General features: G+C 35.3%; 4 protein-coding genes and 1 pseudogene across 5 annotated transcripts; 3 read left to right on the plus strand and 2 right to left on the minus strand.

Moving 5' to 3' along the window:
* Positions 1 to 387: 387 nt before the first annotated feature.
* LOC146896695 (uncharacterized) lies at positions 388 to 2,035 on the plus strand. Its single transcript, XM_085736334.1, has 3 exons — positions 388 to 444; positions 1,228 to 1,551; positions 1,625 to 2,035. Exons 1-3 carry the CDS (start codon positions 388 to 390, stop codon positions 2,033 to 2,035), a joined length of 792 nt encoding a protein of 263 aa, XP_085592460.1.
* A 13,699-nt stretch (positions 2,036 to 15,734) lies between these two features.
* On the minus strand, positions 15,735 to 16,514 carry LOC146896696 (uncharacterized). Its single transcript, XM_085736336.1, has one exon. The coding sequence runs from the start codon at positions 16,512 to 16,514 to the stop codon at positions 15,735 to 15,737; it is 780 nt and encodes a 259-aa protein (XP_085592462.1).
* A 14,459-nt stretch (positions 16,515 to 30,973) lies between these two features.
* On the plus strand, positions 30,974 to 32,733 carry LOC146896697 (uncharacterized). The gene is made up of 3 exons (XM_085736337.1): positions 30,974 to 31,363; positions 31,961 to 32,146; positions 32,200 to 32,733. Exons 1-3 carry the CDS (start codon positions 30,974 to 30,976, stop codon positions 32,731 to 32,733), a joined length of 1,110 nt encoding a protein of 369 aa, XP_085592463.1.
* Positions 32,734 to 40,704: 7,971 nt separating this feature from the next.
* Positions 40,705 to 55,191, minus strand: LOC146896698 (NAD-dependent malic enzyme 1, mitochondrial-like; annotated as a pseudogene). The gene is made up of 19 exons (XR_015023585.1): positions 54,913 to 55,191; positions 52,765 to 52,861; positions 52,326 to 52,444; positions 51,225 to 51,392; positions 50,364 to 50,492; positions 49,733 to 49,793; positions 48,946 to 49,049; positions 48,754 to 48,837; positions 48,280 to 48,386; positions 47,781 to 47,892; positions 47,317 to 47,430; positions 46,205 to 46,270; positions 45,825 to 45,897; positions 45,640 to 45,726; positions 43,370 to 43,424; positions 43,208 to 43,269; positions 42,559 to 42,621; positions 42,354 to 42,468; positions 40,705 to 41,143 (listed from the first exon to the last, which is right to left on the minus strand). The product of XR_015023585.1 is annotated as an NAD-dependent malic enzyme 1, mitochondrial-like (transcript).
* Positions 55,192 to 60,259: 5,068 nt separating this feature from the next.
* LOC146896699 (uncharacterized) lies at positions 60,260 to 67,385 on the plus strand. Its single transcript, XM_085736338.1, has 2 exons — positions 60,260 to 60,356; positions 67,048 to 67,385. The coding sequence occupies exons 1-2, from the start codon at positions 60,260 to 60,262 to the stop codon at positions 67,383 to 67,385; spliced, it is 435 nt and encodes a 144-aa protein (XP_085592464.1).
* The last annotated feature ends 4,704 nt before the right edge of the window (positions 67,386 to 72,089 follow it).

The raw sequence follows: 72,089 nt of genomic DNA on the forward strand, positions 1-72,089 counted from the left end.
GAGTCAAAAGAAACTCAGGCTATTCCCATTCACATTGACCAAGTAGAGCCAAAGATTGGTTACTAACCATCCCTAATGGAACCATCAACAATTGGGGAGAGTTAGAACTTAGGTTCTTAGCAAAATATTTCCCTATGTCCAAATATTGGGATAAAAAGATGGAGATATCACATTTCAAACAAGGAGAAAGTGAATCACTCTATGATGCTTGGGAGCAATTCAATTTGCTTCTTAAAAGATGTCCCAACCATGAGTTAACCGAAAAACAATATCTCCAAATCTTCACGAAGGGTTAACCTACAACAATAGGATGTTCCTAGATGCATCACCAAGGGGGTTAGTTTGAAAAGCAAAATTGATCATGAGGTTTTAGAGTTGATAGAAACCATGGCTAGCAATGAGTATCGTGCCGATGCTAAGAAGAAAGAAAGAGGAGTATTTGGGGTGAGTGACCAAACTGCTATTTTAGCCAACCAAGCCGCAATGAACAAATAACTAGAGACTCTCACAAAAGAGCTTCATAGTTATACTCTAGCCAACAAACAACACGTCGCTCGCTGTAAGGTGTGATTTATGTGGAGAAGGGCATCCTAATGGAGACCGCATACCCGATGAATCATGTGAAGAAGTCAATTACATGGGGAGCTACCAAGGACCTAATCAATACTACAATTCGGTATCAACGGGCACCCTAATCCGAGCTATTCAAATAACAACACTTTGAATCCATTGCTACCTAGTCCTCAACAACAAGAAGGCAACGAAAGCCATCGGCTTTAGAAGAGACAATGATTAACTTCATGAAGATGACTCAAGGCAATTTTGAAGAAATGAAGAAGAGTCAAGAAGCTGAAAGAAAGAACAACGAAGCTTCAAGAAAGATGCTTGAAACTCAGTGGGACAATTAGCAAAGCAACCGTCCGAACAAAACAAAGTAGGATTCTCGTGGTAACACAACCGAGAACCCTAAGAATGAATCTTGCAATGCTATTGAATTGAGAAGCAGAAAGATGTTAACACCTATTGTCCAAAGAAAGGTTGAGGAAGTAGCAGTGGAAAATGAAAAAAATGGTGAAGTTGAAAAGAATTATGAGGAGGTAGTTGAAAATAAAAGTGAAAAAGGAGAAGTTGAAAATGAAAGGAAGAGAAAAATGGAGGAAGAAAAACAAGAGAAGTTGATAGATGAAGACTCCATTTTGAGGAGAACAAAGAGCCAGTATATTGAAGGATGGGGATAAGCCTCAAATTATCCCATCATATGTTAAGCTTCCTTATCCTCATTTGGCTAAAAAGAAGAAGAAGGAAGATGGACAGTTCAAAAAGTTCATGGATCTCTTTTCACGGCTCCAGGTTAATATTCCTTTCATTGAAGCACTTGATCAAATGCCTATATATGCTAAATTCATGAAAGATTTGTTAACTGGTAGAAGAAAGCCCAAAGATGATGAAAACATTTCTCTCTGCGAGAATTGTAGTGCTATTCTTCAAAAGAAACTTCCACCAAAGTTGAAAGATCCCGGTGCCTTTACTATTCCTTGCTCCATTGGGCCGGTAAACATCGGAAGAGCTTTATGTGATCTAGGGGCAAGTATCAACTTGATGCCTCTTTCAATGATGAAAAAAGCTGGGATGCGGCGAACCAAAGCGAACAAAAATGACTCTCACTCTAGCTGATAGATCAATCTCTCATCCTTTCGGTGTGCTTGAAGATGTACTAGTCAAGGTTGATGAATTAGTATTCCCCGCTGATTTCGTGATCTTAGATATGGCTGAAGATGAAGAGATGCCCCTCATTCTCGGAAGACCTTTTCTTGCAACGGGTCGTGCTTTGATTGACGTTGAAATGGGACAGCTTGTTTTGTGTTTCCATAGCAAACAAGTTGTGTTTAATATCTTTGAAGCAATGAAGCGTCGACTTGAAAACCCAAATTGTTACCGGATGAATGATGTCGAAGAATTTATTGAAGATAATCCAGTCAAGGAAGGTATAGGGCAACTAAAGAAGAAAGATCGAAGGTGCATCTTCCCAACATAGAAGACATGTTTAAGGGTGGCCATCCAAGAGACAAAGAAGGAGTGGTGTTCGATTATCCCTAGAAGTCGTCATACGTCAAGCTATTGACGTTAAAGAAGCGCCGAGGCAACCCATCGGATTTACATCCATTCGGGTAACTTTTATTTGTTTCTTTTACTTTTTTTTTGAAAACAAAACAAAAACAACAAAGATTTGATTTTGAAGAGAGGAAAAATGTTCAAATTTATGCCCATCGTGGCATGATGAAGCTTAAACGTGCCACGATGGGAGGACAAGTACATAGAGTTTGAATGCTGGATTATTCGTGGCACGAAGCTCTTCCCATCGTGGCACGATTATCTTCCCAGATCATATGATCGTGGCACGTTTTGTATCATCGTGGCACGTTGGTAGCAGATTTCAAAATTTTTGACCGTTACAAAACCACCATCGTGGCACGATTACCTCATATCGTGGCACGATGGACGCTCCTCTATAAATAAACCCAACCCATTTCTCTCAATTTATCAGTTCACCTTAACCAAACTCTGCCCAAATTTCGTCCATTCACCTTCCATCTCTCAAATTCATCCCTAAAGCACCAAAACTTCACCCCAATCACTCATACAAACATCCTTCACCATCACCTTCATTCAACCATCAAATTTTTCCACAAAAATTCAATTTTACCCTTATTTCCCAAAACCTAACCCTTTTTCAAACCCAATCTCACAATAACCCACAAATGGCCTCATCATCTCACAAACGTGCTAGGGGAACCAAAAGGACTCAACAAACCCAATCATCCCAACAACCCGATTATGAGAAATTTAAGGATGAAGCACATTCGAAAAGATTTGAATACATCAAATGTTTCAAATTTTCGGGTGAAAGGAAGTTTGATTTTCTCAATCTTCAACGTTACCCGCAAATTGAAACAACAATGAAGGCTCTTGGGTGGAAGAAGATGAATGATTTGGTCACAAAGGAGAGTAATCAAACCATTGCTCTAGAATTTTTTGCAAATGCTTTTGAGAGAACGGACAATAGATCTTTTGTTCGAGGGAAGAAAATTGATTACGCCCTAGAGCCATCAATGCATTGCTAGGGCTGAAGGCTCCAAGAGATTGTCATGTGGAGTTTAGAAGGCAAAAGAGCACCAACAACTTTCCATCGATGATGATCTTCATCAAATTTTGCATGAAATTGGTGAAATAGGTGCTGACTATGTGAGGTCTAAAGCCACCGGAATTCCAACCCGAATGGATGTGGTGGACCTCAAGCCACTCTATAAGGCTTGGGCTTCATTCATTCATTCGAATGTGGAGAGTGTCTCCTCCACTTCGAATTACCTATGGATAGGTTATACATTACTGGAGGCTATCATTTTTGGCTATGAGATCAATGTGGGAAGATTGATCAACTTGAGCATTCAAGAGATGGCGATTGTGAAACATCGGTCACTTTGGGGCATTCTTTGTTTGATTAATGCATTGTGCAAAAAGGAAGGCATCTCGGAAGAACTTGGCGACATCATTTTGAAGTCAAAAGGAAAGATTGATGACACCGCCATGGTGAATTTCGAGAAGAAGAAGGGCCGTGAAGGACAACAAGGGCACCAAGCTAATGCGGGACTATCTCGGGCACAACCAATGCGGGAGGACATGCCTCAACATCCACCTCTACACCCGATGATGCTCGATTACATATGTGGTATGGCCAAGCTGGGCCCAAGGGACTTCATCACGGCTGTATGTAGACAGTCCATTCTTTGGTGCGAGACCTTTCCCCGGCTGGCCGATCGGCAACGTCGAGGCCTCTTCGAGCAATGCCTACCAACGCTTTGGAACGGAGGAAAACATGGAGAACTACTTCGTGGAGCAGAGGAGACGTCTTTGGTGAGAGGGAAGGTCGTGTTCGTTCAAACTTTGCACGAGGGAAGATGGCTAGTGAGCAGATGGATGATGTTGGCCGATGATGATGAGGAGACCGAGGAGGACGAGCGGTGATGGTGTCCTACGGTTGGAGTTCTTGTTTTATGTTTTATGTTTCAGGACTTTTTCTTTTGTTTCTATTTTCGTTCCTTTACTTTGATGCTCTTTGAAATTATGTCGTACATTTAGTTTGCTTTGTGTGTGGTTTAATTTTAATTTCCCTTTTGAATTATTTTCCTTTGTTTGTTATTAATGGATCTATTTGTTTATGGAAATCTATCGGTCTCATAACGAGTGAAGTGCCAATGATATATCAAGAAGTTCAAAGGAGGATGATGCCAAATCGTTACAATGGGAAGTGTACGTCTATAAAGCATATGAACACAACTCCCAGATAACTCATCTTGTAAGGTCATAGCCTAAATTTTTTCCAATTTTACATATATGAGTGTTCCATGCAACTGTTGTTTCTAGAACTTGCGATATTTCTTTATTTGTTGATTGGTCTTGTTATGTACACACTAAGGCAAATTGCTTTGTACCTTGAGCCTTTTTGAGCCTACCTTGTTTAATTGATATTAATCCTTTGAAAAGCCAAATTGAGCCATTAGGTATAGACCCCTTGTTTGGTAACGAAACATATTACAACCTTAGCAAGCTTTAGACATAAATGTCCCATTTTAAATTGAAGTTAAGCTATCTAGGTTGTATGAAATGTTCAAGTTTGGGGTTGCTTTTGGAATTAGCAACTTTCTAAGTTTGGGGTGGGGTACTAGAGAACTAAGAAGTTATTGTTAAAAGAATACATCTCATATCATGAAAAGCACTTGTAATTGTGCAGAAAATTTAAAAAGATCAAGTTGAGATGAAAAGAAAATTGTGTATGAGACCAACAATGCTTATATGTCTCGTAAATAAGAAAAAAGTTCTCTCGGTACTTCTCTTTTTGTTCAAAGGTAGAATGGTGTTAAACTGAAATTATCCAAAGTAGTTTGTGCTTAACTTCATTGTTCTTTTACACTACTTTCCAAATGTATCCACCTTGAACCTAAGCCCCGTTTTAACCTTGAAAGTCCTTAGAAGTGTGTACTTAACTCGACTTTGATTGACGGTTTATAAATTTTTCAAGCCTATGGTAATACGGCAGACCCGCATGATGATTGAGTGACCTATTCAAACATATGCGTGGAGTTGTGAATGGAAGTAAGAGCTAGGCATCCGGTACATCATTACACGGAAGGAAGTGAACTCGTTTGAATATATCATTGGCCGGTAAATCGTTATCTTACCGCGATTTTTCCATTTGCAAAGTTTGATTCCTTGAGGACAAGGAATGATTTAAGTTTGGGGTTGTGATGACTGTCCGTCATTGCATGTTTTTAGTTGTGATTTGTATTGTTTTTGTAACATAAAGAGAGACAACTACCTATAATTCATGGCAAAATCAGATGAAATTGGGAACAAGTGCTCAAAGAGAATAAAAGAAGAAAAGTTCCTAAAAATGCAAGCCATCGTGCCACGAAGCCCATCAACGTGCCACGATAGTAGGTCAAAACAAAGGCTGCCCTCCCTGGATCTTTTGTGGCACGATGACTCACCAACGTGCCACAATGGTGCGATCCGACCGCCCGTGAGTTCGATTGATCTGCGACAAGCGTGCATTCTGATGTCTAAACGTGCCACAATGACTCCTCATCGTGGCACGATGGTACAGTCTGTTGGCCACTTTATTTTGCTTATAAAAGGAAAGCTTGGGCAAATGTTTTAGACACATAAGTTTTATGGGATTTTAAGCATAGAGGAACAAGGAAACGAAGGTGCAAGCTCTTAGAGTCATACCAACTTTCAAGTTGGTAAGAATTTATGTATGCTTCTATCATTTATGCTTATGATAGTTTAGTTATGAGTAGCTAAACTATAGTTTGATTGAGCCATGATGATGCTATTGTAATATATGAATCAGTAGTTGTACTCTCTCTATTATCAATATTAATCGGTCTTTATTCAGTTTTACTTGTGTTCATTGCCTTTCTAAAGTAATTATTGTAGGACCACTAACCATAACTACTTCAATTATGAATAAGAATTGATCTTAGGACTTGAATGACCACTAACCCCGGCTTTTGATCTTGATCTAGTAACTCTGTTTAACTCAACATTAGGAGCCCAGAGATGGGAAATTGAGGGTTATGACACATAAGATAATGTTCCATATTTGCTTCCTAATGTTATTGCCGCCACGTAGACTCGGGATAGAGTAGGCGATTCTAGCTTAGGAATGGGTGTTGATGCGCGAGAGTGATCAACACTATTTTGTTAACTTGTCGTAAAGAAAGATTAATAATTGAGAAGTAGAGAGAGGACAATTATCTCATATAGAGCAATAACGGATTCAACGGCTTAATCATTCATCTCAATATAATTTCGTTGCAATTTACTTACCAATTGTTCAAACCAATTATCAACTGCCTAGGGCAAACAATATAAACTTTTTACATCCTAACGAATAACGAACTTGTTACGTTGAAGTTAAATACGATCCTCGTGGATCGATATTTTTACTACTTCGATAGACTTTGGTACACTTGCCAAATATCTATCAATGTATAAGGGACCGTAACGTTACGGGAGATAGATAATATAAGTGGAATATTAATATGATATTTGATCTTAAATTATAAGGTTAAATTAGCAAGGACCAGAATGTTACGGAGAGATATAAAGATAAAATGATAAAACAATATAATAGACTGAATTTAAACTTTAGTTAAATATTAAGCGATTGTTTTATCTTGGACCGAATGTTACGGAAGCAAAGTGTAATTAATCAATAAGTATAGTTTAAGTTAGGACCAGAGAACTCTAGATTACTATGGTTGAGATTAATTAGGACCGTAATGTTACGGAGATAAATATTAACGTTTTGTGATCGTGTGTGTATAATGTGTAAAAGTAAACGAGAGTAGAGAGAAAGAAGAATAACACGGGAGAGTTATCTGGTTCACCAAACCTGGCTACTTCCGGTCCCCACACTTCGTGTGAGATTATCCACTATAGTATACGGTTGGTAGAAACTTCTAACCAACACTATAAGGTCTTGATCACACCGGATCAGATCCGTAACCCCCGTATTATCAACCTCAACAGGCTTCTACAATTCTTTGCTTTCGCACAAGAAAGGTTGGAACTCTTCCTATCTCAAACTATTAAGCCTAATAGACTTGAGATCTAGTTATCTCTTTGTAAGGTAATTGTTTGGATCGAAAGTCTCAAACAAAAATTATATAGGATGTTGTTTGGAACTTTATATGTCAAACAAACTATCCTTATACAAATTTAGAACTATATTCTCAATGAGAAATAAAGATGAATGTCGAAAGTGATGATGAAGAGATTGATAGCTTTTTGCTTTGAGAGAGATAATTGCTTTGTATTTCAAACTCTTGCATTTCTCCTTCAAAGACCTCTTCTATTTATAGAGCTGGAGTAAGCTAACAAATAGCCGTTGTGCTTCTATTTTGAATTCGAATTTTGGGTCCAAAGAAACTTGGGGAGAAAGCATGTAGAGAATGTTTCTTCACTTTTGCCCGAACGTTCTCTTAGTCCCAGCCCAATCTTGAACGAAATTGTAGAGCACGTGCTTGCTAGTTGGTGATGAGCCGTGATCAAGCCTTTTGAAACTTGCTGCCCACTTGATGACTTTTGTTGATGGCACTTGATGATGTCATGTATCTTGTTGATAAAGATTGATACTTTGGATATTTCTTTTCCTTAAAATTCCTTAATGGATCGAAATACACACATGAGGGCCCAAAGATGATTTTATTCCTTTTGCTTCCGGCACATGTGCAAGAAAGACATATTTAATTTCCTTTGTTCTTTTGTCCCTTAATGCATTATCAAAGAGCCTTGATTTCTTTCTTCTTTAAGTGAGACAACAAGAATATTTGCTTTGGTCTTGATCTTAATTATGCATATCTTGACAATTGCCCAAAAAAGCTCATATTTGTTCATATCCATATTTGATAAAGATTTTGTTATCCCTTTGTGAGGCCGAACGTTCTCTTGCTTTTACCAAACATTCTCATGAAACATTTCTCACAAAATTCATTAGTAGATAACAATATAAATAAAAAGTAAATATGTTTGTTATCTTTAAAACATCAATAAAGGATTTTGCTTTCAACAATCTCCCCCTTTTTGATGATAACAAACATGTAAAGAATTTCATTTGATTCCCTTTGGTCAAATACAATTTTTGGCAATTTTTGAGAAATAAGTTTATCATAAAAACTCCCCCTCAATTTAAGCATCCAGTATCATTATTTAAAAATTGAGAATGATAAACTCTTATGAATTGAAAAAGTGAATATGGCAGATTTTGATTTTATTTTCTCATAAAAATGATTTTGTCATAAGTCATGAGATGCACATAGCAGATTTTGTTTTTAGGAATTATTTGTTTCCTAAAAAAATCATGTTTAAGATAAAAATATATTGCTAATTTGATTTCAACAATCATTTGTTTCTAAACAAGAAATAAACCATGATTTTTTCATAAAGGCATAATATGCATATATCATAGAAAGCAAGCAGTAGTAGCATAGTAGTAGAGTAGCAATGTAGCGGCATTAGCATATTACGGACCCAAAATATAACGAGTTTTAATTGCATAAAAGTCATATAAAATATAAAGTTGCGAAGCAACAAACGGCGATCCAAAATATAAGCCAGTTTTGCTTTTTAATTCTTCAATCTTCCCCTTTTCTTTCTCCCCCTTTGTTTCATCAAAAAGGAGAATGAGCCACCAAGCTTGCTAAGGCGTAGGTGAGGAGTCATCGAGGAGGAAGAAGCAGCAGGCACATGCATAGTAAAGAGTGGTGGTGGAAAAGGATGCGCAAGCTGGTGGAGGAACATTGTACCTCATGCTTAAGACATTAGTTTTCCAATCCCTTTGAATCTGATTCTCAATATTGTTGTAGACTTGATAGGCCGAGAATGGCTTGCCGACCTTCAAACAACCTAGGCAAATCTTTCCTAATTTTACTAATATCCTTCTCAAGCTTAGACCTTTTAGGACGCCTTTGATCTTTTGGATCATTGGTTGTGTCGAGTTGAGAAGTGTTTCCACACGTATGAGTGGGCATAGAGGGCAGAGTTGGAGTGGTGGATTCCAAAGTGCTGAAGGAGTGTAAAGGAACGAAGTGTTTGGAGCGAGTTAAAGAACTTGCTCACAGAATTGTCATTGAACAAAGCGGGATAACTATCACGTGGAGAAGACACATGAAGATAGGTTGGCGAGACACATTTGTGAATGGCCGAGGAGTTGTGTTTTGAAAACCATGAAGAACCTCGGTTGCTTGAGCGGCGGAGAATGATGAGGATTGATTCTTAAAATTTACTAAGAGGTCTAAATGCTCATCGGCAACATGAGAAGGCTGCGAGAGAACGTTCGGGAATTAGAGGAGAACGTTCGGTGTGACTTCTTTTGTGGGAATGAAAGGAGGAGTTTCCTCACGGTCATCTGCTTCCATTTCATCTTTGGATGGAAGGTCGGTGGGATCAAATTTCATGTGACTAATGTTCTTAGGGGTGAATTTCGAGTTATCAAAGACAAAGTCTTCATTTTCTAGATCAACTCCTTTGTCCTTAAAAATTTTGGTAAGCATCATTCCATAGGGCAAACAATATTTTTTATTGTCTTTTGCGACGGCGGCCATCATGTAATGGATGATCACATAAGGGAGACACAAGGGTTTTTCAAAAAACATATGATAAATGATCATAAGATCATTTTTTTGTGACATGACCATGATTACCACTCCTAGGGATTAAACTATGCCGACTTAACAGATTAAACATTTTGGGAACCTTTTGAAGGTTAGATGCGGCAAGACCGGAAGAATTAGGTAAGAATACATCGTTGTAAACCTGTTCTAGATCGACTCCTAATTTTTCATCCCAAGAGTCACCATAAACACAATTTCCGAAACGGGGATATTAAATAATTTTCCTATGTCTTTAGGGATAAGAGAGATCTCAACCCCTTTCACAAAGGTGGATACTATGAGACTTTTTTCAGGATGTGTTTCGGACATAAAATAAAAGGCTTGAACAACTTCGGGATAATACCTATCTTGGATTTGAAGGAAAGAAGTCCATCCAAGCTGATCGGTGATGGCTTTCGAAAGATTTCTTCTTTCTCCAAAGCCGGAAAATCCACATATCTTCCATTTGCAATTGGTCCGGTGCTCCATTTGTCATGAAAATCCTCTTCGAATTCCGGTTCAATCAATGGAATGAACTTTGATTTTGAAATAGAGAGATTTGTTGTTCTTTTTCTCTTAGGTTTAGGAGTTTCTTGAGGCGTCTTTGCAGGAGCAGAATCAGCTTTCCCTTTTCCTTTATCCTTCTTTGGAGGAGGAGGTTTGGGAGCAACCTTAGGGATAGGAATTTTCTTCAATTCTTCCCTAGTGTTTGAAGCCACATTTTGCGACTTTTCGGGAGATTTTGGAGGTGATGGAGCCTCGTGGGGGACATTAACGAAGGTTCTGTTGGAACAGTTTCTTTAGGGTTAGATTCATCTTCGAGTCAAGAATTTCGTGAACAGTAGTATCCACACTTTGAGTTTTCCCGATTCCAACCCCAGCCCTAATCTGTTTGACCTTCGAACAACAACGGATTGAGAAGATTTGGTCTTTTTTGGTTTTGATTGAGAGAAGGCTTTGGTGAGAGGCGGTTTGAGTGATGGTTGGTGGAACGGCTTGAAATAATGGTTTAGAAATAATGTTTAGAGGTATGATATTGAGAGTTTCATCATCGAAGGGTTTGATGGTTGTTGGGTCGAGAGGAGGAGACAGAGATGTCTCGATGGCGGTGGTGAGAGTGGTGGAGAGTTTGGAGATAATGGTGGTTTGTTTAGGTCAGGTGGAGAAGGTGGAGGAGGAGGAGAAGGTGATCGAGGAGAAGGTGGTGGTGTTATAGCCTTTTTTGCTTTGCCTTTAGTTACTGGCCATGGTGTAGATCTAAGATTTTTTAGAGAAGATGAAGGGTTTGTTTTATAGAGAGGAGAAAGAAGAGAAGGTTTTTTCTTCTTTTCTTATGAAATGAAAAAATGAGAAGGCGTACAAGAAGAGAGAGAGAAGAAGCAAAACCAGCTTTTTATTTGACTGGTGGTGGTTTTCTCTAAAAAGCTAGTTTCCATAAAGTGTATATGCATTTAATGTGATAAAAATGGCATCTTTTGATTTTGAAAATCTTTACCATTTTTATTCCGACACAAACATATACTCCCTCTCGTCCCTTAATGTAACCCTCCTTTGTATTTTTCACATTTCTTAAGAAAAGTTGTGTGTAATTAATGTGTCTGTTTTGTGTATTAATATTACCAAATTGTCCTTTATTTGTATGTGTATTAAATTTGACTATTCATATTTCAAGACAAGTTAGTAGTATTAATTAGGGGTATGTTTAGGAAAAAAGTAATAAATGCATCTAGTAATTTGAAAAGGGGGTTACATTTAGGGACAAAAATAAAATCAAATGGGTGGTTGCATTTTTCACATTTCTTAAGAAAAATTGTCAGGTGTAATCAATGTGTCTGTTTTGTGTATTAATATTACCAAATTGTCCTTTGTTTGTATGTGTATTAAATTTGACAATTCATATTTGAAGACAAGTTAATAGTATTAATTAGGGGTATGTTTAAGAAAAAAGTAATAAATGCATCTAGTAATTTGAAAAGAGGGTTACATTTAGGGACAAAAATAAAATTAAATGGGTGGTTACATTAAGGGACGGAGGGAGTAGTTAGAAAACAAATATGATGTATTGATTTCACTTTTCTTTTTAAAAAAGAAAACGTGAAGGCCAAGGGAGAAAGAGAACGTTCTCCGGAACGTTCGGGCCAATATTTTATGGTTTTTTAATAATAGGCTTAATACATGCTTTGGTCCCTTAACTTATTTTTTCTTCTCGGTTCAGTCCCTTAACTTTTAAATGTGTCAATTTGGTCCTTATCTTTTGTTTTCTTCATCGATTTGGTCCACTTTTATTAATTTTAAATCCCTAAAAATATCAACCAATGGTTTTGTAAAAATATCAGCCGATTGATTTTACCGTGTCAATAAATATTAATTCAATTTCCTTTTTGTTAACATGATCCCTAATAAAATGATGTTTTATTTCAATGTGTTTTGATCTTGAATGCTGAATGGGATTTTTAGATAAATTTATTGCACTCGTATTATCACAAAATATGGGAATGTTTTCATACCCGATTGAGAAATCTTCTAATTGATTTCATAGCCATAATACTTGAGAGCAACAATTAGTCGCCGACACATATTCGGCTTCGGTGCTTGATAAGGCAATAGTGTTTTGCTTTCTACACGGCCAAATGATCGGTGCTTTCCCGAGACCGGCAGGTGCCACTTGTGCTTTTTCTTTCTATTTTGTCTCCGGCGTAGTCGGCATCACAATAAGCTGTCAAATCAAAACAAGACCCTTTGCTATACCAAAGGCCAAGATCAGATAGTACCTACTAGATATCCGAAAATTCTTTTGACCGCAGATTAAATGAGATTCTCTTAGAGAAGTTTGAAAACGTGCACATAAACCTACCGCAAAGACAATATACGGTCTCTTGGCGTTAAGTATAAAAGGGAACCAATCATTCCCCTATATTCTTTTTCGTAAATATTTTTTCCTTTCTCGTCTTTATCTAGACTAGAAGATGGATGCATGGGAGTAGCCATAATTTTGGCTTCATTCATTTTATATTTTTTGAGAAGATCTTTAATATATTTTTCTTGACAAATAAATATTCCATTTGTTTCTTGTTTAATTTGTAAACCAAGAAAAAATCTTAATTCTCCCATCATACTCATTTCAAATTCACTTTGCATGAGTCCAGAGAATTCTTCACTTATTTTTTCATTTGAAGATCCAAAAATAATGTCATCCACATAAATTTGAACAATTAAGAAATCTGATTTATCATCTTTTCTAAAAAGTGTTGTGTCAATTTTTCCTCTAGAAAAATTATTTTTGAGTAAGAATGTACTTAACCTTTCATACCAAGCTCGTGGAGCTTGTTTTAAACCATATAATGCTTTTGTAAGTTTAAACACATGATTAGGTTTGGTAGATTTTTCAAAACCGGGAGGTTGGTGCACGTAAACTTCTTCATTTAAAAATCCGTTTAAAAAGGCACTTTTAACATCCATTTGAAAGAGTTTAATATTTTTATGAGATGCATATGCAAGAAGAATACGTATTGCTTCTAACCTTGGCTATAGGAGCAAATGTTTCATCATAGTCAATACCTTCTTGTTGATTATAACCTTGTGCAACTAATCCGGCTTTGTTTCGACAACCTTTCCTTCTTCATCTAATTTGTTTCGAAGACCCATCTTGTTCCTATTATAGAATGATTTTGAGGTTTTGAGACAAGATTCCATACCTGGTTTCTCTCAAATTGAGAGAGTTCTTCTTCCATGGCTTTTATCCATGATTCTTCACACATAGCTTCATGTATATTTTTTGGTTCAATATGTGAGATCATAGCCATGTTGTTGTCATTATCTTTGAATGATAATCTCGTCCCGATTCCATCAAATGTATTTCCAATGATTTGTTCTGGAGGATGATCACCAACAATCTTCCAACTTTTTGGAGGAGTTTGAGATGAAGATGCTTGATCTGTATTGCTTATAATTTCTTGATTTTTCATAATTTCCTCATCATCTTCTTTGTTAGTAACTAAATCATCAAACTCATCAAACACAACATGCATGCTTATTTCCATAGTTTGTTTTTTTAAGTTATAAATTCTATAACCTTTGGAATTTGTTGCATATCCTAAAAATATTCCTTTATACTGATTTTGAATCAAATTTTCCTAGGTTTTCTTTATCATTTAAAATATAACAAAAACAACCAAAAATATGAAAATAAGAAATGTTTGGTTTTGTTTTTCCAGAGTTCATAAGGGGTTTTGTTGAGAATTTTTCTAATTGAAACTCTATTTAAAATATAGCAAGATGTGTTAATGGCTTCAGCCCAAAAATATTTTTCAACATTTGATTCATTAATCATTGTTCTTGCCATTTCTTGTAAAGTTCGATTTTTTCTTTCAACGACTCCATTTTGTTGAGGAGTTCTTGCACATGAAAAGTTGTGTGAAATCCCCTTTTTATCAAAAAATGTTTTGAATGATAAGTTTTCAAATTCACCTCCATGATCACTTCTTACGGAAATAATGTTTAATTCCTTTTCATTTTGAACAAGGTTACAAAAATTTTCAAAAGCTTCAAAAGCTTCATCTTTGTGTTTCAAAAACAAAACCCATGTGTATCCGGAAAAGTCATCGACTATAACAAAACCATATTGTTTTCCGGCAAGACTTGCGGTTCTAACAGGTCCAAATAAATCTATGTGAAGGAGCTCAAGAGGTTTTTAGTAGAAACAATGTTATTTGATTTAAAACTGCTTTTGACTTGTTTTCCTCGAACGCATGCTTCACATATTTTATCTTTATCAAAATTGATTTTTGGAAGACCTCTTACCAAGTCTAGTTGTTAAATTTTTGAAATATTTTTCATGTTAACATGTCCAGCTCTTTTATGCAAAATCCATTTATCTTTGTCAATGGACATAAAGCAAGTTTCAAATTTGGAATGTCATCTAAGTATAAAACGTAAAGATTTTTCTTACGAGAGCCGGTGAAGAAAATTTTTCCTGTAGAAACTTGTTTGACTTCACATATGTTGGGTTTAAAGATTACTTCAAAACCACCGTCGCATAATTGACTTATGCTTAGTAGGTTATGTTTTAATCCTTCAACATATTGAACATCTTTTATTTTAGCGAGTCATTTTTACCAATAATACCTTTACCTTTGATTTGTCCTTTGTCATTGTTACCAAAGGTTACTGCTCCTCCTTCCCTTTTTATGAAGGAAATAAAGCGAGTGCTTGTCACCTGTCATGTGTCTAGAGCAGCCTTGTCTAAATACCATGGCTTTCTCCTTGCACTTTGTGATGATTCCTGCATTTTGAGTTAGTGGTGTCTTAGGTACCCCAGATTCTGTGGGTCCTTGATTGTTAGTTTTCAATAGCTCAAGATCTTTCTTCTTGAGAAAACAGTTTATTTCTAAATGACCATTTCTTTTACAATATACACATTTTATGAGAGAACGTTCTCTCGTTTTGAGGATAATGTTCTGTTTTTAGAGAAGAGTTTTCTGCTATTCTTTTTCTATGAAAACACATAGATTCATTGTGTCCATCTCTTTTGCAAAATGAGCATTTTAATCTTTCTTTCTTAGGTATAAGAGTGTTTTCGTAGATTTGATGTTTAGAGCTATCAAAACCTAATACGGTATTATTACCCATTTCTATTTGAGAACCTATAATTCTTTGAAATGTTTCAGTTGACCTTATAAAAATGGTGAGGTCATTTCTTAAACTTTTGATCTCATTTTTAAGTAAAGTATTCTCATCTTTAGATTTCAAAGAGGATTGAGTTTTGCTAAGATCTTTTAATTTTTCAATTTGCTTGAAAATATGAGTCTTGCAAACTTTGAATAATTTTCTTTTGATCATTGTTCAGAGTTTGAAGTTTCTCTTTTTCTTCTTTAGAGTCTTTGAATTCTTTTTGTAGAGAATAGCATTTATTTGTTAAAAAATTTGAGTCGGATAAAAGATTATCTATTGTGTTTTCTAGTTCTTTATTTAAAGAAGGTTTGTCAAAAAGAACTACCTCTTCATTATACGAGTTTGCCATTAGGCATATATTTGCTTCTTCTCCTTCTTCGCTTGTGGTTCGTCAAGATCGTCCCATGTCATTAATGCGGTTCTTTTGTAAGGAGTCTTCTTTTTGTTTTGTGGACATTCATTTTTGTAGTGACCTTGCTTGTTGCATCCATAGCAGGTTACTTGGCTTTTGTCAACTTCCTTTTTCGAGTTGTCTCTTCGTTCGGGAATTATCTTTTTATCCGATCTCTTCTTTTTATCATTCTTTGAATTTTCTTTGTGATGAGTGCTAGTTCGGTCTCGCCTCTTCTTGAATGATTTCTTCTTCTTCGTTTCTTTATTTTCTTCGGTTTGTGCGGGTATTTCATCCGGATTATTTTGAGTGGTTTGGGATGCTTTGAGGGCAATCATTTTTCCCTTTTTCACCGGTTTGTCTTCTTGGAGTAGAACTTCATGAGCTCTAAGTGTTCCAATGAGATCTTCTAAAGCCAAGGAATTTAAATCTTTGGCTTGAGTGATTGCCGTAACCATAGGTCTCCATGTGTTTGGGAGACATCTTAATATTTTTCTAATTTTGTCATGAGGGGAATATATTTTTCCCAATGACCTTAACTCATTCACTATAGAAGTGAATCGTGAATACATTTCATCGATGTTTTCTTCTTCACTCATTTCGAAAATTTTGAATTTTCGTACGCCAATATCTATCCTTGTTTCTTTAACATGGCTAGTTCCTTCATGATGAACTTTTAATGTATCCCAAATTTCTTTTGCCGTAGTGCATTCATAAATTCTTTCACTTTCTTCCATGGTTAGTGAACATTGTAAAAAGAGTTGAGCTTTAGAGTTTAAGAGTACCTTCTTTTTATCTCGTGTCGTGCCATGATGCCTCGAGTTTAATAGTCACTACCGCCGTGATCGCATCGGTGGTTTGTGGTACAAAGTTACCTTCGGTGATAACTTTCCACATATCTACATCTTGAGATTTTAGGAATAATTCCATCTTTCCTTTCTAGAAGTAATAATTCTTTCCATTGAACAATGGTGGTTTTGTGCATGAAAGTCCTTCGGTATGTAAGACATTGCTTCTTCCCGAATCTTTTCCTCTAGCACGTGTTAAATGCTTTTACTTCTTTTAGAGACCGTGCTCGATGCCAATTGAAGTAGCAATAAACGTCACAAGGAAGGGGTTTGAATTGTGACCCTTTTTAAAATTATTCCCGAAACTTTAATTTACGTTGTATATACTCAAGAAAAATTCTTGGTCGGTATTTAGTTAGGCGAGATAAATAATTAGTTGATGTATAAGGGACCGTAACGTTACGGAGATAGATAATATAAGTGGAATATTAATATGATATTTGATCTTAAATTATAAGGTTAAATTAGCAAGGACCAAAATGTTACGGAGAGATATAAAGATAAAATGATAAAACAATATAATAGACTAAATTTAAACTTTAGTTAAATATTAAGCGATTGTTTTATCTTGGACCGAATGTTACGGAAGCAAGTGTAATTAATCAATAAGTATAGTTTAAGTTAGGACCAGAGAACTCTGGATTACTATGGTTGAGATTAATTAGGACCATAATGTTCTGGAGATAAATATTAACGTTTTGTGATCGTGTGTGTATAATGTGTAAAAGTAAACGAGAGTAGAGAGAAAGAAGAATAACACGGGAGAGTTATCTGGTTCACCAAACCCGGCTACTTCCGGTCCCCACACTTCGTGTGAGATTATCCACTATAGTATACAGGTTGGTAGAAACTTCTAACCAACACTATAAGGTCTTGATCACACCGGATCAGTCCGTAACCCCCGTATTATCAACCTCGGCAGTTTCTACAATTCTTTGCTTTCGCACAAGAAAGGTTGGAACTCTTCCTATCTCAAACTATTAAGCCTAATAGACTTGAGATCTAGTTATCTCTTTGTAAGGTAATTGTTTGGATCGAATGTCTCAAACAAAAATTATGTAGGATGTTGTTTGGAACTTTATATGTCAAACAAACTATCCTTGTACAAATTTAGAACTATATTCTCAATGAGAAATAAAGATGAATGTCGAAAGTGATGATGAAGAGATTGATAGCTTTTTGCTTTGAGAGAGATAATTGCTTTGTATTTCAAACTCTTGCATTTCTCCTTCAACGACCTCTTCTATTTATAGAGCTGGAGTAAGCTAACAAATAGCTGTTGTGCTTCTATTTTGAATTTGAATTTTGGCTCCAAAGAAACTTGGGGAGAAAGCATGTAGAGAATGTTTCTTCACTTTTGCCCGAACGTTCTCTTAGTCCCGGCCAATCTTGAACAAAATTGTAGAGCACGTGCTTGCTAGTTGGTGATGAGCCGTGATCAAGCCTTTTGAAACTTGTTGCCCACTTGATGACTTTTGTTGATGTCACTTGATGATGTCATGTATCTTGTTGATAAAGATTGATCCTTTGGATATTTCTTTTCCTTAAAATTCCTTAATGGATCGAAATACACACATGAGGGCCCAAAGATGATTTTATTCCTTTTGCTTCCAGCACATGTGCAAGAAAGACATTTAATTTCCTTTGTTCTTTTGTCCCTTAATGCATTATCAAAGAGCCTTGATTTCTTTCTTCTTTAAGTGAGACAACAAGAATATTTGCTTTGGTCTTGATCATAATTATGCATATCTTGACAATTGCCCAAAAAAGCTCATATTTGTTCATATCCATATTTAATAAAGATTTTGTTATCCCTTTGTGAGGCCGAACGTTCTCTTGCTTTTACCAAACATTCTCATGAAATATTTCTCACAAAATTCATTAGTAGATAACAATATAAATAAAAAGTAAATATGTTTGTTATCTTTAAAACATCAATAAAGGATTTTGGGTAGTGTCACGAAACGTTTTAAAGAGAGCGACACAGTCGTGACTCAACCTAGTAACAACTTCGGTAGATAATAGAATTTGGAAATCCAAATACAACAGTTTGGAAATCCAAAAACAACAATTAGGATAGAAGAGATGGATAATGAGGCAACGTTGGATACGGAACAAAGGTAACGATGGAGGAATGAAGAAAGGAACAAGAGATGAAGAAGAAGGCGAGAAATTTCGATGAAGGAAGGAAGAAGATGGAGATGGTACGATGGATAAGGGTCAAAGGAAGAGATGTTATACACTTTCTTTTTTATTTAAATTTAACTAGTTTAATCTAGGTGGAAAATAAAAAATAAAAATAATACCTAGTCGGCACGCCACATCACCATTTTTATCCGGTCGGATGCCGATCGTTGTTGGCTTTGGGGGGTAAACCAAGGAATCGTTAAATTACAAGTGGGAATCTACAAGTTTTTTTTTACGGGGGTAAACCAAAAGTCTCCCAAATGGCAGGGGGTAAAAGTCTATTAACCCTTTTTTTAAAGAATAATTTCTACATTATGAATGCTTAAAGAGTGTTTGGGGCACCGTCGTTAACAAAACCCTTATGAAAATTGCTATTATGTTCATTTAATGAAGGACCGAGTTACGTTAACTTACAACTTGACGGACCCAAAAAAATTGATTTGTGGGAACAATAGTCATAAAAAAACTCACACAAACAATTGGTGGAGTACGAGTGAATTCGGCTAAACAATTTCAACTTTCTTTCAAACTAACTAGAACGTGTAAACCTTTCCAAAAAAAAAAAAACTAGAACGTGTAAATAATTTTTTTCATTTTAAACACCATCAAATACATTTATTATTTGTGTATGTGAACGAATAATCATTCAATAATTTATATGTCATATTATTATCTATTTAATTCTTTACAAATAAACTTATTGAATAATAGTGTGGGATCGAGACTAGATTTCATTAATCAATGAAGGTGCTTACTTTATAGAGAAAAACAAAATTTCAAGCTGGTCATTTCAAAAATGAAATTTCAAGCCGGTACACATACGGGAAAAAACCAACAAAAATATAAATTGAATTTTTTTTTTTTGAATGGCAAAGATAATATATATATATATATATATATATATATATATATATATATATATATATATATATATATATATATATATATATATATATATATATATATATATATATATATAAAAGAAAGTGATTACAGAGGGCAGATTATACGAATAGCCTCCGAAATGGAGCATAATACAACCACCCCTACCGGGAAGCACCCCGAGCCCCACAAGCCACACTTGGAGACCCACATCACCAAAAATACAAGGCCAAAAATACACCAAAGAAAATAAGAAGCACCAAAAAGCCGTGAACAACCGAACCAACAACGCTGCAGAAACACGAGAAAACAACCAAAAACCCGAAGGTTGTCCCGTGAAGGAAGGGGAGATACACCACCCCCAACCCGACCGGCCGCATCGGGCAACCCGACCACCACACAACCCTAGTGCTCCAAACACGGGACGGGCTGCACCTCCCACTCATATAGGGAGCAGGAACTCGCAGGGCACTTTGCCCAAAACCACTTCCAAGCCGGGATTTTGACTCTATCCACCACCGACTCCTCATGGAGTAAGCCACCAACAAAGATAAGGTCATTCCGAGACTCCCAAATGGTCCAAATAACCGCATGCCAAACAAGAAGCAACCCTAACCTAACTCTCTTACCACCACCTAGACATGTGAAAGCTCGGAATAGCCGGGCTAACCCCGGGGGCATCACGAACTCCCAACCAACCACTTAGACACCTGATACCACACGGAAAGGAAGATGGGCGGAAAGGAACAAGTGCATAGCCGACTCGAAGGCGTGTCACAAAAAACACATCCCACCCCTGCGAGGAAGCGGGACACCCCGCCTAAAAAGGTTATCCCACGTAGGGATCCTATCAAGGAGAAGCTGCCAAGAAAAGACAATCACCTTTGAAGGGGCCCAAGACTTCCAAACCTTAGAAACGACTCGCAAGACAACCCCCTCAAGGATACCCGGATCCGGAAGACCTTGTATAAGTAAAGAGTAGGCTGATTTAACGGAAAACCGACTATACGGACTATGAGTCCAAGACCAAACATCTTCCCTTGCAACACGCGAGGCTCTAAAAGCGACCACAAGGAGATCGGTCGGCAAATGCATTTCCCAAACAAAAAGTGACCGTCTCCATCTAAGATCCCAAACCCGGTCATCCCCCTCCCGGTGACCAAGCTCCCCCACCATCCCGTCCACCCGAAGAGAGAGCTGGAAGAGGCGCCGAAATGAGTAGACATACCGTTCCCAACCACCCTTACTACACCTTCGAAAACCGATCTCCGATAACGTCTTTATCCGTACCCAAAGTAGATATAACGGACCACCATGGGGATGCATTACGAAGGCCGGACGGTTTTCCACCAAGATGCGGTGAGGGATAGCAAACACCATAACGTGCGATCGGGAGATCACGCCACAACCCACCTTCTTCAAGGAGATAACGCCACCGCCACTTAGCCAAGAGGGCAAGATTAACCCGGAGAAGATCTCTCACCCCCCAAACCCCCTTATTTTTTGGCTTGCAGTATAAGGGGCCAGTAAACCCATGGGATACTCCTACTAAGCTTGACCCCTCCCCATAGGAAATCCCTCGGATCCGAACAATCTTCTTCCGGACCTTAACAGCATCTTCATAGCGACATGTAAAAGATAGGGATAGCATTAAGGACGGAATTTAGTAGAACAACTCTACCACCAAGGCTAACGTATTTGTTACCCCAAGAACCCGGCCCTGCGGTAAGCAATTGAATTAGAGGATGCCAAGTCATTTCTAGTCTAGGGTTAGCACCAACAGGTAACCCGAGGTAAGTGAAGGGAACACTACCGATCTTACAAAAAAAGGAAATGCTCGGCCATACCGAGGAACTCATCCCCCACATTCACCCCCAACACAGAGCTCTTTGAGAAATTTACCTTAAGACCCGAAGCAAGCTCAAAGCGGCGGAGGATGGTTTTAAGGGACCATAAATTTTGCACCGTAGCTTCTCCCAAGAATAAGGTATCATCCGCATACCGAATATGGGAAATAGAGAGGCCCGACGTCCCCACCTTAAAACCACTATACAAGCCACAAGCTATAGCAGACCGAATCAAACTACTAAGCCCCTCAACCACCAAGCAAAAAGAGGAAAGGAGCAAGTGGGTCGCCGTAACATCCCGCCCGTCGGTATCGGTATTTTACCCGTCAATCGTGCTAGAGGAAGTAATTCATGGAAAGAGGGATGATAGTTAATATTTTATGACATGTCGGCATAACACGGGAAAAGTATCGGTGTCGGATTTAATACGCTTAAGACAAGGGCATTTTGGTAATTGCACGGGAAAGGATATTTATTTGGATTAGGCTCCAAAATATCTCATTTTGGATCTTCTTTCTCTCTCTAAGTTGGCAAAACTTTCTCTCCTCCTTCTCTCTCTTCCTTCTCACGCCATTCTTTCCTTCTTTCTTCTACAAATCTTTCCAAAGCTTATTTCTTTCATGGAAAGCTTTAAGATTTTGGTTCCTCATGATCTTCAAGTTTAAGGAAGCTTAGGTTTCATTTGATTTCTCTATTTCTCTCCTCAAGAATGGATTCAAAGGTTAGGGTTTGTTGATGGAAAAGAGGAAGCTAGAGCTTGTATATATTATGGTACCTCCAAGAGTTGCGAACAAGTAGAAGCCTCACATGAGCTTGTTTTCCAACTTCATCACCACAAGAGAAGTCCATGAAGAATTAGGGATTTGGTGAAAGCTTTGGGTTAGAGTATAAACTCAAAGATTGATGATCAAGCAAGGGATCATGATGCTAAAGATTGCAAGAAAACATCAAGATAATCAAGATTTGGGTTAAGTATCAAGAAGTGATCAATCTAGGGTTTTGGGCTTGTATGAGCTTGGGTTTTGATGATGCTTCAAGAACTTGTATTAGGTGAGTTCCTTAGTTAGATTACCACCCTTGGTTTATGTGTTTTCTCTTGTAAGATAACTATGCATTTTTCTAAGGTTTACACATAGAGAAGTTGCCCCTTTCATGGTCATGTAACTCTACACATGTGAATACTTGCTTTATGATTGTTTTACAAGTTGTATATGATCTCTAGTGCCATGATATGCCTTGGAATGATTGGAATTGAGGTTTTTGAGTGGAAAATATCATTTTTGACGGTTACGGACTGTCACGGCTCGCCTTGCGAGCAAATGGCTCGCAAGGCGAGCTTGAAGGTCGAATGGGGGTGTCCACTCGCCTCCTACTCGCAATGGCGAGCAGGTGCTCGCCTCCCACACATAATCACTCGCCATGGCGAGCAGACAACGGGGCAACTCATTGTTTGTTCGCTTCCGGGTGGTTACGGCGTTTCGCGAGCGGTTCTTCCTAAGCAATCTTTTAAAACTATAATCCCTCAATCATGATTCCAAGGCATAGGTTGTAAAAAGGTTTTCTTGAAGGTAAAGCAAGTATTTTCTTTGTGTAGCAAAGCATGACATATGAGCGAAGTGATGGCTTACGATCGGGTAGCAAGTCAATCCTTAAGAAAGGGAATGAACTAGAGCCTCGGTATAGTTATCGAGAACTAGAATAGTTAGAAAGAATAGAATGCTATGCATTAGTAAAATGCTTGATAAGGCGTGAGGTAATGTGAGTATTATCTTCCCATAGAAGCTATGCCATACGAGTATGGCAAGACGTGAATCGACTATATATCCATTCACAAGTTAAGTAGAGCAAGCATATAAGTTTACCTCTAGTGGGATCGTTTAAGGATCCAAGGCATAAGAGATAGTATGTATAGATTTAATCCTCACACATGCATAAGACTAAGACTTTTAAGAAAGGAAGAGTGTCATGTCTCTTGTTATCCAAATTGGATTCAAGGGGTTCCCCAAGGGGGAATGGTTAAGCCGCAAGGGAGCCGCATTTCACTAAGTTAAGGTGTCGTGTCTTTTGTATTCCTTCCAAGGATGGGTACAAAAGGTTCTCCAAGGGGAATGGGGTAAGCCGTAAGGGACCCGCACGTTCACTAAGGGAGTCCGGTGCGCTCTTGCTAAGCACATCACCGGTAGAAAGGGATTATCTTCCGGGGTTACTCCACTCGGGACTAATCCGTAAAATGAACTCGGATAAGTTGTTTGTTACACGCTAACATAATCAATGAAGCTAACTATGCATGATTATTATACATGTTTATATTATGTCATAGAGCCTTGACGTAGATCGTCAAGAACAAGTAGAGACTTGACGTAGATCGTCAAGAAGTAGCAAGTTAGCAAGAATCACTTTTGTGATAAGAGACGATATGTTGTAGATACAACATATTAAGCAAGTAGAAGCAAGTAAAGAAATATATGTCGATGACGAACCTAGGTTTCCCTAATCGTCCGGTTTAGAGTCGTGTCATGAAAATAGTATAAGAAGTCTCGATACGTATAGTGTATCTTGGCATTGCGGTCTTAGTTCCCCTTAACCGCCATGACACATATAGAAGAGAAGCCTATAACAAGCTAAGATGAGAGTATGACGGCCCTAGTATGCACGACCGTCTAAGAAAGCAAGTCCCCACACACGTATAATCAACCGGCGGGTTGTATTGTAGACACGTGGTGACCGTAGGTTTCCCCCGTGGTTGCCTATAGCCTAGGATTAGGTGGAACTCACTGAGACATTATGTCTCATCCCAATCCTTATTTGTTTCGGATATCGGGATGGTGTAGCGGCTAGTAGCCGGATGGATGTTTCGGCAAGTGTTTGTTCGTACCGATTTGCGGCACGATATGGATGGTCAAGGATGCAATTATCATATTTTAGAAAAATTGAGTTGTAATCTTATTGTACGAACGCATTTGTTGTATATGATATTCCTTCAAAGTTTTTTTTATGTTGTAAATGTTTAATGTATCCGGTACTAAACTAATACACATGCTAGACTTTCTAGATACGTCTAGTATGGGTGTTACGATCGCCATACCGCTTAAACCCTTTACGGATATTTACCTCCTCCGTGGGACACCCATTAACTAGGACCGACGAGATTACCACAACAAACACAAGCACGGATCCACCTACACCAAGTATTATTGAAGCCTAATCTATGCATCACATACTCAAGAAAGCTCCGGCTTACGTAATCATAAGCCTTTTCAAAATCTACCTTAAAAATAAGGCATTCCTTTCTCGTCTTCCTAGCGTAATCAATAACCTCATTCACCGCAATCACCCCATCCATAAGCCGGCGACCCTTAATAAAAGCAGATTGATTCGAAGAGATGATGCTATCCATAACAGTGCTAGCCTAGCTGCCAAAACCTTGGCAACCAACTTATACGAGAGAACCCAACGGGGAGATAGGTCGGAAATCGCCTATACTTAACGGGGAATGAATTTTCGGGATGAGAGTAACAAAGAAAGAGATAAAATTACGTGGTAGGGTTGCCGAGTGATAGAACCGATTAAACATCGTAAATATTTCTCCCTTCGAAGATCCCAAAACATCTTGTAGAAAGCAAAATTAAAACCATCCGGCCCCGGGCATTTCGAGCCATCGAGGATAGCACCACTTGCCTTAATCTCATCATCCGTAAAGGGAATAGTCAACCCTTCCGCTTGCTCACCCGAGATAGAGGACATCGGCACCCCGTCAAGGGTGGGACGATTCACCTCGGGATCGAAAAGTGACTCTTAAAATACTCAACTACCTTCGTACGGATATCATTAACACTCTCCACCCATCTATTTCCCACTTTAAGAGCAAGAATAGAATTCCTCCGTCTCCTCATCTTGATACTAGCATGGAAGAAGTCGGAGTTAACATCCCCCCGACGTAGCCACCTCGATCTAGATTGTTGGAAGATTCTTGAGTCTTTAGCTCTTAACAGATCCCATAAGTCATGAAAACCCGAAGAGCGAGCTTCCGTCTCTGCCATAGACAACCCAAATGATTCCGCCTTTAGATCAAGAATCTTAAGAGCGTCAACCAAATTATCAATCCGCTCATCCATCCTACCGAAAGTTTGGGTGTGCCACTCCTTAAGATCATATTTAAGAGCCTTGAGTTTAGCCGAGAGCCTCATAGCCATCCACTCGACAGTCCGGAACGAGCCCAACTCGTTCTTAACTACCTCCTCAAAATTACGATGATCTAACCGTAAATTATTGAATCTAAAAGGCTTAGGACCCCAAATTTGATCGGAGTACCTCAACAATACGGGGCAATGGTCGGACACATCTCCGGATAAAGCCCATTGAGTCGCCTCACCCCAAAGATTAACCCACCCATCGAGAGGAGAAAGCGGTCAAGCCTACTCATCGCTCCCCCATTAGGTTGGCACCATGTGAAGCGCCTACCAAGGAGAGGGTAATCCGGCAAACCCATCCTATCAACAAAGCTAGAGAAGAGGCGAATCTCGCTACCCAAAGAAAGAACCGCCACCCACCGTATTACCTCTTCTCTGCGAATCATGTAGAACCGAATTAAAATCCCCCGCCACGCACCAGAGATCCCCCGCAAAGAGTTTTTACGAATAATCGAGATTCTCCCACAAAACCCTTTTCTCCGCAATGGAGCACTTGGAATACACATTAACAATGAAACATTGATGCCTTAGTGCCCCCCACTCAATGCACACCCCGACGAATCCCGGCCCCGAGAAAGAAAAAGATGCTTTCCCTTTGGAACTACACCAAATAGATAGGATACCCCCACTATTACCAACAGATGGGGTAAAACTCCAATCACGAGAAAGTATTACCCCGAGAGATAGTGGCAAAGAGCGACGGAGACACGAAGTTAATTTAGTCTCTTGAATAAGCACACGGTCAAGATGATTATAAGAGATGAACTCCCTAACTTTTCGTTTCTTGATCCTACCCCCTAGACCTCTAACATTAAAAGAACCGATGATCATGGAACATTCTGGTCGCCTCCATTGCGGCCTTAGACGCACCATCTCTCGACCTCCATGGCCACCAACCTCGACACCTCTAAATTAACTTCCTCCATTGAAATAATCTACTATGCCCCTTTAACAGCATAAACTAGCAATAAGACTGCTATGATTCCTTTCGAGAATACCATATCTTCTTTGGAGATCACTTCCCGATTAACAATGATAAGCGATAAAATCAAGATGCCCCAACAGATCAAAATGATGATAGCAGCAGTCCACGAAACTAGACTCACTTCTATAAATGATATTGCAGTTGATAGCAGAAGTATGAATATCATCCCGAATATATTGTTATTAGCCGGGTGCGATGTCATTCCAACAAATATCAATGATTGAAAAAATATAACAAGCGGGACGATCAAGGCTATCACAACAGTCTCATTGAATTTACCACCATCTGATGATATCTCCAGTGCAGGGAAGATAATCAATAGCAAGCATAATATCACCGAGAACACGACTGCTTGTGTAATCCTGTCATCACGTCTGTGCATTTTGCGTGTTAATGAGATTAGAAAGAAAAGTATAAATAGCTGGAAGGAATGTAAATTGGAAGGTATTGAGTACCTTTTTCGGTCCTTTGGGACGGTGTGGTTTTTCTATCACAATCACTTCATCTTGAATGTTTTTTCACAATCTCTATTTGTATATATAATCAGATAGCAAGCATATTAGACAAATACAATAATTAATTTTTTTTTTTGAACAGCAATAAAGTAAATTCAATAAAGAAAAGCATAATAATTAGAAGGAAAGTAAATCAAAAAGATTGAATGCCTTGTTGGGTCCTTTGGAGGCGATTCTTCGACCGTAATCGTAATCACTTTCTCTTAATGTTTTTTTAACAATCGCTATAATAATGTGCATACATAATACATTGGCATATTTAGCTTTCTTGAAATGTGAGAAATTAAAAAATGAAAAGCATAGAATGAGGGTAAATTAAAGAGATAGAGTACCTCTTGACCAAGAAAAAAAAACAGAGATAGAGTACCTTTGATGTATCGGTTGATACTTAGATTCTCCCATCGGATTCACTTGATTTTTTGTGTGCTAGAGTAGAGCATAGAGATCTTCAATAAATATTGTTTGAAGGCCAACGGAATACCTAAAAAGTTGTATGCCGTTGCTATAGTAAAGATGAGGGATAGCAAATTTTGGAGAAGTTATCAAATTTTTTTTACTAGATTTTTAACGACATTCTCGACTATAATAGAGATCAATAAATAATCTTTAACTCTCATAAGATCATGGCCAATAAGATCATGGGTCGATCAATAAACGCAAATTAGATTATCAGAGATACAATATCACAATCAAATGATAATAAAAAAAATTATAAAGAAAAAAGATAAAAAGAATACAAAATTATATTGTTGCACAGGTCAATCTTATTTATTACTTTTATAGTTAAACATCAAAAATTAATGCAGTTCATGGTTCCTAAAAAATTATTTAGGGTAGCCGAGTTTGCATAAAAATTATGGTATTCTGTTTGTAAACGTATTAAATATGTGTACAACAACTTGGCAAAAAAATCTACCTAATAAAATTAATATAAATAATAAGGATAAGGATTAAGATATCTATTAAATTTTTGTTTTGAAAAATATTCACGGTTATTAGAGAGAAATGAAAAATATATATGATGCAAATTTAGAGCCAAAATTTTAGGGTAGAGTTGTTGCAAACCTAAGGAGGGATCAGTGGAGGGAAAAAAATTAGGTTAAAGTTGCCGAGACTTAACAAAATTAATAAATAACTAGTCTAAATACCCGGCGTTGCCCGGGTTAATTATTATAAGCAAATTTTTGTGTTCGGGCAAACATAAATATATTAGCTTGAAATAATTTAAATTCATAAATAAAATTCATTAAACAACATAACATATTAATGGTTAAAATCCTTTAACCAACAAATATTGACTTTAGTTTCGCACCTAAATAAGCTATCAATACTTGGCTTATAGTGGTAGAAAATAATATTCATAGTCCGCATCATAAATAAAATAATATGTTAAAAGGTATAATACTTTGCCATAAAATAAAATTTTAAAGACGTATGAAAATAAAGAAGTATGAGAATATTTGGTTTAAAGTTATTGGACTTCGGGAATATTAACATTAATTATTGTAAAAAAAAGTCTACGAAACAATAGATATATACAAAAGATTGACAAAACATGGAATGAAAAGCGAGCGAAATATTAGGGATTACCGCATTTTAGAGGGAATTTATTAGGTTAAATTGATGCGCTGCATTTTAGATGGAATTTGTTAGGTTAAATTGCCGCTAACCTAATACGGCATTTTAGAGGGAAATTATTAGGTTAAGTTCAGCGAGACCTAATAAAATTAAAAAAAAGGCAAGAGGATATGAATGAAATTGGTGCGATACATTTTTTTAGATGGAATTTGTTAGGTTAAATAATTGCAAACCTAATAAAGCAAATGAGTGGGAAAAAATTAGGTTAAGTTGTTGCAGGACGTAACAAAATTAATAAATAAGGATTAGGGTAGCCGAGTTTGCATGAAAATTAGGGTATTCTATTTGTAAACGTATTAAATAAGTGTACAACAACTTGTCAAAAAAAATCTACAAAAAAATCTACCTAATAAAATTAATATAAATAATAAGGATAAAGATTAAGATATCTATTAAATTTTTGTTTTGAAAAATATTCACGATTATTAGAGAGAGAAATGAAAAATAGATATGATGCAAATTTAGAGCCAAAATCTTAGGATTGAGTTGTTGCAAACCTAAGGAGGGATCAGTGGAGGGAAAAAATTAGGTTAAGTTGTTGCGGACTTAACAAAATTAAGGCTTAATTACTATTTTGGTCCCTTAAGTTATTTGTTGGTTACATTTTGGTCCCATAAGTTATTAACGTTACAATTTGGTCCCTTAAGTTATTTGTTGGTTACATTTTGGTCTCATAAGTTATTAACGTTACAATTTGGTCCCTTAACTTAATTTTTGGTTTTGTTTTGGTCCCTTAACTTATTTTTTGGTTTCGTTTTTGTACCTTAACTCTAATAACATAAAGGACCAGAGTGGTTGACGGAGGAAGAGTTAAGGTACCAAAACGAAACCAAAAAATAAGTTAAGGGACCAAATTGTAATGTTAATAACTTATGGGACCAAGATGTAACCAACAAATAACTTAAGGGACCAAATTGTAACGTTAATAACTTATGGGACCAAAATGTAACCAACAAATAACTTAAGGGACCAAATCATTAATTAAGCCCAAAATTAATAAATAAGGATTAAGGTAGTCGAGTTTGCATGGAAATTAGGGTATTCTGTTTGTAAACGTATTAATTAAGTGTAGAAAATATTGTCAAAAAAAAGGCAACGGGATAGGAATGAAATTGGTGCAATACATTTTTTGAGTATTAAATAAGTGTACAAAATATCGTTAAAAAAAAAAAGGCATGAAAGTGGTTAAAAAAAAGTGTACAAAATATTGTGAAAAAAAGGCATGAAATGAGTGCAATGAATTTTTCTAATATTGTGTACAAAATATTTTCAAAAAAATGGCAAGAAGATAGCAAAAAAAAGGCAAGAGGATAGGATTGAAATTGGTGCGATGCATTTTTTTAGATGGAATTTGTTAGGTTAAATTACGCTAACCTAATATAGCAAATGAGCGGGAAAATATTAGGTTAAATTGTTGCAGACCTAACAAAATTAATAAATAAGGATTTTTTTTAGTATTAAATAAGTGTACAAAATATTTCCTTCAAAAAAAAGTGTACAAAATATTGTTAATAAAAAAGGCATAAAATTGGTGCGATGCATTTTTTTAGTATTAAATAAGTGTACAAAATATTTCCTTAAAAAAAGTGTAAAAATATTGTAAAAAAAAAAAGGCATGAAATTAGTGCGATGAATTTTTCTAGTATTGTGTACAAAATATTGTAAAAAAAGTCAAGAGGATAGCAAAAAAAGGCAAGAGGATAGGAATGAAATTGGTGCGATGCATTTTTTTAGATGGAATTTGTTAGTTTAAATTACTGGTAACTCCGTGGTAATGTTCTTATTCGACCATTACCTATGGATGAGGTGAGACGGGCGGTTTGGGACTGCGGCAGGTTTTAAGAGCCCGGGGCCAAACGGGATCAGTTTTGGTTTTATAAAGCAATTTTGGTCGGAAATGAAGGATGACTTTATGCGTTTTGTGTATGAATTCCATCGGAATGGGCGGTTGACTAGGGGGTAAATACCACTTTTATTGCTCTTATTTCCAAGGTTGACGAGTCCTCAAAGATTAAATGACTTTCGCCCTATATCATTGGTAGGATGTCTCTATAAGGTGTTGGCTAATATTCTTGCCAACGGACTTCGAGTTGTTATTGGAAGTATGGTCTCGGATTCACGGTACGCCTTTGTTAAGGGGAAACAGATTTTAGACGGTATTTTGGTGGCAAATGAGGCGGTTGACGTTGCACGTCGCCTTTATAAGGATATGTTGCTCTTTAAGGTTGATTTTGAAAAAGCTTACGACTCGGTTGACTTAATATACCTGGAGGCGGTTATGGTTAAAATGAATTTCCCGACTTTGTGGAGGAAGTGGATGTCGAATGCCACGGATTCGGTGTTGGTTAACGGGTGTCCCACGGATGAGTTTCCCATCGAGAGAGGCCTACGACAAGGTGGTCCTTTGTCTCCGTTTCTATTTTTATTGGCTGCTGAAGGTTTTAATGTTCTTATGTTGTCGTCGGTAGAGGCAGATTTGTTTCACGGTTATCATGTGGGTCACAAGATCTTGGACTCTGTCTTTCTCACTTACAATTTGCCGACGACATTTTGATTATTGGCAAAAAAATGTTGGGCGAATGTGCGGTATATAGGGGTTGTGCTTTTGATTTTTGAACACTTGTATGGTCTCAAGGTGAATTTCGAAAAAAGCTTATTGACCGGAGTGAATGTTTCGACACCTAGTTGAATGAGGCATCTCTGTTGTTGAATTGTCGAGTTGGGACTTTTCCATTTGTGTATTTGGCCCTTCCTATCGGAGGGGATTCCCGTAGGTTGGATTTTTGGAAACCGATTGTGAACAATATTATCTCTAGATTGTCGAACTGGAAAAGCAAATTTCTCTCAATTGGTGGTCGCTTGATCCTCCTAAAATTTGTACTATCATCTCTTCCGGTATACTTTCTTTCCTTCTTCAAGGCTCTCGCAGGTATAATTTCTTCTATCGAATCTTTACTTAAAAAAAATTTGGGGGGCATGTGAGGATTATAAAAAAAAATTGCGTGGGTTGATTGGGATTATGTCTCTTTACCAAAGGAGGAGGGAGATTTAGGTGTTAGAAGGTTAAGAGAATTTAATATTGCTTTGCTAGGGAAGTGGTGTTGGCGTATGTTGGTTGATAAGGATGGTTTATGGTACAGGGGTCTTAAAGGCTAGGTACGGGGAGGAGGGTGGGAGGTTGAAGGATGGGGGTAGGGAGAGTTCGGTGTGGTGGCGGATGATGACGGGCATTCGTCGGGGTGTCGGGTTAGGTGTAGGGGACCGGTTTGGTGATAATGTACGTAGGGTGGTTGGCGGTGGTGATAGGACATTTTTTGGACTGATAACTAGGTGGGAGGAGTGCCCTTAAGGGTGCAATTTCCTCGATTATTTCATTTAGTCGTTGACAAGCGGGTGACGGTGAAGGAGATGGAAGGTAGGGGATGGATGGACGGGGGCGGTGCACGGGAGTGGAGGAGACGCCTTTTGGCTTGGGAGGAGGAGTCTGTTACAGATTGTTCTTTCTTGCTGCATGATATTGTTTTGCGGGACCGTGCTCCCGATAGATGGTGGTGGCTACTTGATACGGTTGACGGTTACTCCGTAAAGGGGACTTATCGGTACATTACAACAACGAATAATTCTCTAGAGCGGGCAGGTACGATGTTGTGTGGCAAAGGCAAGTTCCTCTTAAGGTCTACGTGTTTACGTGGAGGCTTCTTCGTGATCGACTTCCAACTCGAGATAACCTTCTATGTAGGGGAATCATTCATCGGGATGACACTTCTTGTATTGGGGGGTGTGGTTCTTCCGAGACGGCGCCGCATCTCTTTTTCCAATGTGAAATCTTCGGTTCAGTGTGGCACTATGTTTATCGATGGTTAGGCATTTCTTTTATAGCTCCGGCGGCAGGTTGGTGATCACTTTCGGCATTTTGGTCGGTTGGCGAGGTTTATCGAGATCTACTCATTCTTTTCGACGATGTCTGGCATGCTTGTGTACGGGTTATATGGAAGGAAAGAAACAACATGATTTTTCGGCACAAGTTGATGACTTCATATCGTTTAGCGAAAGGGTCAAGATTATGTCTTTTAATTGGTTTAAGGCAAATATGCCCGGCTTTGTCTTCGGTTATAACGACCGGGGACAACATCCTTTATTGTGCATGAGTGTGCTTTGGTGTAGCTTTTTGTCTTTTTTTTTCTTCGTTATTCATTTTAGCTTGTGAATTTCGATTGTACTAAATTTTGTTTGTGATGGGTGTTCTCTTTTACACATCTTGTGCAAGATGAACCGCTGTGGTAATTTAATATATTCCATTTTGGCTTGTTCAAAAAAAATTACCGGTAACCTAATACGGCAAATGAGCGGGAAAATATTAGGTTAAGTTGTTGTAGACCTAACAAAATTAATAAATAAGGATGAGTGGAAAAATATTAGGTTAAATTGCTACAGACCTAACAAAATTAATAAATATTTTTTCAGTAATAAATAAGTGTACAAAATATTTCCTTCAAAAAAAAAGTGCACAAAATATTATCAAAAAAAAAGGCATAAAATTGGTGCGATGCATTTTTTAGTATTAAATAAATGTACAAAATATTTCCTTAAAAAAAAAGTGTACAAAATATCGTCAAAAAAAAGCATGAAATTGGTTAAAAAAAAGTGTACAAAATATTGTAAAAAAAAGCATGAAATTAGTGCGATGAATTTTTCTAGTATTGTGTACAAAATATTGTCAAAAAAAAGGCAAGAGGGTAGCAAAAAAAATGCAAGAGGATAGGAATGAAATTGGTGCATTTTTTAGATGGAATTTGTTAGGTTAAATTACCGCTAACTTAATACGGCAAATGAGCGGGAAAATATTAGGCTAAATTGCAGCTTTGGTCCCACTATTTTTAATATTTCTCAATTTTGGTCCCCCTATTTCTAAATCAGGCAATTATAGTCCCCTTATTTTGTGAAATTCAGAAATTAAACTCATCCCTTGCCACTTGTGCCGATGTGGTGCATTAATATATGATGTAGCATTTTCTATTTTAAATAACAAGTGCCACGTCGGGAATATATTTAAAACTATAAATAATTTTACAAAATAATTAACTTTTAATTATTAAAAGATATAAAAAATAAGGGAATTTTTTAGAAAAAAATGTTAAAAATCGGGGAACATATCGAAATCAAGAACATAAAAACAAGTAAGTACGTATCAAAATCGGTAGCATAAAAAAGCAAAATAAAAATCGAAATAGAAACAAGCAAATAGCTACTATAAAGATCGAAAAAGAAACAATAAAAAATCAAAATGGCTACCGTAAGGGAGTTTTATCAATATCACAATAGCTACCGTAAATTAAATTAGTACCAAAATTTCACAATTTTTATTTGTAAATAAACATCACAATTTTTATTTGCAAACCCTAAACTACACAATAGCTACCGTAACGAGAATTAGTGACGAGAATTTGCAAATAAACATCACAATAGCTACTGTAAATTAGTAACAAAATTTCACAATTTTAATCTGTTATGGAACTTTTATGTATACATATAAGATTATAATTCCCCGATTGTATTGATATCATTTGTGAAAATATATACAACTGTTTACAAACCTATTTAGGAAATTAAAACAATTCTCATGAATTGTGATTCATGGCTAATAAATGGCTAATCAATACTAATGAAAGGCTCATGAATTGTGATTCATGGCTAATGAATGACTAATCAATACTAATGAAAGACTAATCAATATTTACAAGTGAAACAATGAATATAGACATATTCTAATACTCCCCCGCAGTTGAAGCGGGAGGTTGATGAACGCCGAGGCTGTCTCTAAAATCTTGAAAAAGAATTAAGGGAAGACCCTTGGTAAAGATATCTGCAATTTGATATCTTGAGGGAACGTGAAGAACGCGAACATGACCTCGAGCTACCTTTTCGGGAACAAAACGGATGTCCATCTCAATATGTTTCGTTCGTTGGTGCTGAACCGGGTTACCCGAAAGATATATTGCACTTACATTGTCACGGTAAACCATGGTGGCTTTGTGAATAGGACAATGTAACTCAAGAAGTAGATTTCGTAACCAACATGATTCAGCAACAACATTTGCAACTCCACGGTATTCGGCTTCAGCACTAGATCGAGATAATGTGGGTTGCCTCTTGGACGACCATGAGAGTAGGTTATCCCCAAGAAACACACAATAACCAAAGGTGGAACGTCTAGTGTCGGGGCACCCTCCCCAATCGGCATCCGTATAAGAAATTAAGGAGGAAGTAGATGATGGATAAAAATGTAAACCATGATGGATGGTGCCTCGAATGTAGCGTAAAATACGTCCGAGAGCGTGCATGTGAGCTTCCATGGGATTGTGCATGAAGAGACATATTTGTTGTCTTGCATAAGAAATGTACGGTCGAGTGAAAGTGAGATACCGAAGTGCACTGCAAGGCTTCGATAGAGAGTTGGATCTTCAAATGGAGAGCTATCGGTTGCACTCGGTTTCGATTTTGTATCAACCGGTGTGAGGCATGGTTTGCAAGATGACATGCCGGCACGGACAAGAATTTCTTCGCGTACTTCTTTTGTGAGAGAAATAGACCTTGGGAGTGGCGAAATTCCGAACTCGGTAAGCGAAATGGTAGATTTTCTCAAATTATCGGAAGAAGTAGTGAGAATAATATCATCCACATATAAGAGGAGGTAAGCTATATGAGTGCCTTTCTTGTATAAAGAGAGAGTGATCACAATTGCTTTGAGAGAATCCAATTGAAGAATCATAATCTGCAAATCGTTTGTACCAAGTTCTAGGAGCTGTTTTAGACCATATAAAGATTTACGGAGAAGGCACACATGATGTGGATTTGTCGGGTCCCCGAAGCCTAACGGTTGATGCATGTACACTTGTTTCTTTTAGCTCGCCATGTAGAAAAGCATTTTTTACATCTAATTGATGAATTTGCCAAGATTTTGACATAGCAATACTAAGGACGGTCCGAATTGTTGCTGGTTTAACAACCGGACTAAATGTTTCTCCACAATCAATGCCAACTCGTTGACTGCACCATCACCTACAAGTCGGGCTTTATGCCTCTCAAAGGAACCATCAGATTTCTCTTTATGTCTAAAAATCCACATAGATCTTATTACATTGACATCAGGTGGCCGTGGTACTAAGTCCCACGTCTTATTCTTAATTAGAGCATTATATTCATCATTCATTGCCATTTTCCAATTTGGGTCTTTAAGTGCGTATTTGGGTTTTTAGGTAGAGGAGATTTGGTAACATGGTTGTGTAGGCCACAATATTTTGGATTTGGCTTAAAAATTCCATGTTGACTCCTAGTTACCGGTTTGGTGTCCGTTTGTAAAACTCGGTTGGAAAATAAGAGGAGGTGATGGTTGGTTTGTTATTTGAGAGTGCGATGGTGTAACCGAGGTATGGGAAAGAGGTGTGGTACAACTTTGAGGGCTGGGCCGTGTTGTAGGAGAAGGGGAGGTGGGTGGTTGATATGAAGAATTAAGATTAGGTGGAGTGTTTTGGTGGTTCAAAGTTGGTGAGGAAGGTTTGGTATATTTGATGAGCCGGTGGGCTTTGATTTGGGTCGAATTGAGTTTGAGTCAAGAGGTGGTTGATGATGTAAGGTGATAAATCATCATCTAGGAATGTGTATGTTGTGGGTTTAGGAGTGTGTATCTTTGCATAAGGAAAAGTTTTTTCGTCAAATATGACATGACGACAAATGATAATTTTGTTTGAAGATAACTCAAGACACTTGTAACCTCTATGATTTGACGGGTACCCAAGAAAGACACATGGTGTAGAGCGAGGTTGAAGTTTATGTATTGTAGTGGAAGGAATGAGAGGATAACATAAACATCCAAACACACGTAAATGAGAATAAGATGGGTCTTTTTGATATAACATTTTAAGAGGTGACTCAAAATTGATAGTTTTACCAGGTAAAATGTTCAAAAGATAGGTTGCCATTTCTAGAGCATAATGCCAAAATGATGAGGGTAACGATGCATGAAGTAACAAAGTTCGAATAATATTGTTAATGGAACGTATTTTTCGTTCAGATTTCCCATTTTGAGAAGATGTATATGGGCAAGACAAACGAAAATGAATTCCATTGGTTTCACATATTTTTCGAAAATTGTTATTTACATACTCACGACCATTGTCACACCGAATGGTTTTAATTTCCTTTTGAAATTGTGTGTTTATGTAAGCACGAAGTTTTTGAAAGCAAGAGTATACTTGAGATTTATGTGAAATGGGAAATGTCCACAAAAAATTTGAGTAATCATCCAAAAACGAACATAATATTTGTGACCTAACGAACTTAAGATCGGAGATGTCCATACATCGCTATGTAAAATATCAAAAGGCAACAAGCTATGATTATGGGAATTCATAAATGGCAATTTACATGTTTACCAAGAGGACAAGATTGACAAAAAGGAGAATGTATTTTCCTAGAATCATTACATTCAATCAATTTATTTTGTCTAAGAGAATTTAAAACTTGTTTTCTGGATGACCTAAGCGATCATGCCAAAGAGATGACGACAAAGCTGCAAAGGATGATGTAGACTCGACTTTATTTGTGGAAATGGTGCTGGTGGTGATAGGGTATAGGTCGCCACGACTCTCACATCTCATTAGAGCCGTCCCCGTCCGAAAGTCCTTCACGAGAAAAACCAAACGGGTCAAATTCAATTGAAACTTTATTATCCGTAGTAAATTTACAAACAGATACTAAATTTTTAATCAAATTAGGGGCATGTAGTACATTTTTAGGATAAGAGGGGGTGAGGTGAGGGAATGTATGCACTACCTAGACCATATATTGGAACCGAATGACCATTTCCTACGATGATTTTATTATATTTGCTCAATTTAGTATAAGACGAGAGATTACCTTGCGAGGATGTCATGTGTGAGGTAGCACCGGTGTCCATATACCACGACCGATGGTCGAGCAAGATTAAGGGTGTGAATAGCATTCTCAATATCGGTTGGAGTGGGTGCATTCACATTAAGGGCGGCTTGTGGTTTTGGCCCAAGAATTCCTCCTTGTGGGACGGTATTGTTAGACCGGTTCCAATTGTAAGTAGGGTAAGGACATGGTGGCATGTTCCATTGAGCTGCCCATTGTTGCCATGGTGTCCATTGTTGCTGCCATGGTGCTTGTTGTCCTCAACCACCGTAACGACCACCTCTTCCATTATTTCGGCCACCGTTGTTGTTGCGGTTGTTTTTCTTTCCACGACCGCTAGAATTGTTGCGGTTACGCCCGTTGCTCATGGAGTAGGACGGAGGAGAGACATCAGTCAATGGTGTGGTGGTGTTAGCCACAAGTGCCGCTGGTGTTGAAGAGGAAGAATCACGAGCAACACGTTGAAGAATAGTTGATTCTTCGAGCTCTAATCCGGATTTGGCAACGGCAAAGGTTGGTAAAGGGTCATGTTGCCGGATGTAGGTCACAAATCCGGCATAAGTGTCGGTGAGTCCGAGAAATCATTTTCAATACCAAGCGAGTATTGGAAACCGGAGAATCGACAAGATTGGTGTTGCTAAACCGGTTTTCAAGTTGCACGGCCCTTGAGTGTTTGTTATCATTGAACATAGCATCAATGCGATTCCAACATGCTTCGGCGGTATCGTTAATCACAAGGATATAATTGAGGATGTCTGTGTGACGGTTGCATACATCCATTGCAACACAACAACGTCAAGACGATTCCAAAGGTCGAATCGTTGGCTTTGAGATTGGCGCCGCGCGGATGGCTTTTTCATCGGATGGGGGGATGATATGATCAAGCGAGGTTGTGGACACGTGCTTGCACCAAAAAAAGTGCAGACCAAGAGAGATAAAGGTTGGAATCATTGTCCAATGTCACCGGAATGATGGTTTTGACATTGTTAATGGTGAAAGCGGAATGGATGGTGGTTTTCACCGCCGTAGTAGATTGGCTGGTTGCTGATGAAGTGTCATCAACATTATTTTTGGGGGAATTAGGTCCAGCCATTGTAGAAGTGAGGAAAGGATGGGCGGCGGTTTTGATGATTTTAGGGTTACCGGATCAAAAAGAAAGCCGATACCATATAAGATTATAATTCCCCGATTGTATTGATACCATTTGTGAAAATATATACAACCGTTTACAAACCTATTTAGGAAATTAAAACAATTCTCATGAATTGTGATTCATGGCTAATAAATGGTTAATCAATACTAATGAAAGGCTCATGAATTGTGATTCATGGCTAATGAATGACTAATCAATACTAATGAAAGACTAATCAATATTTACAAGTGAAACAATGAATAGACATATTCTAATAATACACACACCTTCACAATATTGGGTCAAAAGAGAAAATATAAACATATCCCGAATACATCAAAGAAACATCTCGACCCCCTTCTCCTTTCTCCACTACCTTCACCTTCATAGATGAATTCATCACGAAAAATGAGTTGATGGTTAGCGAGAACACGGTGAATTTATGATGATTTGCGAGAAAAATGAAAGTTGTCGATGAAGAACAACTTGAGAAAAACAATTCGATGATGAAGAATGGAGTTTTGGGTTTCGAGAATCGAAGCATCGAAAGGCAAGAATGGAGTTTTGGCATTTTAGGGTTCATCGAGAGGTTCTGCGTTTTGAATGTGATAATTGCTTTTTCATGTTTCGCGTTTGATTGTTTTATGGTTTTAACACCGTGTTTGGCTTTTTCATGTCTCGTGTTTGATTGTTTTATCGTTTCATTGTTTTATTCGGACGTGGCACTAATTACTTAAAATAAAAAATGTCACATCATATATTAATGCGCCACATCGGCACAAGTGGCAAGGGATGAGTTTAATTTCTTAATTTCATAAAATAGGGGGACTAAAATTATTGATTTAGAAAAGGGGGACCAAAATTGAGAAATTTTGAAAATAATGGGACCAAAGCTGCAATTTAGCCAAAATATTAAGTTAAATTGCTGCAACCTAACAAGATTAATAAATAAGGATTTATTTATGGTGAAAAACATTACAATTTACGTACACTATCGGCACGTTTTGGTCAACTTACACTTGGTTTTGTTGCGGACGTGGAAGTCAATTTACACACCCAAAATACTCTCTATTTTAACAAATTAAATTTTTTTCCCAAAATCGCATACCCAAATGACCAAAGATCTTAAATCTAAACTAAGAGTGTGCGATTATCTTCACGTTTTAGTTAAAATTACACTCTTCTAATAGTTTACATTCTTGTAAAGATTCCATGAACCTTTGGTGTAAATTGCTCTTGTATTTAACCCATGTTTAAACAGTGACAAGTGTGAGGTGAGTTAAGTTACACATTGGATGGAAAAGGGAATATTGAGCAATATATAAGTAAAATTTGGACTCATAAATTCAACATCATATGGTTTTAGGGAAAGTTGTGTAACATGTGTCAAACTCTATTTGTATTTTCGGGGAATGTTTACCAATCAAGTCTTGCTAATTGCAACAATTATCTTCATGGATGATTAGTGTTGTCTCATGGTGATAAACCCTTTTCCTCAAAAGATCTGCATGAGAAACTCTTGCGCTTATGGAAACCTATCAATCCATGGAAGATGATTCCTCTAGGTCAAGGCATTTTTGAATTATGATTCTCATGTGCAGATGATCGTGTTTGGTCAAAAAAACTTTGTGGTAGCTACCCATTATGAGAAGTAAATATTACATGCATAGAAAAGAAAAAATTTCAAGACATTTGGCCACCGAAAATATCACAAGGCGAGGATATGGATTGCAAGGCATTGCGGAAAGAAGCTCAAGAACTTGTCATCCTATAATTGAATCTTATCACGATAAGGGTGAATTATTATTGATCATCAGTGTAATGTTGACACTGCAGTTGCATTAAAATGAATTTACAAATACACCATTTAAAAATTGGTGTAACAGGTGCACAATAGTTGTCCTTAAACATGGTGCTATAACCTCACAAAAACTATATGTTACTAATTTACATGAAACTGTAACTCATAAGCTTGGTTGTAAACCCATGATAACATGTGTACGATAACATAAAAAAAGTTGTATAAATAATCAATTTGCTTTTCTTGTTTAATCACAAAATAAGCTATGTGATGATATTTTAGAATCTATATAAATTGAGTGTGTGGTTTGATTTCACCCTGCTGCAGATTGCTCAATCTTTCCTGTAAACTAGTGTTGGGTACTCTGGATTCCACATGTTATTAATCACGTATTCCTTAATTTCATCCTGCAACTCCACAAAAGAACATGGATAAGTATATAAATATTTGAATTTAATGTTAAATAAGAATCATTTCTTCCAGATAATTCATATTGGCATGCAAAACTTAACAATGTAAGCCAAAAAACTAAGCAGTTAAAACCCCAATTTCTGAAAAGCCTATGGAAAGCTCACAAACTTTGAACCATGGACAGTAAGAAGTCCTACAGAAAACAAAACACCATATGAAGCAAGCAGGATAAAACCTTCATAACTTCCCACTTTTCAAAATTGTCTACCAAGGAACCTTTTGATGAATACTGGAACAAATTCCCACCCATTCTAACCATGCTTGCATCTCAAACATAAATCTTATTTGAGCAAAGGGAGAAATGGTTAAAAAATTCCTCCAATGCAACAACACTACGTGAAACCAATGTTAATTTGAACCGGATCCTTGATCATATTTAACAATCATACATTTATCATTGATTTGTGTTCTGCGAATACTTTAATACCAAGGCATGAGGAACAATTTGCTAAGAATGGAAAATGCACAACCTTTAAACAGTTTTGTAGTAGTTTTTGGTTTGAATTCGGAAGCAACTTTGAGCACAGCTAAGTGAACCCATTTAAGAGGGTAAATCTCTTCCATCAAAAAAAAGAGGGTAAATCTCTCACAGTAGCTATATTTTCCATTTGTAAGACTTGAACCTAAGACTATGAAAACCAATTTCCTTACCCAATTGAACCAACAATAAGTGTAATATAATATAATGGGTCTATTAACTTGGTAAAAAGGATCTGCAACTTTTTTCTTTCAGCAATGGAGACAGTAATTTATATTTATATCATTTTACAAAAAGGAGTTTATAATTTAAGAAGATGAATTTTTATATTATTGTTTTTTGCAAGTAAAGTAAAGTATGATCATGGAGACATTTTATGCATAAGACTTATCAAAACTTTACATTGGCCTGGTATGTGGATAACGTCATAAAAACTTGGGAAATCCTCTCATAAATCTAAAGAGAATAGCTGGAGTAAAATTAATCTCCCTTGCAGTAGACAAGCCTAGTTTAACAGATGGTAATGGTACCAACTAATTCTACATGGACCTTACGAGTGTATTTTCAGGCAAAATTAATTCCAACCACAATATAGTAGAGATTACATTGATACGTAGTCCAGAAGTTGCAAACATAATCTCTAATATTTCGAAACAAACAAAACTTACCCGACTTAGTTTGCGGAGCTCTCGAGCATCCATTTCATGATATCCTTCTGCTAGATCCTCCTCCACAGCTTCTTCTATAACAGCTGCAGCTATCTCCTTTGTAATATCTCGAATTCTGCAAATATGAATTAGTTTTGAGAAAGATGAAACTTCATTTAAACTACCTCTTATAAACTATATTGTGTAATAAAAAGCACATTTCTACCTTGATATTGAAGGGAAAATAATCCCTTTGAGAACCTCTTCTTCACTCATATATGCAGCCAGACTTCAGTTTCCAATGATCAGGCGGACAAGAAAAAGAAAAACAGAGATTAAGGTGACATTTCAAAGTTAGACAGCAACTCAGCAAGAAAAATACAATGCACAGATCAAGTGTTATGCACGAAATGAAAACAGTTCTGTTATTGTAAGAATTTATACACAGTATTTTCTGCTATCTTGATTGTATCTTAGAGTAATTTAGAGTTTCTAAGATTATCTCTCATGATGTGTTTCAAGGGAGACAAAATTATTTCCGGAATTGTGAACTAGGTATCTTTCTCCTCCATAAGGAGGGAATTCACTTTAGAGTATAAACTACAATGATAACCACTACTTGAAAAATCAATAGTTGACGTTACAATAAAATATATGCACAAGTCAGTAAACCGTGAAGTTATTAAAATATTGATAGTTGAAGTTCTAATTGACGGTAATAGTGGTATTCACTAATTCACCATAGCAGTATTTTTCACAATACTTGTAGACTGAATAATAGATTCACAAGTCCTGTAAATCATGAACTTATGCAAATAATTCACTGATTCATAATAGTGGTATTTTTAGAAATTACTGAATTTTATAAAACATACCGCTCAGCAGCAGCCTGTAACATACGATCCTTGAGCCAGACAAAAGAGTTCCAAGACCAATGCTGAAATAAAAAAGACATAGTTAAAAGCAAAAGAACGGTATGATATACAATAGCACATCTTAGATTAAATCTAGGTTCATTTGTGAAACAGCAAACCTACCCTGGAAATAGGTACATGTTGTTTCCCTGGTTGCAGTGTCCAATATTACCATTTCCTGCAAATTATTATAGATTATAGAAAACTGTCAGTGATGTTTCCCTTGAATGAAACACAGAAAATGATAACAAACTAGAGTATTTGAAGAGAATTCATACTTTACCAAGATAAAGAAAATTTATAAATTTCAAAAAACATGGTAGAAAAAAAATCAACTTTAGATTGTTCTTGTCCTGTTGCTTTATATTTTAGTTTCTAAAATAGAATTTGAAGAGAATCTGAAGGGCCTGAATATTGTACTTGTCTTATTGAAAATCTATTTTAGAAAATAAAGCATAAGGCTTGCTTACAAAATGTATATAAGCAAAACGACAAATATCGATGTTCAATTTTGTAACACAAATTCAAAGTATTTCAGGTCACATGAAAGTAAAGAACCAATACTGTTTAATGTTTATGACATTAGTGTTAGGAAGTAAACAATATTCAACGAAGTTGAATATCTTTCATGGTTGAAGAGAGGGATGCAAGACATGAGCTAAAAATAATTGTTGTTGGGAAAAATCAAAGTAACTTATTGACTAGAGATATTGCCTAAATAGAGCTTATAAAGCTAAGGCAATCATATAAGTCTGTTCTGTGAGGTTGAAATCTGAATAAAGCCTAGATTTTAATATGGTATAAGAGCCTATCTTAGATCCAGTATTGAGTCAAAATCTCTGTAATTCCACCCACATTATGTTGAGTAAGGACGGACCTGAAAATATAAGAATTAGATAAATTAAAATGTCACAGATTAAAGGGACAAGCATCCCTTTGTGATTATTAATCTATCGAACACGGATGCATATTGCTTTCATATTCCAGGAAATCAGTATCATGCTGCAAAAATTGGGAACCTCCAGGTCACTTCGTTCCATAATATGTAGAATTGAGATTTCTGATATTATTAAGATTTAGTAAATATTTGGTAGCGAGAGATCTATCCACCTACTCTAGAACATTTTTCTTTCAATGTTCCTAAGGCAGTAAAGGAGGCTAGACAAGCTAAAAATACAACTAAAACAGTTAAATCTCAATTTAGAATATAGTTAGTAATACATAAGACCATAGTAGTCAATTGCGGATTGCGGCGCGTAGCGGCCGACCCCAAAAATGCTATAGCGGGATAGCGCATAGCGCTATGACCGCTATTTGATAACTTTTTTTGACAAATTACGTAAATAATACTATAAATTATAAACAAACATATATATAATATAAAATTAAATATAACATTCAAATCTCATGACACGTTCATAAATAAACACCCAAATCTTATGAAAGCTTTTACTCATGAATCATTCATAAATCATATACAAAACACCCAAATCTTATGAAAGCTTTAAAGTCTTCAACATAGTATCGAAAGTCTTAATCAAAATTCAACATAGTAGTCAATCTCGGATAGTGGTGCGTAGAGGCCAACCTCAAAAGGGGGATAGCGGGTTAGCGTATAGTGGTATGACAAATAGTGGTCACCGATATTTGATTATTTTTTTAACAAATTACATGAATAATGTTATAAAATATAAACAAACTTACATATTTCTAAAAAACTTATATTTAATATAAAATTAATAATAACACTCAAATCTCTTGAGACATTCATAAAATCAAAATGCCAAAAATCAAAAGATAGAGGAACAAATAAAAAAAAACAGAGAAATCATAAAACAGAGGAAGAAAAAAGAACAGAGAAACCGTAGAACAGAGTCAATTTGGTTTTAAAAATCCCCAAAATGCCCTAAAATAAATTTAGAAATTTGAAAACCATACAAAATGTTTTAAAAATAGTGTCAATTTGAAAATTTTGAACTAAAATCAAATAGCGGCTGAAGCGGCCGCTATCTGCTCCGCTATAGCAGCTGAAGCGGCCGCTATAGCGCCGCTATCTCATACCGCACCGCTATGACAATTAGCGTAGCGGTTTGTCGCCGCTACGCTACGCGCGGCCGCTATAGCGCCGCTATCGGCCGCTATTGACTACTATGCATAAGACATATTTACAATGTGTAGCGATATGGAATTCTACAACCTGCTGTTCAGAGAGAAATATAGCGGCGGGAATCTAATCTTCCTATTTGACATGAGTTTATTTACAATTATCATAGTTCTTAAATTTCCAGAAAGCAATAAGCAAAATAATTACACTACCACATTTTACGCAGCAATCACTAGATTATAAATATGAAACATATGAAAGATTAGTCTGGGGATTTGTAAACTTATACCAAGATCAACATTACTAAACGGACTTCCACTAGCAAATATAATGTTGTCGCCCAAAATGGAGAATGCTTCGTCAGGGGTACATTCAGCTGTCAAAGAATGAGGGCAGTGGTATGCAAACTATCAAAAATCCATGTTACCCGCTGCAACAGCACATACCAAAAGAAATGAGAAAAATTATTTATACCATTCTTTGTTGGATTTGACATGGCAAATATGGCTGGTCTTGTTGATGTTGAACCCTTGAGGGCCTCCAATACCTAGAAAATAGGATATGTCATCATCAGTATATCGAAGGAAAGAAAGTCAGCAAAATGTTATATACACACACATTAAGCATAATAAAGTCAAAAACTCTAAACTTAATAAGGAGAATATAACATTCTGCAGAGCAAAGCAAATTTCAGATTGCACACAGAAAAAGATTATGAACATGGACATTTTGAACATTTGTACTATTGAACTTTTCCAATGAGATGGATAGAAGCAAATACTGATTCCATAGTCTTACTCAACCGAATAAAAGTGCAATGTAATATCTAACCAGAGCATCAGAAATAGATATACCTCGCTTGAGAACAATCCTCCAACAGCAGATAGTCCTAGGAGGACATCAGGCTTCACTTGCTTGACCTGTTACCAAAGTTAAGCAACGATATATGAAGGAAGCATCTCAAGTTGATCAATAAAAAAATGGATGAAATTCAAAGAAAAGAAGTGCGTGACAAAATATTAAAACGGGGGAATTTCCCAAAAATGTGTAATGAGAGATTGGAGAGCCACGTTATATTGATGTTTTTCCCATATGTTTTACTTTTATATCATGGAGGATCCCCTATCCTCGAGACTGATGGCAAAAAAATTATCTCATTTTATTCAAGGAAAGTTGACAGTCACTATAAAAGGTATTAACCAATATGCATGTTTGTCTAATTATAATGAAGAGAGAAGACAGAAAAACTTATTTTTATAGGTTTATGATAGTGGAAAAGGAAAAGAGTGAAAGAAAGCTGGAATAATTAACAGAAAATATTGCAGATAGATTACAAGACTAAGTATAGGTCAAGGATTGGTATTATTAGTAAAATCCCAGGCCCATCAACAATAGGACTAAAACAAATCAAGAAAGATATTCTATGATAATATAAATATCTCTTAAATATATTGTAACAAGGCATACAAATGTTTTTCTTCAATCAGACTTATTATCTGTTATGATATTTAATTTTTGGGTCTTGTTAACCGGTGCCCCCGGGGCACTGGTTAAGGAAGCAAATATAGTAATATTTGCCTTGAAAGCTGTGTAATCAATGCATTAAAAGATTAAAAAGTGTCTTTTTTGACTTTCACTTTCTTCTTTTAGCTTCCTTAACCAATGTCCCGGGGGCACTCGTTAACATTTTCCTTAGTTTTTAAATAAAAACATGCTATAAAAAGATAATACGTTAGTAACTCCCATGATTGAAAGTTAACTTTTAATCTAACAAGTTGGATTCTTTATTCTTCAATTCTCAGGCATGGAAGGTGGTTAAGTTTACCATATCTAAACCAAATGCTGAGAACCTTTCCAAAATGGGGTAATATTAACTGAAGATAAACAAGCTTCGTCAAAAATTTGTTTTCATCTATCTCATATTATGGCATTTCATATTTGCATCTAAAGTGATATTTTAACGAACCACTTCTGCGAGACTTGCTCCTTCCCTTAGTCCTTGGCGATCCATTTCTTTCAAATTCCTTGCAAAAGGAAGGGCATCTGGATCAATATTTTCACGTCCTTCTGTGATTAATCCCTGCATTTCCAACAATAGGAAAAGTGCATATCAAATGGTGACCAAAACATTTGAAAAAAATCATAAATATGGCAAAAAAAACTAATCTTCATTATGATGAGTTTTCGTGGCTCACCAAGAATTTTATTTATATTACAAATAAAATTAAAGCCATCACAAATATATCTTCGGTTCAAATGCTCAGGCTCACATTTTTTTTAGATTTTCAACAATGCTAAAGAGGGTAAGTGAATATCCAACGAACTGAACTGAGTTTAAAAGATTATGTTTTCTATCAAAAAAAAAAAAAAAATATTAACTACTACAAAGACTCAAACCATGTTTAATATGTATATCAAGCTAAACAGTACCTTTGCATCAACAACCCAAAATTGACTCTTTGCACTCTGAAAAGCTACTTCATTATTACCCAGCATCCTTGCCATTGTTTTTCTTGCTGCATTAAGAACACCGATTCCAGCACTGCAGTAGTACAAACAAAATTAACAAAACAACACACCAAATGTGAATATCCATAGTGACTATGAACGCAACAAAGACTTTCAATTGCAACAACCATTCCATTCAAAGCTTTCATTAAAATCAAATCTATTCTAAACATAACTGCTGAAACTTTGACCAGGATTCCTAAGAGATCATTCATCCTGGTACAACCTCCCCAAACAAATTTAATGATGGAACACAGGCTGGATCTAATGCTTACGTTCTTACCTATGTCTCCAACGACACAATATTTTCAAGATATTTCAAAATAAATTGTGTTTCAGATAACTAGTTCTGAGCTAAAAAACTTTATGCAAAATCATAGAAGCCTGTTCATCCTTTCACAAGAAAAGATAACTAGCTAACCTTCCAGCACCAGCAACAACTATCTTCTGCTTGGGGAAGTCAATCATTGGCCTTCCTTGAGCTCTTACAGCACCTAGAAGTCCAGCAATTGCAACACCAGCTGTCCCCTGGGGTAGAGAATTTCACATACATTAAGCAATAAAATGCCATGACAAGATCTATACAAAATTTTCATCTATGCAGTGAATTCAGTTCTCATGAGTTAGAGATGATAACTCGGTAGCTATAGAGAAAAAAATGTTATTGTTCTGAAACCATTGATCAATGACCGTTGGTGAAATGATCAATGGTTTGTATAAATCTTAACAAAGTAACAAAATATTCTCGCTGTGTGGTACCTATGATAAGTGAAAGTTATTCAAAAACATCCATATCATAAATTCCCCAGTTCAATTAATAATTAACAATATTTCCTGAGGCCTGTAAAAGCAACATGTAAAATACACTTCACATGATAAATAAAAGAAATTTTACCTGCACATCATCATTAAACATTCGGTAGGTAGTTCTATACCGTTGTAATAACTTAAAAGCCCATTTGCTTTGAAAATCTTCAAACTGTGAAAGCACAAGATTAATGATAGTCGAATAATAGAAAAATATGGACCTTATGAATAAAAGGAAAATGCAAGCTACTAGTTTTATTTTAAACATCATTTTCAATACCTGTACAATCACATTTGGCCAGCGAGTAAAGACAGCTTCCATAAACTCATCTATAACAGCAAGATAGTCATCCCCATCAAGGCGATGCTGCTGCAATCCTAAATCTGACGACAAAGAATAAGCCAATTATGTTCCGTAGAGTGAATTCAACTCATAAAGCTTATGATGAAACCAGAATAAATGTAACTGAAGCAACAATAGGTATATGAAATATCTGAGTGAGCTGCACAACACAAATAGTGCTTAGAGATATTAAACCACACATAGGCTTCAACCAGATAACTTAAGCATTTGTGAAGTTGATCTTTTAGCCTAGATGATCAAGATTCAATTCTGCGACTATCATTCTTTTACATAAAGAATTTTAGCACAAGCTCAAGGCTTGAGCATTGTTCACATTGCAAGCAAGCACAAAAGGCTCATGAGGAAGTAAAGTATGTTGGATATGTAAAAACAATTCATAGTCTTCTCTGCCTAATAGATTTGGATTTTAGGAAAGTTAGTATTTGATAGAAACAAAACCTAACATTGATGAAAATTTAGATATGGACACTCATTTTGATGCAAATATGCAATCATGTCAACCCAATATAGGTCCCATTATATGATTTCTAACCTTTTTTTTTAGGCAAAATAGAAATTTTAATTAAAATAAAAAGGAAGTACAAGACTGGGGGGCATGAACCTGACCCAGAAAACCCAAACTCAAACCCTAACGGGTAATACAGCAAATCAGTACACAAGTGGTATATAAAAACACTTACATAATGGATATAGAAACACTTACATAAAGGATCCTCGAGTAACTTTTTGTTGTTAGTCCCAACGTCAATCATCACAGGAAGTACCTATTAGAAGAACGGGGAAAAAATTCTTGGAATCTTAAAAGACATGTATGTACTATATAGAGCTTACAATAGAAGAACAATAAAATACATAATGCTAATGATGTAAAGGGGTAAAATAGCATGGTTATAAAGGTCAATCGTACCACGGCATTGATGGGAGAAATTACAAGAACTATATAATAGCCAAGCAAGATGGGAGAAATTACAAGATAGAATAACAAGTAAAATAACAACCAGAAGCCATGACAAAATTATTATTATTATTAAATTAAGCACAAAATAATCTGACAATTCCGGTTACCATCTTGTAGAATGAAGGAATATTTTCCACAACTGAAATGTTTATTAATTAATATACAAATCAAATTAATGTGTTCCCTCAAAAAAAAAATCAAATTAATGTGAATAAGGTACAGCCAAAGACAGTAAGTATTATACAAAACAAAAATTAGTTCCATCGTTGAATTGGGATATTTGATATTTTCTTACCAACAACTTAAAGATATTAACTAAATCATGAATTTTAACAGTTTTAAAGAACCGATTACAAAACATTGAGCAGCCACATACTCTTTGAGGATTTATGCCAGCAGCAGCAACATATAGATCAAGTTTCCCAATAGTAATGCCAATTCCTTGAACTCCAAGATCTCCAAGTCCCAGAATTCTGCTCCCATCTGTAACTACAATCATATCGACCTGAAAAGGATCAAATGAGATGTCGCCATTTGAAACTTCAATAAGTTATTGTCTACCGAAATATTATCCAAACACAGGCCATAAAGAATTTAGAACATAAGAAAATGCTAGTGTTTAATCGTCTGAATACGAGTTAATGAACATGGAGCAAAAGTGTTTGAGAGAGAAAGGTAAGAGAGGATTTAATATTGATTGCACAATGAAAGAATAAAAGAAATTTAGATACAAAGTTTGCAAGCAACTAAGCTATTTACAAAGGATGTGGTATTTGTTTCACAATGATTAGGTAAAAAACAATAATCCTCTTACAGGGGACTTCTCCTTCTCCAACTGAGAAAATCTAAGTTTTAATTACTGAAGAAAATTAACTGCTGATTGAAAGAAAAAGGACTGTATAATCCGTAAACCACGGATACGAAAACTCAACATCACTGAACCAACCTGAACAGCATGTTAGAGATATTAGCCACGAAGGGGTTCCACTGAACAGTTTAAGCATTTTATTGGATAGGTTGTAGATATTGTATAGCGTTGTCATTGTATCGGAGCTTGACAAGAGGTAATGATTTCAAATCGTTCCGCCCAAAAGCTTCTACTTAAATTACATTTTTCAGCTAATTAAATTAATATATTCAAGGTCCACACATAACAAACTGGAAGAAAAAAAAATGCCTTCTAGGATACCCAATAAAGTACTGGCTAAAAATTTGTAAAGGAAATGGATTTAAAGACCTGCTCAGCTGGCCAGTTATAGACCATGGACATCATTTCTCCACGATCCTCAGCACTGAAATACATTCCTCTTGGTCTTCTGAACAGCCCACTATAGTTCTGACATACAAGACCTACTGTTGGAGTATATACTATTGGTGCATATTCCTCAATGTTGTTAATCAAAACCTGACATTATACAGCATGTCATTGAAGCTAGAATCATTTTTTGATAAAGTAGAATTTTTAAGATGCATAAGAACAAATTCAATAATTTACAATATTCCAGGATACAGGGCGAATTTAATTTTCCAATGCATGACTTTAAGGAAATATACATACAAAAATATGATACAGCATAAAACATTAACATGCAGCTTTGATGCAACTGCTATTCCAGACTATAAGTTTCAACTTATTTATTTTTGGCATAATTTTGTAATAGGATTTCATCTGTACAATAGTATTCTAAATGCAGATGTTCGTGTATGCAACTCCATGCTCAAATCGTGAAGCAAAACAAATGCAGTTGTGGCCTGTTTTATTTATTTAAGCAAAAAAAAAATGTATGCAAAGGCATCACAATAGAGAACGGGGTCCCAACTATGTAATCACCTAAGACCCTAACAATCATCTGCAGCGTGCCAAGAATTTTTATATAGAAAAAATAAAGAATTCAAAAACAATGGTGGGAGATGGAGTAAACACATGAAGACGAATAGAAGGAACTATTTTCTCTATATATAATAAATAACTAGGAACTAGTACCCACTACCCTTCTAAAAGATGGAAGAGCCTAATCCACAGCTACCAAATTTACTAGAAACACTAACAAGGACTGCAGGGTGAACAAAAGATTAATTGGCCACTAATACTAATAAAAAAACTAGACAGCAGAAATGTCAATAAACAAAACCATAAATGATAGTCACGCCTATAGCATATCATTTTATTGCAACCACCTAAGCAATTATACATTACTGTAAATCATATGGAGGCCTAGATCATTGCTAATCTTTTGGCAAGCACTGCTAGAAATTGACCCCAATATCGAGATCAAAAATTTATTCAGCCTAGAATTGTTTGTTATCAAAATAGTGCAATAAAAAACCCTGGACATACTTTATAGTACATAGTCTCATTTCTGCCATGCAGTCGGTTTAGTATTCGCCACTTGGCCAGTGCATTAGGATCAGAAGGTCCATCTCTTGCTTGAACTTCAAGCCTTTTCAGATCAACCACTACCAACGCAAAATTTATAGAAATAGTTAATAAAAAGCAGAACAGCGCACAATTGAAAAATTACCGACAGAAAAAGTAATAAACAAATGTCTGTTACTTTTACATGCAAAAAAGTCACATTATATCTTCTATAAACAGATAAGATAACTGAATGATGGAAAACCCTTGATTTGAATGGCCTAATTCCCATTCAAAGGAAATATGGACTCAATAATTAACACTACCACTAGCAAGAAGAAGAAAGATTACCACCAAACAAACCCGCATTCATTAGATACTGTTAACATTGCATGAGACCAAAGAAAATAGAAAAACATACTGAAACGCTCAATCTGCACGTCAGGAGACACAACATTTGGAGGAAGCAGTCCTCGTAGATCGAGACGATCTCGTTCTGTCATGGAAAAGGCTGTTCCCTATATTCAAAAAATCAAAGTACATATATTACTAAATCAGACTGAAAGTTATTAGGAAATGAAAAACATATCCACGATTGGAAGAGTAAGTGACTATAAAACTTGTAGCAAAAGCACACAGCAATCTTCAGCCTGTTACTTAAAAGAAACCTAGGCAAAATATCAGAATGAAGAAAATGGAAGTTGCCTGAAATTTCATGTGTACTTTCTAGCATCATGTAAAATAAGCAGAAGACTAGCACAACTTATGTAAGGATTTCAGCTTCTAAAGAAGCGTTTTCTATGAAATTTCATGTGTACTTTCTATGAAGGATGACCAGCAATTTGAATTGTGGGATGATGAGGACTCTTATCATGACATGCTTTAGAACTCTATCTCGACTTAGATTAGCATGAGTTGTGCGTTTATTTCCCTAGCCCAACAAATTTGTAACAATCTTCGCCAGCCTTTTTTGTGAAATAAAAGATTACGGCCTACTTTGAGTCGAAGACAAAAATGTTGGCTACCAAGCGGGGCTCAATTTCAGTCGCATAATATTATAGAATGCTTAACAGCATACTGGTTGAATTCGAACAGCACCAAAAATTATTTTTGACAAATTATTGTTAATTCAGTTTTCTATTTATATAGATTGATTTCCTTGGTTCCTATTGTTAAGGCATATCTACTTCCGGTAGTATAGCACTATTGTAGACGATTAATCAATAGCATCATTCTTCATTGCGTAAACCACAGCGCAAAAGAAAACAATATAGAACCATTGAAGCCTCCTTAACTATATTATTCTGACAGAAGCCCTATTTGCACAAGATTACTTTCACCTCATTTGTGTTTCTTCATAATAATAAATAACCACTTCTGCAACATTTTACACTTGTTTGAATGAACATGAAACAGTATACGAAACTCATATAAGTTGTTTTCAATTCTATTTCCATTAAAATAATCTTTCTTAGTGAATCAAAAATTAAAATGCCTGCAGCTACTTTTCAGCATAAAAACGGTATATCCAATCATATTCAGCTAAATTAAAACTAGGACAGAACTTAGATGCAGTTGCTTAGGTGCAATATTACTTTTCTTCAATCCCAATTCAACATATGAATTATATATAAAATATCCCGTTGTAAAAGTAAGATTATTTTAAATTCAAATTTAAGTGAACAATTCATCCACGTGACAAATCATAATCAGTAAACATCACAAATAGCACCTAAACAAAAATTAACACTTCACCTTCTGAAAAATGGTGTTCTGAAACTCATAAATGTTGTTTTCAAGTTTAGTTTTTCTTAGAAATTAAGTCATTATCAAAATTAAAAATACCTGAACTTATTCTTCACCATAAAAACTGTTTATCCAATCATATTCAGCTTAATTAAAACTATCCCAATAAAAACATTCCTTCAATTCAAGTAAATAAATAAATAGAATAAACCATCAATTTAGTCCCTAAACGATATAAATACAATAAGTAGTCCCATAATGTGTATGAAATCCATCAATTTCGTCCCTAAAGTATATGAAAATCCGTCAATTTAGTGTAACATCTAAATTAACAGATTCCATATACGTTAGGAACTACTTATTAATACATTTATATAGTGACTAAATTGGAGAGAGAGTAATAGTTCGCAAACTAAATGAATTTTACCAAACACTACAAATTCAATCAGCTAACTTATTCGCCATCAGCTATAAGCTAACTATTAATCATCTGCTATAAGCTAGCTTATCAGCTACCCGCTAATTTTTACCAAACAGAACCTCTAAATGAATTTTATCGAACGCTATGAATTCAGCCAGCTAGCTTATCCACTGTCATTAATCCGTTATCCGCTATAAATTCATCTTATACCTTATCGGCTACAGGCTACAGCTATATGCTATTCTTAAATAGAGTAGATAAATAAATAAATAAATAAAATCAACAGTTGACTTTGAATTATGAACAAGTTATTATTCATCCATTCAAATTAACTAGTTTTCAATTCAATTCAATTCAAAGTAATGCAAAACTAAAAACTCAAATGAAGAGAATATTACGCACTTTATTGAACCAAGGATCATGAAGAATGTCGAGACTCCGTTTATGAACGATAGTTGGACGATGACCTTCCATCGTAGTGAAAGATCGCGACAGTATGAAGTAATCACCGCCGGTGAGGACGTGGCGTTTGAGTCGTTGAAGTAACGGAGACGATGATGATCTCGCGCGGTTCCAGAAGATCGCCATTTTTGTTCGCGATCGATGATATTAAAGATCTAAGAGAAGTTTCGCTCTCGAGTGTGGGGAAGAATCAATGGCGCGTATGTTTGGTGTTGATTTCAGAGTGGGGTCGGTTGTAATCTATCTATATAATATAAATTTACGGCTGATTCCATAGCGCTTTTATGGAAATGTTTTTTCTCCTCCTATTCTTATGACACGCGGCACTCTCATCCTATTCTTTTTTCAAATACTCTCACCACATTCATCCTCACAAAATACTCTCACCACATTCATTCTCACAAATTTGTATTTATTGTTTATGTATAAAAGGAAGTTTTACAATTTCAAATTCTAATATGCTTCAAATTTCAAATCAAACATTTCCTATTCATTCAAAAAATACGAATTCCAAATTATTGTTGATTTATTTTGTGAAAACGTATGCTTTATATTTGTAAAAATAATTAAATGTTTTTTCTTTACTGCTAAACGTTTCGTATTTTAGAAATACAAATACAAAAGAAAGTTTTACAATTTCAAATTCTAATATGCTTTTTTTGAATAATCAAATAATTTAAATTAATATATTTGAATTCAGATATTAAAATAAAACAAGTAATATCTAATTAAAATACGATTAATGAAATAATTATTTAAATATCAAAGAGATGAAATAATTGATATATGTCAAATAATAAAAATATGATTTGATTTGTCAAAAAAAATGATTTGATAAAAGTGTAACTTTTTAAAATAATTTAATTAGATTTGGTAGTAACCATTAATTTGTTATATAATTTAACTAGATACATTTTACTTGGTACCCAAAAAAAATAATATTTGGTTATTTTGTTAAGGTCATGTATGATACAAATATTTACTAGACTAAAAAGTATACGTTATTTTTGTCAAAGGATAAATTCCACCACAATTAATTTTTTTAATAAAACGCCGTTTACCGCAAAAAAAAAAAAAAAAAAAAAAGAGGACGTAAACCCCATGTTTTTATTATTAGATATTTCTATTTTTGGTAGAATCATGTAATTTAATTTTGGTTGAAATACAAAAAGAAAAATATTAAATGCTATTAAATTGGTTCCTCTTTTTTTTTTTAACGTAAATTGATTCCTCTTTTTTTTGGCAATAATATAAATTGATTCTATTTAATGGTCTTGCTAAAATAAACGTTGAACCTTCCCTAAAAAAAATAAAGTAAGCCTTAAACCAAAAAAAAATTAGGAATTGCTTAATAGCTAAAAATAATAATATTTCAAGACCTTTCCTCTAAAATCGCAAAAACCGTTGAACGATTTCACCAAAAAAAATTTAATGAATTTCGTTCAATTGTTCAATGTTTGTTTTATGAAAGAAAAAGAAAATCGGATACTTTATTTTAGGACAGAAAAAGATTGGAATTGGAGGTATTTAATTTGAATTGAAAACGTATCATTAGAGAATATCAAAAATATGATTTCGGTTGATTCTATTTAGTGGACCTGCTCTAAAAAAAATAAGCCTTAAACCAAAAAAAAAAATTGGAATTGATTAATAGATAAAAAAAAATTATTTCAACACCTTTCCTCTAAAATCACAATGGCCAAACGAGATTATATAATTTAAATTAATATATTTGAATTCAGATATTAAAATAAAACAAGTAATATCTAATTAAAATACGATTAATGAAATAATTATTTAAATATCAAAGAGATGAAATCACAATGGCCAAACGAGATTATATAATTTAAATTAATATATTTGAATTCAGATATTAAAATAAAACAAGTAATATCTAATTAAAATACGATTAATGAAATAATTATTTAAATATCAAAGAGATGAAATAATTGATATATGTCAAATAATAAAAATATGATTTGATTTGTCAAAAAAAATGATTTGATAAAAGTGTAACTTTTTAAGATAATTTAATTAGATTTGGTAGTAACCATTAATTTGTTATATAATTTAACTAGATACATTTTACTTGGTACCCAAAAAAAATAATATTTGGTTATTTTGTTAAGGTCATGTATGATACAAATATTTACTAGACTAAAAAGTATACGTTATTTTTGTCAAAGGATAAATTCCACCACAATTAATTTTTTTAATAAAACGCCGTTTACCGCAAAAAAAAAAAAAAAAAGGACGTAAACCCCATGTTTTTCTTATTAGATATTTCTATTTTTGGTAGAATCATGTAATTTAATTTTGGTTGAAATACAAAAAGAAAAATATTAAATGCTATTAAATTGGTTCCTCTTTTTTTTTTTTAACGTAAATTGATTCCTCTTTTTTTTGGCAATAATATAAATTGATTCTATTTAATGGTCTTGCTAAAATAAACGTTGAACCTTCCCTAAAAAAAATAAAGTAAGCCTTAAACCAAAAAAAAAATTAGGAATTGCTTAATAGCTAAAAATAATAATATTTCAAGACCTTTCCTCTAAAATCGCAAAAACCGTTGAACAGATTTCACCAAAAAAAATTTAATGAATTTCGTTCAATTGTTCAATGTTTGTTTTATGAAAGAAAAAGAAAATCGGATACTTTATTTTAGGACAGAAAAAGATTGGAATTGGAGGTATTTAATTTGAATTGAAAACGTATCATTAGAGAATATCAAAAATATGATTTCGGTTGATTCTATTTAGTGGACCTGCTCTAAAAAAAATAAGCCTTAAACCAAAAAAAAAAAAATTGGAATTGATTAATAGATAAAAAAAATTATTTCAACACCTTTCCTCTAAAATCACAATGGCCAAACGAGATTATATCAATAAATTGGCAATGTTATTAAAAAAATTCCCAACATCATTCAATCAATGTGTATCTCTTCTATTAAAAAAAATATCTCGGGAATAATGCAAAAAAATATTACATATGTGTATCTCTACATTTTGTTATTAACACGGTTCAAATATAATTTGATTTTTCAAATCATTATTTTTTATTATTTTATATTAGTTTTTATTTTCATTCATAAGAATTTCAATTCACACGTTTTACTTTGATAGTACACGTGACAACCTTATATTTTTTTTGACAAAAAACAAAACGATATTCATTCATTCAAATCGATAGAATACATCGAATCAAGATCGCTATAAACGTAAAGGATGAATGCGAACAAACTCACGGCATCCAAGTTAATAGCATACAACGGCAAAATGCCTACAAATAATATGATAAAATCTAAATCACCGTAATACTCTTGCTTACGGATCCGCAACGTTGACGTCCAAATCATTGATTGAATCCGTGATTGACTGAAGATGATCTTTCAATATGAACCAACGAACACCGCAACAAGATGCCAAATCAAACAACGCCGCACAAGACGACGAACAACACAAGGTCGCACTCAGACGACGAAATCACAAAAAAAACAAAAGATAACGCTTGATATTTGTGAAAATCACTTATTTAGATCGAAAGAAAGGGAAAAAAAGATGCGAGAGGGGGTGATTTTAGGTCAAAAATGACCTAAAACCACCCCTCCTCGATGAGTGAAAGAGAAGGAAAACTTAGAGAGAAGTTGGAGTTTCTTTCACTAAAAAAACCAAGGCAAAAAGATGTTTGTGACAACCTTATATTAAAAGGTGCATTTAATATTTTATTTCATATACACATGAAAATGTTATTTGCTAAAATTCGGAGGAGTATTTAATGTACCGAATGACGGCCGAAAATTTACATATGAAATTACTCTAATGAACCAAAAATTTTGGAGGAGTATTTAAACTTCTATTTTTATTCTTAAAAAAATATCCCCACTCTATTATATTTTCCAAGAATTTTTTTTAAAAAAAGTGTTCGGTATGAAAAAATAATGTTTTTATTTTGATATTAGAAATTTATATTTTATACACATTTAAATTTTAAAAAAAATTACATTTTCTGGGCATTAATAATAATTGATTAAGACTTTGATGATAATTAATTGCATAAAGATTGATTTCAATTTTAGTTAAAAAAACAACCGTAAATATGGCTATAGTAAAAAAAGTCTTAACAAAAAAGTATAAATCACTCTCTCAAAAAAAAAACATAAATCATGGAACATACGTTATTCCAAGACTCTACTTTGTTTTTACAAGTATTTATATATTTTTATAAAAAATAATTTGTTTTTATTGTGTACTCTTGATGTGGAAAAAAATATGCGCTTTATAAAAAATAATTGTGCATTCTTCAAAAAAAATTGTACATATTTAATTAAATAATTATTCATTTGATTTTTTAACACATTTAAATTATAAGATTAAATCTAGATCGACACGGGGTTAAAAAAACGATACGTAAATAAAAAATCTTTTTTTTTCGAATGGCAAAATGTATATATATATATTAATAATAGGAATAAGCTCCAAATAATGCACCATTACACCAAAAATGAAATATAAACACCCAAAAACCCGTAATAAAATACCGGCCCCACAAAAGAAGACACCGGCGACACCTGCAGAGAACGGGGAATACAAAAAATAGCCGAACGCCGCCCGGAAAGGAAGGGGAGATACAACCACCCCCAACCCGAAGGCAGCCCTGTGTAATCGTACCACCACACAACCCTACCGATTCAAACACGGGACGGGCTGCACCTCCCACTCGTAGAGAGAGCGGGAACTCGCAGGACACCTAGCCCTAAACCATTTCCAAGCTAGAAGTTTAACCCTATCAACCACCGGGTTTTCACCGAGTAAGCCACCAGCAAAGATACGGTCATTCCGGAAGCCCAGATGGTCCAAATAACCGCATGCCAAACAAGAAGCAACCCTAACCTCACTCTCTTCCCACCACCTAACCCCGTGAAAGCTCGAAACCGTTGGGCTAACCCCGGTGGCATCACAAACTCCCAACCTAACCATTTAGCCACCCGATACCACACCGGAAAGGAATAAGGGCAAGATAAGAAAAGGTGGACAGCAGATTCGAAGGCATGTCACAAAAAACACACCCCACCCCATCCAAAGGAAGCGACACACCCCGCCTAATAAGATTACTCCTTGTAGGTAATCTATCGAGGAGAAGCCGCCACGAAAAGACAATCGCTTTAGACGGCGCCCAAGACATCCAAACTCTAGAAATCGCGCAAAGCACATCCCCCAGGCCACTGGATCCGGAGACCCTTTAGAAGAAAAGAGTAGGCCGACTTGACCGAAAACCGGCTATCGGGACTATGAGTCCAGGACCAAACATCTCCCCCGACGGCCGCGTAGATCTAGAGGCAACCACTAGGAGATCCACCAACAGATCCGTCTCCCAAACAAAGAGAGGTCTCCTCCGGCTAAGATCCCAAACCCAATCGGTCCCCTCCCGGTGGCCAAGATCCCCCACCTTCCCATCCACCTGCAGGGAGAGCCGAAAGAGACGCCCGAACCGAACACTAAGGATAACGTTGCCGCACCACGGATCATGCCAAAAATTGGTAGTAAGACCATCACCAACCACCCTCACGACGTTATCCGAAAACCAATCCCCGTTGTATCCTTATCGAACCCAAATAGGAGATAGCCGACCACCAAGGTGAAGCCCTACGAAGGCCGGATGGTTTACCACCAAGGTGTGGTGACGGATAGCAGACACCATAACGGGCGATCGAATATCACGCCACAACCCACCTTCATCAAGGAGAAAACGCCACCGCCATTTAGCCAAGAGAGCTAGATTAACCCGACGAAGATCTCTCACCCCCAACCCCCCTCATGCTTAGGCTTACGGATAAGCGCCCAGGAAACCCACGGGATACTCCCGCTACGCCCGCCCCCGCCCCACAGAAATCCCTCCGGGATGCGGACAATCTTCTTCCGGACCTTGACGGGCATCTTCATAACGGACATATAAAAGATGGGGATAGCATTAAGAACGAATTAAGAAGAACAACTCTACCACCAAGGCTAACGTATTTGTTCCCCCAAGAGCCGAGCCTACTAGTAAGCGAGTGAATGAGAGGTTGCCGGGTTCTATCAAGACGAGGATTGGCACCAACGGGTAACCCGAGATACGTGAATGGGATACTCCCGAGTCTACGGTATAGGAAGCGTTCGGCCATGCGTAGGAACTCGTCCCCCACATTCACCCCCATCACCGAGCTTTTAGAGAAGTTAACCTTAAGACCCGAAGTAAGCTCAAAGCAACGAAGAATGGTTTTTAGGGACCATAAATTTTGCACCGTAGCTTCCCCCAAGAATAAGGTATCATCCGCATACCGGAAATGGGAGACAGATAAGCCCGAAGTCCCCACCTTAAAACCTTGATATAGGCCACACGCTTCAGCCGACCGAACCAAACTACTCGTGCCCTCAACCACCAACAAAAAGAGGAATGGTGCAAGTGGGTCGCCCCGCTTCAGACCTCTCTGGATATTGACCTCTTCGTGGGACACCCATTGACAAGCACCGATAAATTGCCACAACAAACACAGGCATGAATCCACCTACACCACTTATTACCGAAACCCACTCTCCTCATCATATAATCGAGGAAACTCCAGCTGACCGAGTCATATGCTTTCTCAAAATCTACCTTGAAAATAAGACATTCCTTCCTCTTCTTCCTAGCGAATCAATGATCTCATTAACCGCAACCACCCCGTCCACTAGTTGTCGGCCCTTAATAAAAGCAGATTGATTCGATGAGATGATTTGATCCATAACGAGGTGCCGGCCTAGCGGCCGAACCTTGGCAACCAACTTATAGAGAGACCCCAAGAGGGATATAGGACGAAAGTCACGTAAACTTGACGGGGAGTGAACTTTCAACTAAAAAATCTTTATTATATGTTTTTCGTTTTTCGCAATCAATATATTGTTATAATAAAAAAATTGTGACTTTGATTATTTCAAATTAAAAGACTAATATATCATGAGTATGTGTATGAGTTTGTTTCAAAAATTAATGTATAATTTATTCCCAATTATTGCATCCATTAATCAATGGAATAATTTTTGTGGTTATTTGGTGTTTTTTGGCTATAAATATTGCTTTTGAAGCTCATGTTTTCCACACCATTTTTCAGATCATCTCTAATTTCATACAAGAATTTTAAAATAGTTTTCGAAATCCATCTTTCAATGTATTGATTTTTTTCTTATTTTCATAGATCTGTCTCCAAAAATTGATTCTATTTTTTATATTTTCCACGGGTACAACAATTAAACTTATTTCACTCTAATTTTCTTTCTTTCAGTGAACATATGGAAATTCAGCATATGGAAACCTATTTCACCTTCTCTTTAGGTGTTCAAAATATGGATCTCGAAGAACGAATTTGATGAAATATGATGCACACGATGACTACTTTTTTTTAAAACTATTCATGCACTTAATTTTAGAGCTACGATTTGTATTGTTGATCATATTTTACATTTCAAATAGCAATGTTTCTTTTGCTCACCGACTATGTTATGATTTTAATATTGATTAAAATCATATTGAATATTATAGATAGTTGTTGTTAACTTGCTTTGTGTAATTAGGAAATTAGAGTGGACACTATCCTTTTTTATTGATTTAATTTCTTTGATGAGTGTTGTATCATATATATGACTTTTTTTTCCTATTATCTTCATCCCTTTACCACAACAATGTTGCTAAAATTAAATATACAGATAAATATTAACACCTAAAAAGATGAATATAATATCCCTAAAAAAAAGAGATAAATATAGTAGTCCATCATGATAAAAAAAAACAAATTATATATATGTAAAAAAGGTTTTTTGAAGTAATATATGTAAAAAAAGTTACTTTCTTAATTTCCGATAATCTAAACTCTCAAATAATAATTTTGAATGATAATGATTTTTTGCGCCGACCCTCCGGTTTCTATGGAAGGTCTATGATAGTATGGAGTTTGACTTGAGTCTAAGTAAAATTTAACCAATAATGGTCTCACAATAATTTCAAAAATCAATTGACTCATTAAACAAAAGAAGCTATTGGCTTAAGACAAAACATAATTGCTATGAGCAGATCTTTTGAGCATTTAATTGCGGACACATATACTCAATAGATATATTTTTGGTATAATATCAAAGGAGTAATTCGCTTTTTATCATTTACAAATAAGGATTACGGATTCAATCTCACATGGTCGAATACATAGTAATATTTATAAGTTTTATACAAGTAAGTATAAAATGCCTAAAAAAAAAAGCAAGAATAATTATTATTTTTCGATAATCATTAAGAATAATAAATGACAAATTTTATCAATTTTTTTAATAAAAAAACGAAAATAACTAAAGGATTCACATCTACCACTGCTTATAATGATTATTTTTTTAGAAATATTCATAATGAACTTGTGGACAATTGTCATGTGTAGACATTCAAGGATTTATTAGTAAATCATATGTATATTGGCTACAATAATATGGTGTGTACCACTTTCTTATCGTGTTGTGTTGTTGGTGTAAATATTTATTCTTTGGAAAAGCATTTTAAGAATCTCAAGTTCTATATATGGTCTTCGTTGTTCACCATCAAACAATAAAGATTTGTTTTCAAACCGATGAAGAAATACAAATATTCGAAGGACCATAAAAAAACAAATGATATTAATGTAATAAAAAATTTCTAAATCATTAATCACATTTTAATATTAATGAAGATATTCTCCTTAATGAGAGGGTTGTGTTTATTTATATATATATATATATATATATATTTCGTTAATGAGAATAACATTTTAAAAAATTTCTAAATCATTAATCACATTTTAATATTAATGAAGATATTATCCTTAATGACTACTTTACTCCTATACAGGTAATGAGAATCACATTATTTAAATGATTTAATTTTGTTTAAATCGATTTAATATCATTAATAAAATACCTTAGATATTTAATGGAGAAATAAAGGAGAATCACGTGATTTTAATGCATTAATCACATATAAACTGGTTTTAATCTTTACAGGATATTCGACTTACTTGAGACATTTTTATCAGGTTGTTTTATTAAATAAATTTTATACAAACATAATTTTAAGTGTATATAAAAAATTATTGAATTTTGAGATATTTGACTTCGATAAGAAGTTCGTACGAGTGTTTAACAAATTTTATACAAATATAATTTTAAACATATATAAAAAAAGTTTTTTTTTGAATGTATATATAAAAAAGTTTTAGAAATCTTAATTTTTTTTTTTGACAAAAGAAATCTTAATTAAGAAACCCAAATATAAACATATATAAAGAGAAATGCTAGCTACTTATAGAAGTTTGTATGAGTGTTTAACAAATTTGGAACATATATGCTTATGAAAGTTATATTTTCTTATATTTATAGAGAATTAAATTTTTGCTTATATGCTTTAGCAAATTTAGGTCTGACTCTTAATGATTATACTAACCGCAATAGCATCTCCGCCCAAATTAGTGAGTATTCTTTTGGAAACAAGTTTGTTTTATCAAACTTTAGATTCTTAAATTTCGAGAGTTTTGGTTTGGTCTCTCCTCTTTTTCTATTGTATATATTTTTTATTTAATATATTTTGATGAGGTGGTACTCTAATTGCCCACTTTTGGTTTAAAAATAAAAATTATTGAAGACGGTATATATCTCATTAATATTATTGATATACTAAATAACATATTCCATTTTTCAAACAATGAATAAAAAATACAGCCTAGCAAAATCAATGCAAATATTTTGCTACCACAATATAGCCTTTTAAAATTGGTCTTTCAACTATCAATGATAATTTTCGGTAAACCATCATAAGCATAAACGACCCATGGTTTGGGCAAAATGTATGTTATTTGTATCACATTCATTTTGAGGTGTAATATGGACCTCTAAAAATGATGTGTGGATAAAGAAGTTAGTGCAAGAGAGTATGATCAGTTTTGGAACATGGAATATAGACACTCTTATAGAAAAATATATTGAAATAGTTGGTGCTATGACTAGAAGGAAGATTATTGTACGTGCATATAAGAAAATAAGTGGTTGGATTAAAGGGCGAAAAAAATTAGATAGTTCAAGGTTTAAGAATTGGTACACTAACAAAGTTAGATCGAGAAATGAGGTAGACATTATAATGAATACAGAATCAAAGAAGGATATTGTATATGTAAAAAGGATAGGACATCATATCATATCTATACAATTTATAGTGTAACAGTACGTCTTTAGTGTTACAAGTTGGACAGACAAATAAGGTAGACATTATTGTTGGTGAGGAATGAAAGAAGGATATTATAAATGTGAAAAGGATAGGAGATCATATTCCTAAAAAGTGTAGTGGAACAATACATCTTTAATATCATGAAATTAAGTGGGTGGATGAAAGGGTGAAAGAATTAGATAGTTCAAGGTTTTAGAATTGGTACACTAATAAAGTTAGAACGAGAAATGAGGTAGACATCATAGTGAATACGGAATCAAAGAAGGATGTTGTATATGTAAAGAGGATAGGACATCATATCATAGTTATACAATTTATAGTGTAACAATACGTCTTTAGTGTTATAAGTTAGATCGACAAATAGGGTAGACATTATTGTTGATGAGGAATGAAAGAAGGATATTATAGATGTGAAAAGGATAGAAGATCATATCATATTCCTAAAAGTTATAGTGGAACAATACATCTTTAATATTATTAGTGCTTATGCACCCTGGGCGAGGTTAAAAAAAACTTTGAAAGTAAATTTTGGGATGATTTAGGAGGCTTAATTCTAAATATACCACTAGGAGAAAAAAATTTCTACGAGGGAACCTAAATGTGAATGTAGGGAGTGTTTTGAAGGCTTGAATAGGGGTATGATCTAAGGGAGATATATGCGGATGGTAAATTCATATACAAGGGTCGGGTGCAATAATCATGAGGCCGAGGTGTACACTAGGTTGCCTTAATCAAAGACCAAACCCGGCAAAGTACCACGACAAACCGTGGTGCTGCCTACACGAGAGTTCCCCTGTCTCACAACCTAATGCCCACAAAGATCCTCTAAAAATCGCAGCTGCACTACAACAAAGCCGAAATACTGCCTAAAAAACGAGAAAAGCCAAGCGGACGCAACATCAATTATGCACACACAAAAGCCTCCCGGCCCGGCGGCTACATCACGTAATAAATAGCGCAGAACCGACACTAACACACCCATAAATAATGCAAACAACATAAGGTTAATGCATGACCTACTATCAACGCCACAAAACTCGTTCTTTAATTGATTAATTTTTCACGTTATCTAGATTAGTGAGCATTCATGACATCTTTTTGTAGCAGTTTCTATATCTATTTATTTTTGCGTTAATTAGATAATGGCTTGGGAAATCCTTTACAAATAAGCTTATTTTTTTAGTTTGAGTTAAGCTGAAAGAAGCTTTTTTCGATTAAGAATTGAGTCGTAACTTTAATATCATTTTTTCCGTTGCATTGCATATATTCTCTTACTATCTTTTTTAGTTTTTATGACAAAGACGAAGTGAAAGTAGACATGTTTCAAGACATAATGATATATTTTTTTTAAGGCCGTAACATGTTGCAATTGTCATTGATGAGAATTAGAACAAATGACGTGTCATTATGCAACTTTAAAAGGAAAAGCCGCACTTAAAATGCATTAAGAGGTAACATAAAACTTCAAAGTAAAAACATGTCTCCACCGAGATATGCTTTGTTAGTGTTGTCTCCACCGCACTTCTCTTTGCGTACTCCTTTGTTGTTGTTTTTGAAGCAACACAAGTCAAATACCGCTTGGAATTACGGGATGACGAGTTTAGCATCGTGGTGCAAATGACATGGACGAGGCAATTATAGTAAAGAACAAACCAAGAGTTACTAACTCTACGATACCATTCAGCATTTTCTACATTTTTTAAGCCGATATGTTTAAATATAAAGAATTCTAATATAAAGCTAATATTTTATCTTTCTCTTCAACGTGCACACATATGCATGCAAAGGTGTTAGTATTAATTTCGGGACTTTTCATTTAATATGCAGATCTGCGTATCGGTGACGATGACTTGAAGAAGCCGTGTTTGATTGAAATTGAAATGCGGCTTCGGGAAAACGGACGGTCTCTTATTGACTTCAAATCTATGCCTGTGCCAAATGCAGCAGACATGCAAACTTTCACAAACAAGCTTATCGTTGATGAGCTAAATGACAACAAAGATGAACCGGATAAGACACACGCCGATGTTGGTGATGAACAAAGATGTGTGCATGACAAGATCATGGAGTCCGTTGGTTACGACGACGGTGGTTTCTTTTTCTTATATAGTTACGGTGGCACTTTGGAAAAACCTTTATATGGAAAACATTGTCGATGCCGTTAGATCGAAGGGGTTAATTGTATTGAATGTTGCATCCGGCGGTATAGCGACTTTTCTATTACCAGGTGGAAGAACCGCGCACTCGACGCCGACAATCGCTATTGAGATTAATGAGGCATCATCGCTTACGATGGAAAAGGATAGTCCTAGGGCCGACTGGTGTGCGCCGCAAAGTTGATAATTTGGGATGAGACTCCAATGATGCACCGATGGTGCTTTGAGGCAGTTGACCGATCAATGTGTGATGTCCAAGAATGATCCCCTAAACGAGTTTAGACCTTTTGGTGGAATGACGGTAGTTTTAGGTGGTGATTTCGGGCAGATATTGTCCGAAAAGGAACGAGGCAGGATAATGTTGATGCCTCAATCAATTCATCAAAGATATGGGCTTATTGTAATTTGTTAAGGCTTACCGTTAATATGAGATTGGGTGCATCTTTGGTACTGCAGCATGCAGAAAGGAAGAAATTCCTAATTTTGGCAAGTGGATACTCTCAACCGGAGACGACAATGACGCTTCGGATGAGAATGGTGAAATGAAGGTAGAAATTCCCGAATATTTGCTCATATCGGACACAACAAATCCGTTGATGTCAATTATAAACTTTGTGTATCCCGATTTGAATGATAACATTGGTGACCGGCTATTTTTCCAAGAAAGGGGAATACTCGCACCAACGCTTGATTCGGTTGAGCATGTTAACGAATATATGATGTCGCCGATTCCAAGTGAAGAGAAAGAGTATTTAAGCTCGATTCGTTTGTCGATCGTGTGAAAATTATGATGTCCAAAGCGAGTATTTCACAACAGAATTTCTTAATGGTATTAAGAGCTCTGGAATTCCAAATCTCCGGTTGAAACTAAGGGTGAGATGTCGGCTATGCCGATGAGAAACATCGATCAGCCAATGGACCGTGTAATGGTACGAGGCCGACAGTTACACATCTAGGGAAGAGCACGGTAGTTGCTACTATAATTACAGGAGAAAGGGCAGGTACCGGGGTATTCATTCCCAGGATGAATCTTATTCCGAGTGATCCGTAACTACCCTTCAAATTCGGACGCATGCAATTTTCATTGACGCTTTGTTTTGCGATGACAATAAATAAAAGTCGTGGGTCAATCTTTATCTTGAGTGGGAGTTTATCTTCCTAAGCCCGTGTTCACGCATGGACAACTCTATGTCGTTGTCTCTCAAGTTACTTCTAGAAAAGGTTTGAACCTCGCTCATCTTGGATGAAGATAATAATGTTTGCAAGGAAACCAAAAATGTTGTGTATCGTGAAGTTTTTCAAAAAATATGATCATTGGTTATGTTTTAGAATTGTTGTTGCTATAATTTAAAAAACTAAAGTTACGTATTGTTTGGAAGTCGTTTTTCTTTTTTAATTTCTTTGTAAGGCGTATTGGTAGACATGACAACAAACCCCGCCCCCGCAATACAAAGCCGCCCCCGCCCCGAATTTAACGGGGAAAAGCCGATTTAACCGGGTGCGGGTACGGGTGTGGGGGAAATTTGGAGTTTTAGTACGGGGGCGGGTGCAGGTTATGCTTACTCCCGCCCCGCACCCGTTTTTTAAAACTTTCTTTCTTAAATTTTATAATCTTATTTCCATAAGTACCAACCTATTTTAATATAATATTACTCTTTAGAAACATATTTATTATAATTATTTTGCTCTTTTGAAAAAGTTTATTAGATAAATAATTATTAATATAATTATTGTGTTTTTGTTGCTATGAAAAAATGAAAAAATATGCATTTTTTAAATATTTTATAAAAAATAAAGTTTTAGCGGGTGGGGGTGGGGGCGGAGCCGGGAGTTGAGGGCGGGGTTGGGTGTTCAATTTTTACCCCCGATATGGTTTGGGGACGGAGGCGGGGCGGGTACGGGTGCATGGAAGCGGGGGCGGGGACGGGGATTCTCAAACCCGCCCCCGGTCCGCCCCGTTGCCATGTCTACGTATTGGTCATTACGGGACATGCAATTTCTATATAAGCGCATCCTCCCGCCATTGACTTTTAATTGATGCACTTTTCGGTATAACAAGACGCGAACTTTTTTTTACATCGTTGTTACCCCAAAATACAAATTTACATTAGACCATTGGTTTTGTAAAAAATAAAAACAAATAACAACGTTTCGTAGCCCAAACTATATTTAGACACACCCATAAAAAATTTAACGTTTGCATTCACGGACTATGGGTATACATCGACACCGACTATTATATAAAAAAATATAATCTTTTTAGTTTTTATGATTAATAAAATATATTATGTCAACAAATAATAATATACGGTACGTCGGCGTATTTTTGCATAAATATTACATATGCTAAGTTTAACAATGAGTACATCTTATACTACAAATAATTAGTATAAGTATAAATCCAAATACTTTAATCGTTATGTGCAATGTTTAGATATTTCAAAATATATACAAAATTAACAACATTAAGATGATATTTTTTTCCATATCAAATTTAAATTATAACCACATTTATAATTTTAAGATAACATAATATAAAATCTATACATTTGATCAAAAAAAAATTTTATTTCCCGTGCTTGGCACGGGTCACTATACTAGTGAGTAAGAATTATTCTGTATACATGTATGAATGAGTGTAGTTCGGGATGAGAATATTATTGCCAATTAATTGGACCAATTGTAGAGTAGAGTAGAGTAGAGTATGCTGCCCTGAACTATAAAGTCAAATAACCCAACCAACACGGAATTATTTTAGTGTTTGGAGTATAAAGTCAAATTAATTTTAGAATTAAAATCTACGAATCATATCATGTAAAATTAATTTTAGAGACAACAAATTATGCTTGAAAGCAATAAAACATGTCAAAATCAATTTTACATCTTCATAATCAATTTTAACCACTCAAATGTTCTGTTTGTTTTGGAAGATAAGTTGCAAAGAGATAAGTAAGTGAGAGGAGAGAGTGATAAGAGAGAAAAACGTGAGAAATAGAGTAAAATTGATGGACTATTTGGTACAAGAGAAAGATAACAGAAATAAAGAAGAGAAAATTATGAATCATTTATGAAAATACAATAATACCCTTAGATTTAGATGGAAAAAATGTTCAAATGAGATGATAACTTCAATGTAGGAAAAATTATATCGGAAGAGTTCAAAGATCAAGAGTTTGAAGATCAAATCAACTTTCCGGCTTATATTGTGATGAATCGCATAAAATATTGAAATATACTCCCTCCGGTCCTTATTATAAGAAACAATTGACTTTTTTGGTTCATTGTGTAAGTGATGTATCTAGTCTATATTTACAATAAGATACATTAGTTATTCTATGAACATAAAAAGTCAACTTTTTCTTATAATAAGGACCGGAGGGAGTAAGTTATAAGAATCTTTCAACAAAAATAGTTATAAGAATAATGTTTGAGAAGATGTTGTGAATCTATTATATGCAGTTTTAAAAATGATATGTGGGCAAACAATGTTTTCTTCGGCACCGGGATTTCAAATCATCATCAAATCACGTTTAGATAAACTCGTGAGGTTGTGAGTTCAACTATCCTTGTCAATGCGGTGATATCCTTGGTAGGTTTCCGGTAACTAATAACCGTGTAAGTACTTTGAGCTTTGAGGTCCGCCTTGTTAATCGATACAATGACAACAACAATAACGTATATGGTGATGATCCCGTAAGTGACATATATGATTATATCCGTAAAGAAGAAAACACGATTACTCATCGATGGAGACATGAACGCTATTTTATGGACAAAAACAATTTAATCCTATTTTATATTTTGTCCAATATCAAGAAGTTTTCAATGCATGGACATGCAAAAGACACAATAGATATATTTGGCTCAATTGTAACGTACATGAGACACTATCTATTGGAGTATATTGTTATACTTTGATAATATTATATTAGAGTTAGATATGTTTTTAATCCTTGTAAATTTAACATTGGGTCGTGCTAACAAATATCTTTATGTACTTGTTAAGGATTTAAAAATGAAAATAATTGTTAAGTTTTTTTGAAGAAAAAGATTCTTTTTAATGTTATAATGTGTTGATTACACAGTTTCTAAGATAAAATTTTCAATTTAAACACTTTGAGTTTTTAGTTTTGTATTACTTTGAATTGAATTGAATTGAAAACTAGTTAATCTGTTAGCATTTCTCATTACCATTTTGTTTTTATTCTTTGTAAAAGACATCATCAACTTTTAGTCCCACAAAATTTTATATCCTGACTCCAAGTCCTTTAGTCTATGCAGTTAAATAAACTTAATTTTTTTAATAATTTTTTTGCAAGCATATTTATAACATTACGAAGAGTTCACTAAGGAGAAATGAGTACAAAGATTTCTAAGTACAATTTTTTCGCCTTTACATTGAACTTCTTACGTTTAAAAATTTATATTTTAATCATCTCATGTTAAAAATAAATAAAAAATCTAAGTTTTTGTTGAGAAATTGCTTATATCATTATACACATGCCTCTAAAATAAAGTTGAGAAATTTGTCAAATAATTGTAACGTTACAAAAAAATGTGATTATTAAGAAAGGAAAAAAAAAATCAGTTATTTAATACATACATGTATTAGAGGTTAGAATTTACTAGCATTTTATATTTCTAACATTTATTATCACTTAACATGTAAAACTCCAAAAGTCATACTTAATACGTGAAAAATTAGGGAGAATG

Source organism: Medicago sativa, chromosome 8 (genome assembly GCF_051527215.1).
Source record: "Medicago sativa cultivar Bolivia chromosome 8, Bolivia_mono, whole genome shotgun sequence".
NCBI lineage: Eukaryota > Viridiplantae > Streptophyta > Magnoliopsida > Fabales > Fabaceae > Medicago > Medicago sativa.

What these genes read in the sequence shown, in the direction of transcription:
- LOC146896695 (XM_085736334.1), top strand. Translation starts at nt 388, where the DNA reads ATGGCTAGCAATGAGTATCGTGCCGATGCTAAGAAGAAAGAAAGAGGA. An exon ending in AAGAAAGAGGAGTATTTGGG is followed by an intron (nt 445 to 1,227) that starts GTGAGTGACCAA and finishes AGTATATTGAAG; the next exon opens with GATGGGGATAAGCCTCAAAT. An exon ending in TTCCTTGCTCCATTGGGCCG is followed by an intron (nt 1,552 to 1,624) that starts GTAAACATCGGA and finishes TGATGAAAAAAG; the next exon opens with CTGGGATGCGGCGAACCAAA.
- LOC146896696 (XM_085736336.1), bottom strand. Translation starts at nt 16,514, where the DNA reads ATGGAAGAAAGTGAAAGAATTTATGAATGCACTACGGCAAAAGAAATT.
- LOC146896697 (XM_085736337.1), top strand. Translation starts at nt 30,974, where the DNA reads ATGGTCTCGGATTCACGGTACGCCTTTGTTAAGGGGAAACAGATTTTA. An exon ending in ATTTGTTTCACGGTTATCAT is followed by an intron (nt 31,364 to 31,960) that starts GTGGGTCACAAG and finishes TTGCTTTGCTAG; the next exon opens with GGAAGTGGTGTTGGCGTATG. An exon ending in GGGACCGGTTTGGTGATAAT is followed by an intron (nt 32,147 to 32,199) that starts GTACGTAGGGTG and finishes ACTGATAACTAG; the next exon opens with GTGGGAGGAGTGCCCTTAAG.
- LOC146896699 (XM_085736338.1), top strand. Translation starts at nt 60,260, where the DNA reads ATGAGTCCAGGACCAAACATCTCCCCCGACGGCCGCGTAGATCTAGAG. An exon ending in CGTCTCCCAAACAAAGAGAG is followed by an intron (nt 60,357 to 67,047) that starts GTCTCCTCCGGC and finishes TTTAATATGCAG; the next exon opens with ATCTGCGTATCGGTGACGAT.